The sequence below is a fragment of the Hemiscyllium ocellatum genome, chromosome 38 (genome assembly GCF_020745735.1).
Source record: "Hemiscyllium ocellatum isolate sHemOce1 chromosome 38, sHemOce1.pat.X.cur, whole genome shotgun sequence".
Lineage (NCBI taxonomy): Eukaryota > Metazoa > Chordata > Chondrichthyes > Orectolobiformes > Hemiscylliidae > Hemiscyllium > Hemiscyllium ocellatum.
In genome coordinates, this window is record NC_083438.1 from 26,923,467 (window position 1) to 26,995,555 (window position 72,089).

Genomic DNA, 72,089 nt, shown 5'->3' on the forward strand with positions numbered 1-72,089 from the left:
TAGAACAATACAGCACAGAACAGGCCCTTCAGCCCACGATGTTGTGCCGAACATTTGTCCTAGCTTAAGCACCTATCCATGTACCTATCCAATTGCCGCTTAAAGGTCACCAATGATTCTGACTCTGCCACTCCCACAGGCAGCATATTCCATGCCCCCACCACTCTCTGGGTCAAGAACTTACCCTTGACATCCCCCCTATACCTTCCACCCTTCACCTTAAATTTATGTCCCCTTGTAACACTCTGTTGTACCCGGGGAAAAAGTCTCTGACTGTCTACTCTATCTATTCCCCTGATCATCTTATAAACCTCCATCAAGTCACCCCTCATCCTTCGCCGTTCCAATGCGAAAAGGCCTGGCACTCTCAACCTATCCTCGTACGACCGGTTCTCCATTCCAGGCAACATCCTGGTAAATCTCCTCTGCATCCTCTCCAAAGCTTCCACATCTTTCCGAAAATGAGACGACCAGAACTGCACACAGTACTCCAAATGTGGCCTTACCAAGGTCCTGTACAGCTGCAACATCACCTCACGACTCTTGAATTCAATCCCTCTGCTAATGAACGCTAATACACCGTAGAGTAAAAAGTGAGGTCTGCAGATACTGGAGATCAGAGCTGAAAATATGTTGCTGGTTAAAGCACAGCAGGTCAGGCAGCATCCAAGGAACAGGAAATTAGAATTTCCTGTGTCTTGGATGCTGCCTGACCTGCTGTGCTTTAACCAGCAACACATTTTCAGCCCTAATACACCGTAGGCCTTCTTACAAGCTCTATCCACCTGAGTGGCAACTTTCAAAGAGCTATGAACATAGACCCCAAGATCCCTCTGCTCCTCCACCTTACTAAGAACCCTACCATTAACCCTGTATTCCGCATTCTTATTTAGTCCTTCCAAAATGGATAACCTCACACTTGATAGTGTTGATCTCCATCTGGCACTCCTCAGCCCAGCTCTGCATCATATTGAAGTCCCTTTGCAGCCGACAACAGCCCTCCTCACCATCCACAACTCCACCAATCTTCGTATCGTCTGCAAATTTCCTGACCCACCCTTCGACTCCCTCTTCCAAGTCATTAATAAACATTACAAACAGAGAGGACCCAGAACTGATCCCTGCGGAACTCCACTTGTAACTGGGCTCCAGGCTGAATATTTACCACCTACCACCACTCTCTGACTTCAACTGGCTAGCCAGTTCTCTATCCAACTGCCCAAATTTCCCACTATCCCATGCCTCCTGACTTTCCGCATAAGCCTACCATGGGGAACCTTATCAAATGCCTTACTAAAATCCATGTACACTACATCCACTGCTCTACCCTCATCCACATGCTTGGACACCTCCTCAAAGGATTCAGTAAGACTTGTAAGGCAAGACCTACCCCTCACAAATCCGTGCTGGCTGTCCCTAATCAAGCAGTGCCTTTCCAGATACTCATAAATCCTATCCCTCAGTACCCTTTCCATTACTTTGCCAACCACCGAAGTAAGACTAACTGGCCTGTAATTCCCGGGGTTATCCCTATTCCCTGTTTTTGAACAGGGGCACGACATTTGCCACTCTCCAGTCCCCTGGCACCACCCCCATTGACAGTGAAGATGAAAAGATAATTGCCAACGGCTCTGCAATTTCCTCTCTTGCTTCCCACATAATCCTCGGATATATCCCGTCAGGATATTGTCTATCCTCAAGTTTTTCAAAATGCCCAACACATCTTCCTTCCTAACAAGTATCTCCTCTCGCTTTCCAGTCTGTTTCATACTCTCCTCTTCAACAATACGGTCTCTCTCATTTGTAAATACTGAAGAAAAGTACTCATTCAAGACCTCTCCTATCTCTTCCGACTCAATACACAGTCTCCCACTACTGTCCTTGATCGCACCTACCCTCGTTCTCGTCATTCTCATGTCTCTCACATACGCATAAAAGGCCTTGGGGTTATCCTTGATCCTACCCGCCAAAGATTTTTCATGCCCTATCTTATCCCTAATCCCTTTCTTCAGCTCCCTCCTGGCTATCCTGTATCCCTCCAACGCTCTGTCTGAACCTTGTTTCCTCGACCTTATATAAGCCTCCTTCTTCATCTTTACAAGACATTCAACCTCCCTCGTCAACCAAGGTTCCCTCACACGACCATCTCTTTCCTGCCTGACAGGTACATACATATCAAGGACACGTCGTATCTGTTCCTTGAAAAAGTTCCACGTTTCAACGACATCCTTCCATGACAGCCTATGCTCCAAATTTATGCTCCTCAGATCTTGTCTTGCAGCATCGTATTTACCCTTCCCCCAGTTGTAAATCCTACCCTGTTGCACGCACCTATCTCTCTCCATAACCAAGGTGAAAGTCACAGAACTGTGGTCACCATCACCAAAATGCTCACCCACTAACAAGCCCATCACTTGTCCCGGTTCGTTACCAAGTACCAAATCCAATATGGCCTCCCCTCTGGTCGGACAATCTACATACTGAGTTAGAAAAGCTTCCTGGACACATTGCACAAACACCGCCCGACCAATCTACTTGATCTAAAGAGCTTCCAATCAATATTTGGGAAGTTGAAATTGCCCATGACTACTACCCTGTGGCTTCTGCACCTTTCCAAAATCTGTTTCCCAATCTGTTTCTCCACATCTCTGCTGCTATTGGGGGGCCTTTAGTAAACACCCAACAAGGTGACTGCTCCTTTCCTATTTCTGATTTCAGCCCATACTACCTCCAAAGGCAGATCCCCCACGAACTGCCTTTCTGCAGCTGTTATACCATTTCTAATTAGCAACAGCACCCCCCCTCCTTTTCTACCACCCTCCTGAATCTTACTGAAACCTCTGTAACCAGGAACCTCCAACAACCATTCCTGTCCCTCTTCTATCCACGTTTCCGTGATGGCCACAACATCGTAGTCCCAAGTACCGATCCACGACTTAAGTTCACCCACCTTATTTCTGATACTCCTTGTGTTGAAGTATACACACTTGAACCCATCTCTGTGTGCGCAAGTATTCCCTGTCAGTGCTACCTTCTCCACAGCCTCCCTACATTCTTGGACATCTTGAAAAACAGCTAACCTACTTGCTGGACTACAAGTCCGGATCCCATCCCCCTGCCAAATTAGTTTAAACCCTCCCGAAGAGTGCTAGCAAACCTACCTCCCAGGATATTGGTGCCCTTCTGGTTCAGGTGCAACCCGTCCTGCTTGTACAGGTCCCACCTTCCCCAGAATGCAGTCCAATTGTCCAAATACCTGAAGCCCTCCCTCCTACAACATTCTTGCAGCCACGTATTCAACTGCACTCTCTCCCTATTCCTTGCCTCACTGTCACGGTGCACCTGACTCTGTCCGTCCTAGCTTTTAGCTTCCAGCTTAACTCCCTGAGCTCCTGAATGACCTCCCCACCCCTCTACCTACCTATGTTGTTGGTGCCAATGAGCACCACGACTTTTGGCTGCACACCCTCCCCCTTAAGGATTCTGAAGACACAGTCCAAGATGTCTCGGACCTTGGCACCTGGGAGGCAACAAACCATCCGAGAGTCTCGCCCATTAGCTTTCTGTGATCTGTCTAAACACGGAGCCAGAAAGTCATTTTGCATCTCATAATAAGTACCAGATGAAATGTTTTAATTACCCAATACTACAGGGCCCGAGTGACACACAGTCACACGCGCACGCGCGCACACACACACACACACACACTCTCTCACACATGCGAGTGAATGTGAGTGCAATCATCGAGCCCAATTCTCTAATCCCATTCTCTCCCTCATGTCCCTTTGTTCATTTAGACACAAGAACAAAAGCAAAATCATCTATTGGAGACGAGGAAAGAGAGAGAAAGAAAGAGAGAGAGAGAGATTGTGTGCAAGAGAGTGATAGTGAGATTATACATGAGAGAGACTGACCTCCCCCTGTCCCCAAGGGGCTCCTCTATCACACACCGCAATGAAATCAGACGCTGTGTTCAGGAGCAGGACATGGCCCGTGGAATTAGAACGTCTGTTCATGAGGACATTCAGATCTAGGAATCCATCAGAGAATGACAGCAGAACAGAGAGAATCAAACAAAGAACTCGGTGCTGAATTTGTTGAGAATACAGAGCCAGTGATACACTGACCCTGTTGTAGCACAGTCGAGAGGATGTTTGTGTCTGTGTGTGGGATACATTTGATGGAGACAGTTTACACTGAGTTGAACTCTGTGTCTCTGCTTGGGGAATGTCCGTCCTTCACATTTCTGACTGCGACATCATCCAGAATTGCACACAATATTCCAAAAATGGCTGAACCAATGTCCTGTACAGCCGCAATGTGACCTCCCAACCCCTATACTCAATACTCTGACCAATAATGGACAGCATACCAAATGCCTTCTTCACTATCCTATCTGCTTGCGACTCCACTTTCCAGGAGCTATAAAGCTGCATGCCAAGGTCTCTTGGTTCAGCAACACTCCCCTCGACCTGACCATTAAGTGTATAACACCTTGATTTCACATTCCAAATGCAGCACCTCACATTGATCTAAATTAAACTCCACCTGCCACTCCTTGACCCATCGGCCCCTCTGATCAAGATCCCGTTGTACTCTGGGCTAACCTTCTTCGCTGTCTACTGCACCTCCAATTCTGGTGTCATCTGCAAACTTACTAACTATACCTCCTGCATTCACATCCAAACCATTTATATAAGTGATAAAAAGCAGTGGACCCAGCACTGATCCTTGTGACACACCACTGGTCACAGGCCTCCACTCTGAAAACACAGTAAACACTGATGCAAAATACTCATTTAATATCTACCCCCATCTCCTGCAGTACCACTCATCGACTGCCCTGCTGATCTTTGAGCAGCCCTATTGTCTCCCTAGTTACCCTTTTGTCATTAATGTATTGCTACAATCCCTTGGGAATTCTCCTTAACCCTATTTGCCAAATCTATCTCATGTCCCCTTTTTGCCCTCCTGATTTCCCTCTTAAGGATACTCCTGCTGCCATTATACTCTTCCAAGGATTAACTTGATTTCTGCGATCTATCCCTGACATGTGTTTCTTTTCTAAACCAAAACCTCAATAACTCCCGTCATCCAGCTTTCCCTATACCTTACCTTTCCTTACCATTCCCGCTAACAGCAACATATTCTCCCTGGACTCTCGTTGCCTCATTTTCGAAGGCTTCCATTTTCCAGCCATCCCTTTATCTGCAAAACATCCCTCCCCCAACTCCCCACTGAACTTTTGAATGTTCTTGCCTAATACCGTCAAAATTGGCCTTCCTCCCATTAAGAACTTTAACTTTTAGATCCAGCCTATCCTTTTCCATCGTTGTTTTAAAACTAATAGACACTTCGATTTCCTGCTGAATAAGGGTATAGTACATGAGTGTGGTGCTGGAAAAGCTCAGCAGGTCAGTCAGCATCCAAAGGGCAGGAGAATTGCCTTTTCGGGCATAGTCCATTCATCAGGAAAGTGAAACGTCCGAAACGTCGATTCTCCTGCTCCTTGGATGCTGCCTGACCTGCTGTGCTTTTCCAGCACCACACTCTCGACTCTGATCTCCAGCATCTTCAGTCTTCACTTTCTCCTGCAGTCTGTAATACAATCCCAATAAGCTGATCATCCCTTTCTCATTTCTTAGTTCCACCCAAATAATTTCTTTCCATGTATTCTCAGGAATATCCTCCCCAAGTACAGCCGGGATATTATCCCTGATCAACAATGCCATTCCCTCCCCTGTCTTGCCCCACCTTCCTATCCTGCCCTATTGGATTGGTATCAGGGAACATTAAGCTGCCAGTCCTGTCCATCCCTGAACCACGTCTCTGTAATCTCTGTGATATCCCAGCCCCATGTTCCTAACCATGCCCTGAGTTCATCCACCTTCCCTGTTAGTCCCCTTACATTGAAATAATGTTTGTCCTCCTATTTCCTGACACTATCATTGGGTTAACTCTCTGACATATGTGTACAAGATCAGCTGAACCCCCTAGACATTAATTTCAGGTTTTCTCACCACTTTAAACAGAAGCGTTCTGCTTTTTCTATTCTTCCTGCAGATCTGAACCTGCCCTCCCTCAGGGACAAAACCTCCCTGGGTCTGAATGTGTGAAAGTGTGGAGGATAACTCCCTGGATATATTCAGGAAGGAGCCTGATGATCCTTTTCCAGATTAAAGACATCACGGAGTATGGAGAGAAAGTGGCGTCGAGATCGAGGATCAGCCGTCATCGTACTGAATGGGAGAGCAGGATCAGAGGGGCTGAATGGCCTCCTCCTGCTCCTGGTTTCTCTGTTTCAGTTCAATGTCCTCCAGAACATCACACCCTGAGAACTCTCTGGGACTGTATCAGGGAAGCACCACAGTCTCTGTTTTCAGTCAGACATTGCTCCATCTTGAGAATGGGATGTGTGTTTGCAGAGGCTGTTTACACTCGGTCTGGGGAGGGACATGGTCCCCAGGATTCCTGATGGTGTCTCAGTAAAACCCTCACAGCAAGGCCTTCCTTGCTCTTTACCCTCTGCCATGGGGATCCCATGAAGATTGATGGGAGACAGTGTCAGTGGAATGCTCAGGGTCTAATTCCTTCACGTGGATGAGAGAAGGTCTCCAATTGGGACCGAGAGAAACATTGATGCCTGTGGGACTAAAGGGTCAGTGACAGAACGGATACACCATCGGCTCAGAGACAGAATACAGGGCAGAGGTTAATGCGGCTTTCAGATTGGAGGGAGCTCCAGGCTCAGACACGTTTGGAACTGTTTGCAGCAAAACAGAATTGGTCCCTGGTCAAGTTTCACTGCAGGCTGTAGTAACCTGATGCCTTTTCCTCACTCTCTTCCTCCAATCCCTGGTAAGATCTGCTCCTGCATTATTTGTCCTCCTAACTGCACTAGCCTGTTCAATTAAGACCAGAAGACATAGGGGTGGAAGTAAGGCCATTCGACCCATCGAGGGCACCCCGCCATTTAATCATGGCTGATGGACATTTCAACTCCACTGACCCGTACTCTCCCCATAGCCCTTCATTTCTTGAGAGATCAAGAATTTATCAATCTCTGCCTTGGAGAGATGTCCCAGCCTCCACTGCACTCCATGGCAATGAATTCCACAGATCCACCACTCTCTGGCTGAAGAAAAGTCTCCTCATTTCCTTTCTAAATTGACCCCCTGTAATTCTAAAGGCTGTGCCCATGGGTCCTAGTCTCCCCTCCGAACGGAAACAGCTTCCCAGTGTCCACCCGTTCTAAGCCATGCATTATCTTGTAAGTTTCTCTTCGATCTCCCCTCAACATTCGAAACTCTAATGAATACAATCCCATGATCCTCAGCCATTCATCGTGTGTTCGGCCTACCATTCCTGGGATCATCCGTGTGAATCTCCACTGGACACGTTCCAGTGCCAGTATGTCCTTCCTGAGGGGTGGGTCCCAAAATTGGACACAGTATTCTAAATGGGACCTAACTAGAACTTTATGAAATCTCAGAAGCTGCTTTTACATTCCAACCCTCCTGAGATAAATGACAACATTACATTCACTTCCTTAATCACGGACTCCACCTTCCAGTTGACCGTTAGAGAATCCTGGGCGAGCACTCCCAGATCCCTTTGTACTTCGGCTTCATTGCTGGGCTTTGTCTCTGAAGTTGAAAAACCCCGTACCTCCTCTTCACAATTTACTTTCCAATCAATCTGTGTCAAATCTGTTTCACAATCTAAGCCTGTCCTGATCTGGTGCCATTTGGAAATCAAAATACCCTTCAGTCCCTTCCTGATGAAGGGCTTATGCTCGAAACGTCGAATTCTCTATTCCTGAGATGCTGCCTGGCCTGCTGTGCTTTGACCAGCAACACATTTGCAGCTAACTCACTTTTTAGATTAGAATTAGTCTAAACATTGTGGCACAGACAGGGAACACAGAGGGCGAACACCTTCAACATCTTAACATCTTATCTGGGCTGATAGCAATTGTTCCAGTTAACCTGAGAATATAACTTTTAAAACAATTTTGTGATTTACATGTGAAACAAGTGAAACGACCACGGTCATTCTCACAGATGGGAGACTTAAACAATCGAGGTATTTTTCAATGAGTAATTTCAGTTACATCACACTGTAAACTTTTGCTATAAGTTCTGTGTTTTACAATTGTGTACTCCACAACCACCTGATGAAGGAGCAGCGCTCCGAAAGCTAGTGCTTCCAAATAAACCTGTTGGACTATAACCTGGTGTTGTGTGATTTTTAACTTTGTACGCCCCAGTCCAACACCGGCATCTCCAAATCAGGGTAAAGTGGGAGACTGTGAAAGGCAGAGAGCAGTGGGATCTTGCTGTGCTCTTGGTGTCGCTGCTGTATTTTATTTCAAATCGATTCTTATTTCCCTCTCAGTCTGTTCCCCCCACCCCGAGGAGGGGATTAGATCCAGGAGCTGAAATTCAGGACGGTGCAGAGACAGAGGGAATCAAATCATTTCTGCCCCGAGGAATCATCAGACCAGAGCCAGAACCAGAGAGAGAGAGAGGGAGTGAGACAGCGAGAGAGAGAGAGAGAGAGACAGCGAGAGAGAGAGAGGGAGAGAATAATCAGAAACTGTCCCATCTCCTTGTTCAGTCACACACACACACACACACACACACACACACACACATCGGGGAAAGGAATTGCGGAGTTCAGGCCGTCTCTGGGATTTTTCTCACAAGGACCGAGTTCGGGGCTGGGGTGGGCACAAAGGGACAAAAAGATGGAGAGGGAGCTGCTGCACAGTCTGATCCCACAGATGTCACTGCCTCCCTCTCTCACTCCAGCTCCCATCTCTACCTCTGTGTTCCCAACTCTCTCTCTGTCTATCCCACAACATTCCTTTAATCCCCATCCTTCCCAACTCCACCCTGTTCACATTCCCCTGTACATTCCCCTCCTACAGATCTCTGGGCCCTCCCTTGTTCCCGGGAACTGTTGAAATGTTCAATCTGCACCTCTCCCTCCCCACCCCCACCTCTCCCTGTCAGCCCTGTGGGATCTTGCTGTTCCTGCCTGAGGATTATTCTATCTGTTTAATACCATCACCCCCTCGTCCTCTCTCACGAGCTGTCTGTTGTATCTCTCTCTCTCTCTCTCTCGCTCTGGCTTTCTCTCCCTCCCTGTGTCTGCCCTTTTCTCTCTCTCACCCTCTGTCCTTATGTCTTTCCCCTGGGTGTTTTGTTCTCTCTCTCTGTCCTGTTCTCTCCCTGGGTTTTACACTCTCTCTGGTCTGCCCTCTGTTTCTCTCCCGGGGAGTTCATTCCGTGGGATCTTTCTCTGTCCTTTGCTGGCTCTGCCTCGGTGTTTCTTTCTCTCTCTTTCCCTGGTTGCACACAGTGTCTCTCCCTCTCTGTCTCTCTCTCTCTCTCTCCCAGCAGCTCTGTCCTCTGTCTGTCTGTCTGTCTGTCTCTCTCTCTCTCCCCGGGATCTTTCTCTGTCCTTGGCTCGCTCTCTCTGTCTGTGTCCCTCCCTCTGTCTCTGTCCCTCACCTTGCTTGCTTTCTCTCCCTCCACCTCCCTATCTGTCCCTCCCTCCGTCCCTCCCCCTGTCTTGCTGTTCCTGCCCCTTGGGTTAGATTTGGCCTCAGTACCACTTGGTGCCGTACATGCTGTTAACACCGTGGGATCTTGCTGTTCTCTGTGTCTCCCATTGTTGTCCAAACGGTGGGTGGGGGTGGGAGAGATAAAGCCCCTTTCTCACTGAGCAGGGTGGCTGGGGGAAGCCTGGGATCTTGCTGTGCATGAAGAGACACACAGTCAAAAGGCCAGTCAGTCAGTGCACATCCTCCCTCTGACCCCACCCCCTTCAGCCCAGGGGCTAGGACTTAGTGAGGGGGTAAAAGGGGTGGGCAATTGTGGACGATGGAGACCCATGGGGGCATTTATATCCAGTGGGAACGGCGAGCAGGGTATATTGGTACAGGGGCAGTTTGAGGGAGGGGCAATTAGAGCAGGACAAGGTGTTAAGGGGGCAAAATGTTTGGGAGAAAGTGCAAGAGTTGGGTTAGGGGAGGGGCGAAAAGTCCAGGGACAGGCAGAAATGCAGGGGCAGGAAAATGGGGATGGGGTTGGGGTGGTGGAAGTTGCTGAGTTGGGGCAGGTACAAAACCTGGGGAGAGCAGAAAAAAAGGGGGAAACAAAATGAGTATAATGATATTCCCCTTCTTCCCCACTACCCCCCGCCCCTCATTTTTGACTCTGCCCTCAGTTCTGAGCACAATTGGCAGGGGGCAACATTACTGGGGGGCAAAACAGAGACATACAATAGTGGGCACAGGGGTGGCATAAAATATGGGGGAGGGGGAACGGAGGGAGTGTCTATTGGGGAGGTTAGTGGTGGGAGGGGAATAAAGCTACACTGGGAGGGGGCATTTAGACAGGAGGCCGTGCTGGGGTTGGGAGGTATTTAGTGGGGGGGTGGAACAGATACAATACCGTAATTGGGGGGAATATTTGGGGAAGGGTCAGGCTGTGCGGGGGAATCAGATAAAGCCCCTTTCTCAGAGAGGGGAGAGGTGACGGGAGACTGGGATCTTGCTGTGCCCCCCCCACGGCCAGCCTCCTCACACGCTCTCTGTGTGGGTTGGTCAGGATGGGGGGTAACAGGGAGAAGAAGTGCCCACAGGAAGCGATGATTTGATGGGGGGGCTATTTGGGGGCAAGCCCTGAGGAGAACAGGACAGGACCCCTCTCACATCAGGAGGGGCTAGGCACGCTGGGCCGAATGTCCTCTTCCTGGGGTGTGAGGGAATCTGGGACTGGGATCTTGCTGTACGTCGATGGTGTTGGGGGCGGGGTGCACTCACAGGCCACTTAGACTCATTTACCCAAAGCCCAGGGGTGGGGCTCAGCAGGGGGGAGGGAGGGGGTATAGAGGACATGGAGGGTGGGGGGATAATGGAAGGGAGGGTCATGGACAAAAAGAGGCTTACACTTTGGGGGGGGGTGGAGGCAAAATGCAGGGGGTGACAAATGCGGAAGGGGGTCATATAATTGGTGCAGGGGCCAAAACTTGGGAAGGGGCATAAAATCAGAGGAGGGGTTACAAAATGAGGGCAAATGTGTTCCCACAGGCCCAGTATTGATCCTTAACCCCCCCCCCCCTTCCAAATCTGGGTGCCAACCAGGAGGGGAGCAAAACATGAGGTGGGGATACGATTTGGGGAGGGGTGAAGGATTGCGAGATGCTAAATTGTGGGCGCTTCAGGATCAGGGGAGAAACTAGGGGAGGGGGGAATTTGATTTGGGGGTGGTGGTGAGGAGTGTTTTGGCAGGCGGGATGTGGAGGGGTGTAAAGGTACACGGGAGGGGGGGAAGGAGGGGGAAATAAGACATTGGCATGGGGGGTATTGGGTGAGGGGCTGCCAAATTGGGGGGACAGACAACATCTTAGTGGGGGGGGGGGGTCAGAAATATTTGGTGCAAACTGAGGAGCAGGAGGTGATGGGGAAAGCCCCTCCCTCAGTGTTTGGTGGGGGGGGGGAGAAAGAGGGTGCTACAGGGAACAGCTGGAGATGGGATCTTGCTGTGCCGACCGCTCTCAGTCAAAAGGTCAGAGAGAGTGTCTGCTCTCTGGGTGGGGCCACAGCGGGGTATCAGGGATGAGAGTTCTCTGTCAGGAGTGGGGGGGAGTTCAATGAGAGGCCTTTCAGGGGCAAGACCTGAAGGGAGTCCGGGGGTGGGGGCAGGACATGGGGCATTTAATGGGGGGGCGGAGATAGACACGATGGGCTGAATGTCCACCTGGGATTGTGGGACTGGGATCTTGCTATGCAGCAAATAGGGATGGGGGCACGGTCCATAAGGACTTATGTACCCCTCCCACACCCCGGCCCAGGGGAGAGCTCAGCAAGGGGGGGTGGGAGGGTATCTCTGACATAAATAGCCCCTTTCCCAATATCTCCCAGCCACTGACACACTTGGAGGACAAGCACAGGGGGCAGACAGAGAGAGAAACACACACACACACACACACACAGAGAAAGAGAGAGAGAGACACACACAGAACACACAGAAAGAGACACACACACACACATACAGAGAGAGAGAGAGACACACACACAGAGAAAGAGAGAGACACACACAGAGAAAGAGAGAGACACACACACACACACACAGAAAGAGAGAGAGACACACACACACACACAGAGAGAGAGAGAGAGACACACACACACACACACACAGAGAAAGAGAGAGAGAGAGAGACACACACACACACACACAGAGAGAGAGAGAGAGACTCACACACACACACAGAAAGAGACACACACACACACAGAAAGAGAGAGACACACACACACACAGAGAAAGAGAGAGACACACACACACACACACACACAGAACACAGAGAAAAAGAGACACACACACGCAGAACACAGAGAGAGAGAGAGACAGACACACAGACAGAGAGAGATAGTGAAACAGAGATAGACATGGGAAGGGAAAGAGAGATGGAAGGGAAAAGAGAGGTAGAAACACAAATGAGGCAAGGAGAGACATGGAGAGGGGAAGGAGACCATCTTCACCATTCCAGCTGGTCCCAGCTCCCTCTCCATGGTCTCTGTCTCTGTCTCTGTCTCTCTCTGTGCATGTGTACCCCATCAGGGACAGAGCCTGGTCCCAGCTCCCTCTCCATGGTCTCTGTCTCTGTCTCTGTCTCTCTCTCTCTCTGTGCATGTGTACCCCATCAGGGACAGAGCCTGGTCCCAGCTCCCTCTCCATGGTCTCTGTCTCTGTCTCTCTCTCTCTGTGCATGTGTCCCCCATCAGGGACAGAGCCTGGTCCCAGCTCCCTCTCCATGGTCTCTGTCTCTGTCTCTGTCTCTCTCTCTCTGTGCATGTGTCCCCCATCAGGGACAGAGCCTGGTCCCAGCTCCCTCTCCATGGTCTCTATCTCTCTCTCTGGGGAAGCTTTAAGATCCAAAACAGGATGACATTCAAACACAACCCACATTCTCATTCACAGACAGAGCAAGAGAGACAATAACACCCTAATACCCCCCCTTGGTCACTCCACACGGCAAAAGGCTCACGGCTGCCTGAGCCAGGTTTAAATACGTCTCCCTCCCTCCATGTCTGTCACTCAAATCCCATCTCCTCCCAAATCCCAGCTCATCCAGTCAGCTCCCAGCTCCATTACCTGGAACACACCTCCCACAGGTCACAGGTATGGAACACACCAACCGTCATCTTTGTGGATTTGAGGGGGATGGGGCCTGGGAGAAAGCAGCAGGGTTAGACCAGGGCTGTCCCACTCTGTCCCTGTCCTTACCCCCATCTCCTGTCACTGGACCCAGCCTGGGAATACACACAGACACAAAGCTGCAGATTCAAACCCTGGGCACACACTCACAACACAAACTGACACAAGACATTTGCACAACTTCACCCACATTCTTTGTACAAACTGATGCCACATTTTTGCCCAGATCTGCACAGGCTTTTTCTCAAATTAAAGAGTTTGCACAGATTGATTCACATTTTTTACCCAAATGAACACACTTTTATTCCACAGATTAACACAAGATTGTTTACACAGGTTACTGAGACTCCAACGAACCTGCTAGCTTTGAGTTTTACCCAATTGTGGGTACACCTTCTTCCAGTTTGTTCCTTTTATTTGGCCATTTTTTGGGGGTCACCTAGTGAAACTGGGCATTAAACTTGGGGTGGCACGGTGGCTCAGTGGTTAGCACTGCTGCCTCACAGCATCAGGAACCCGGGTTCGATTCCCACCTCGGGGTGACTGTCTGTGTGGAGTTTGCACATTCTCCCCGTGTCTGTGTGGGGTTTCCTCTGGGTGCTCCAGTTTCCTCCCACAGTCCTGGTGAATTAACACATAGTGTCAGGTGCATTAGTTGGGGTAAATATAGGGTCGGGAAATGAGCCTGAATGGGTTAGTGTTCAGAGAGTCGGTGTGGATTTGTTGGTCTGAAGGGCCTGTTTCCATACTGTAGGAGATTCCCTAATTAGAATCTAATCTAAATATTCATGAAGAGAATTTCCATAAACAACGACACAGCAGAGCTGGTGTACTGCAGATCAATGAGAGGTTGATGAGCTACAGGTGCCCTCTGCTGCTCATCAGAAACCCTGCAGTTCCCAACACGACCCGCTTGGAGGACAAGAGCCATTTCACATCTGTTTCCCTCCATCTGCTACTGTCGCTGGAATTGGTCAATACAGAGCTAAAAACACACATCGATTTGTATCCAACAATATCTGATCTGTCTCCCCGACCAGGAAATGGTCTCACTCAGCGTGGCAGGGCCATTCCCCAGAACAGGCCAAGTTTCTGGTTCAAGGCACATGGGTCATCCCTGATCAACCAGAAATTGCTTTGGGATGTCACAGAGTCATAGAGATGTACAGCATGGAAACATGCTTCGGTCTAACCCGTCCATGCTGACCAGATATCCCAACCCAATCTAGTCCCACCTGCCAGCACCTGGCCCATATCCCTCCAAACCCGTCCTATTTATATACCCATCCAAATACCTCTTAAATGTTGCAATTGTACCAGCCTCCACCACTTCCTCTGGCAGCTCATTCCATACACGTACCACCCACTGCGTGAAAATGTTGCCCCTTAGGTCTCTTTTATATCTTTCCCCTCTCATCCTAAACCTATGCCCTCTAGTTCTGGACTCCACGAACCCAGGGAAAAGACTTTGCCTATTTATCCTATCCATGCCCTTATAATTTTGTAAACCTCTATAAGGTCACCCCTCAGCCTCTGACGGTCCAGGGAAAACAGCCCCAGCCTATTCAACCTCTCCCTATAGCTCAGATCCTCCAACCCTGGAAACACACTTGTAAATCTTTTCAGAATCCTTTCAAGTTTCACAACAGCTTTCCGATAGGAAGAAAACCAGAATTGCACGCAATATTCCAACAATGGCCTAACCAATGTCCTGTACAGCCGCAACCTGACCTCCCAACTCCTGTACTCAATACTCTGACCAATAAAGGAAAGCATACCAAAAGCCTTCTTCACTATCCTATCTACCTGCGACTCCACTTTCAAGGAGCTATGAACCTGCACTCCAAGGTCTCTTTATTCAGCAACACTCCCTAGGATCTTACCATGAAGTGTATAAGTCCTGCTAAGATTTGCTTTCCCAAAATGCAGCACCTCGCATTTATCTGAATTAAACTCCATCTGCCACTTCTCAGCCCATTGGCCCATCCGGTCAAGATCCTGCTGTAATCTGAGGTAACCCTCATGTGGGTCATGTGGGTTTTATTTTAAAACTCAGACAGAAACCCATTTTGTCAGGGACCTTCCATGAATTGGGATCGATTGACAAGCCTTAAGGAGTGTGTGCCAAAGCATTGCATGAGAGGTGGGGAAAGGAGTCCGGAGACAGTGAGGAGCCACTGGACTCAAAATTCTGTTTTCTCCTGACCGTTGCTGCCTGACTCACTGAGTTTCTCCAGCAACATCTGTGGTTTCTTTTTAAAGAAGCCAACAAATGTGGACTGTGTGCAGGAGTCTTCCTCTGTTTGTGTGGGTTTCCTCTGAGTGGTCTGGTTTCCTCTCACGGTCCAAACACATGCTGGTCTGGTGGATTGGCCATGCTAAACTACCAATGGTATCCAGGGATGTGTAGATTAGATGGATTAGCCACCGGAAATGTAGCGGAGTGGGTCTGAATGGGATACTCTTCAGAGGGTCAGTGTGGACTGGATGGGCCGAATGGCTGGCTTCCACACTCCATAAGTAGGAGAGAGTGAGGGCGCGGGTATTCATGGCTCGGGAAAGAATGTGGCAGAGGCAGGTGAAGGAATTCTGACGACATCCACGGATCAGAAATGGTCCTGGAGTATCATGCAAATTTCAAAGAGAGAGGTGCAACAGAGATAATACACAAACAGGGACTGGTGAACACATCCCGGTGGTTAGAATTTCAGAGAAATATATTGGGGTGAATGCTTGATGGGAATTACATCATTGGTTTTGGAGCCAGTGTCTGGATGTTGCAGGTCGATATAATGATAGGGAGGTTCACTCAGCTGAAAAGCAAATGGATTAATATTACTTGGACTATCGTCAAAGATCCGGCAACTCAATTCAATATCCCACAGACGCTGTTACACCACCCCCCTATCACACTGTGGTAAACAGGCAACATGAAATCAACCCATTGATACAAGACTGAAATTCATGCATTACACTTACCCCCATTCCTGCTGAACACTGAGCTACCTCACTGAGTTCACTCGGATGATCCCAGGTATGGAGAGACTGGCTTGTGATTACCTAGAGGACAGTTAAGAGTCAACCATATTACTGTGGGTCTGGAGTCACAAGTGGGCCAGACCAGGTAAGGATGACAGTTTCCTTCCCTATAGATTAACTAGATTCTTGATCAGTCGGATCTTGTCAGCAAAGATTAAAGAGATGAGAGCTCTACTCACTGGAATTGGGAAGAATGAGAGGTGATCTCACTGAAACATACATAGGATTCTTAAGGGGCTTTTCCAGGGTCAGCACTATTTCCCACCACGAGAGAGTCTGGGACCAGAAGGCACAGTCCCAGAATAAATGGACGCAAGTTTAAGTCTGCGATGAGGAGGAACGTCTTCTCTCAGAGGGTTGTGAATCTTTGGAACTCCTTGTTGCAGAGAGCTGTGGGGGGGCAGAGTATTTCTGTATGTTTAAGGCTGAGGTATTTTTATTCATTATGGGGACGTGGGTGTCGCTGGCTAGACCAGTATTTATTACCCATCCCTAATTACCCAGAGGGCAGTTAAGAGTCAACCATATTACTATAGGCCGGGCGTCACATGTGGGCCAGACCAGGTAACGATGGCAGTTTCCTCCCCTATAGGTTATATAGATTCTTAATCACTTGGATCTTTAAGGGTCATGGGGAAAGGGCTGGAGAGTGTACGTGACCAGCCAATGATCCATTTGAATGGTGGTGCAGGATTGAGGGGCCGAATGATCTCTGGCTGCTCCTATTTCTTACAGTCTTATTGTCTACCTGTTCCTCACCGTTTGGTTTACTGCTGCTTAAGGGATGTTACAAAACTTGGCAGCAAGATGAGAGTAATGTCAGGAACACAGAATGTCCACCCAGGATTGGTCTAACCTTAGGCCTCACCGCAGTCAATTGTGTCGGTACCCCTCAACATATCAAAGAGGATCATGGAACGTGGGTAAAGATAACTAGGCTTGCTGTAAAAATAGACCGACACCAGTGTCCTTTGTCAACTTAACACATCTTCTGCAGGTTATATCACAACTTTAAGCTCCTACCTTGGAGGCAGGTGGACCTTTTCCAAGGTTAACAGTCTCCGCAAAACAAAGATTAAACACTAAGGCCAGGCTTTTTAGTCTCTGAATATAACTGACAGCATCTGATACTGAGGAAAATTGATTGTACACAAATGTGCCTTTTCTCTCCCTCCTGTAGGAGATTGCAGCACTGCTCCATGAGATTCAGAGTTTTCAGGCTTCACCCAAGTGCCCCTCCACTGTAATCCATCTCACTCGAGTTATATGACCTTTCATCCTTCCTCCCTCATGTCTTTTTAAGGGGAGATGATGGCCTACTGGTATTATTGCTTGGCTGTTAATCCAGAGACCCAGATAATGCTCTGGGGACTCAGGTTTGAATACTGCTATGGCGAAGGGTGGAGGGGGGGGCGTTTGAATTCAATGTTAATGCAATTAGGAATCTACAGATGACCATAAAACCATTGTCAATTGTCAGAGAAACCTATCTGGCTGACTAATGTTCCTCACCTGGTCTGGCCTACATGTGACTCCAGACCCACAGCAATGTAGCTAACTCCCAGTTGCCTTCAGAAAAGGCCCAGCAAGTCTCTCAGTTGTATCAGTCGCTACAAAGTCTCAAGAAAGAAATGATGATGGGTCAGCCTACAGCTCATGGACTGCAGCAGTTCAAGAAAGCAGCTCACCTCCACCTTCTTAACAGGCAACTAGGGACGGGCAATAAAATCCTGGCCCAGCTAGCGACGTCCCGTTAGTGAATTAAAAAAAAATCAAAGTTATTCTGGTGGTAGCGAGATCAAAAATTGATCCACACCCTGGTTTATTATTTTATAGAAACATAGAAAATGGAACTATGAGTAGGCCATTCGGCCCTTTGAGTCAGATTTGCCATTCAGTGTGGTCATGGCTGATCATACAACTCCGTCCCCTGTTCCCCCTCTCTCCCCATACACTTTGATTCTTTCAGCTGCAGGAATGTTACCTAACCCCCTTCTTAAATACATTCAAAGTTTTGACCTCGACTGCTTTCTGTGGCCCAGATTTCCACAGGCTTTGGGTGAAGGCATTCTCTGTATCTAAGTTCAAAATGGCCGACACCACGTCGTTAGACTGTGACCCCTGGTTCTGGACTCCCCAGTCATTGGGAGCACTCTTCCTTGTATATCCTTTGTCTAGTCCTGTTAGAATTTGATAGGTCTCAATTGCACTTCACTCTCATTCTATAAATTCCTGAACCATTCGCTCACCCTATGTCAGCCTTGCTGTCCAAGAATCAGTCACTACACTCCCTCTATCGGTAGAACATCCTTCCTCCGATAGGGAGACTCAAACTGCAAGTGTGGTCTCACCAAGGTTCCTGTACAATTGCTGCAAGACCTCCCTGCTCCCGTACACCAATCCTATCAGTATGGAGGTTAACATACCACGGTATCTCAATGATTTGTATTGGATTAGTGGTGCTGGAAGAGCACAGCAGTTCAGGCAGCATCCAAGGTACAGTGAAATCGACGTTTCGGGCAAAAGCCCTTCATCAGGAATAAAGGCAGTGAGCCTGAAGCGTGGAGAGATAAGCTAGTGGAGGGTGGGGGTGGGAAGAAAGTAGCATAGAGTACAATGGGTGAGTGGGGAAGGGGATGAAGGTGATAGGTCAGGGAGGAGAGGGTGAAGTGGATAGGTGGAAAAGGAGCTAGGCAGGTAGGACAAGTCCGGACAAGTCATGGGGACAGTGCTGAGCTGGAAGTTTGGAACTAGGGTGAGGTGGGGGAAGGGGAAATGAGGAAACTGGTGAAGTCCACATTGATGCCCTGGGGTTGAAGTGTTCCGAGGCGGAAGATGAGGCGTTCTTCCTCCAGGCGCCTGGTGGTGAGGGAGCGGCAGTGAAGGAGGCCCAGGACCTCCATGTCCTCGGCAGAGTGGGAGGGGGAGTTGAAATGTTGGGCCATGGGGCGGTGTGGTTGATTGGTGTGGGTGTCCCGGAGATGTTCCCTAGAGTGCTCTGCCAGGAGGTGCCCAGTCTCCCCAATGTAGAGGAGACTGCATCGGGAGCAACGGATACAATAAATGATATTAGTGGATGCCACCCTCTCCTTCCTGGCCTATCACTTTCATCCCCTCCCCCACTCACCCATTGTACTCTATGCTACTCTCTCCCTACCCCCACCCTCCTCTAGCTTATCTCTCCACGCTTCAGGCTCACTGCCTTTATTCCTGATGAAGGGCTTTTGCCCGAAATGTCGATTTCGCTGCTCCTTGGATGCTGCTTGAACTGCTGTGCTTTTCCAGCACCACTAATCCAGAATCTGGTTTCCAGTATCTGCAGTCATTGTTTTTACCTCAATGTTTAGTACTGCTACCTCACAGTGCCAGGGAGCCAGGTTTAATTCCAGCCTTGGGCAACTGTCTGTGTGGGTTTCCTCTGGGTGCTCAAGTTCCCTCCCACATTTAAAGACATGCAGGTCAGAGTGAATTGGCCATAGTGTTCAGGGGTGTGCGGTTAGGTGCATTAGTCAGGGATAAATTAAGAGTAATGGTTTGGGTGGATTAACTTCTACATCTTTGGGAGGAAACCCACGCAGACACGGGAAAGAACGTGCAAACTCCACACAGACAGTCACCTGAGAGTGGAATCGAACCCCAGGTCCCTGGCACTGTAAGGCAGCAGTGCTAACCACTGAGCCACCATGCCACCCAGTCACATGGGCACCCATGCACTTGGGTAGGAATAACCAAGGCCATACATACCGTTTCCCCTGTGTTTCTTCTTATTCACTGCTGCATATACGGGAAATGCCTTTGATGGTGCTGCAGGAAATAAAGGAGATTAAGCTGAAGATACAAAGGGAAATATCTAAAGCACACGGAAGTCCCATTAGAAAACAGCGTTCCAAGGAACGTTGCAGGAATTCCAATTATTACAGCCATATAGACATAAGGCTTCAAAGTATAAAAAGAGACCTTTCTGCCTGTGCACCCATACAAGTCAAGCACTGACCTACTCCAGTCCCATTATCCAGCTCATCGCTTTGTACATGACGGTGATTCAAGGACGAAGGACTTCTTAAATGTTATGATGGCTTCAGCATGTGCTACCCTTACAGGCTACAGCTTCCATACATCCATGGCCCCTCTACTGCACTATCCACCAACAGCATTAGCAAACCCCATTGCAAGGATGGGTTGGTCCTAACCTCAGTCTCAGGTGTAACCTGATGGACTTGTACAGATCCCCCAGACCCCAGCTTTGCAGTTGCCTGCCATTTCAACGAAATCACCTTGCCTTCAAGTTGACATTCCAGTCCTGAGCTGGCTTACGTTTTCCAACGAAGCCCAACCCAAGCTCCAAAAACATGTACAGCTGCTAGGGTGGGGGAACTTCATGATGAGGGGGGCACATTTCTAAGGTGAGAGGAGAAAGATTTAAAAAGGACATGTGGGATAACTTTTATACACAGAGGGTTATTTCTGTGGGCACTGAAACTCCAGAGCAAGTGGTGGATGTGGGTACAGTTACAATGTTTATAAGACATTTAGATAAGTTAATGAATAAGGAACGTTTGGAAGGATATGTGCCAAGGTGGGACTAGTTTAGTTTGGGATTAAGGTTGTTACGGGCTGGTTGACCGAAGGGTGTGTTTCCGTGTTGTATGACTGCATCAGTTCACTTCAAAATATAAGTTTGCCAATCTATGTATAAATATACGGAAAACTGTACTTGCATTTTGTTCCTGGATTTATCTCACAAGTTTTGTTTTGTCCAGGCTGTTCCACAGCAGCATCTGTGCACAAAAAGGAAAGCAATTTAACTTGCAGCTAAAAACAATTGGTCAACTTCCCTTCAATTTCCATTTATTTCATTATCCAAATGTTGCTGCCCTCGCGTCCTTATCCCTGTTCATTGATTGGGGCTGAAAAAGAAACTTCAGCAGCCATTGGGGAATCATCGGATCATATTGAGGTAGGAGTAGTAGGCCATTCGGCCCTCAAGACGGTTCCTGCCATTTGAAATGCTCATGTCTCTGACCTCAACTCCATTTCCCTGTCCACCCCAGATTACCAATGCCTTGTCATCTTGCCATCATTCACAAGCTGAGATTAAAATAAACCAACATCTACGTATGCAAACACAAAAATGCCACCTACTCCCTGTGAAACATATATTTTTTCTGTATGACAACATCTACATTCTCATTTCATTAACCTCATGTGTAATTTGGTGGGGCTGCTGAACAACAGGGGAGGTTATGGCCTAGTGGTATTAATCCAGAGACCCAAGCAATGTTGGGGTGACCCAGGTTCAAATCCTTCCCCAGCAGATGGTGGAATTTGAATTTTTTCAATTGAATTCAATAAAATTCTGGAATTAAGTGTCTAACAATGACCTCAAATCCATCGTTAGGGAAAACCCACATTGTTCACTAAGGCCTTTGAGGAAATGGAACTGCCATCCTTACCTGGTCTGGACTCCATGTGACTCCAGACCCACAGCAATGTGATTGACTCTTGACTGCCCTCTGGAGTAATTACTGATGCTCAATAAATGCTGGGCTAGCCAATGGTGCCCTCATCCAGCGAATGAACAAAAAAAAAGTCTTGTCAATATGGGGGAGATATGTTCAATAATTCGAGCGCACATCAGGCTCAATATCCATCATATGCCCACTGCAGTTCAGTTCGTCCGCAATGTTAATAGTATATTAACTTTGGTATAACGGTCACTGAAGTTGATCTCGTGTTATTGGTGTTGATAGAATTCTGATGAGGGGATATTGTTTTGTCACTCTCCCTTCTCCTCTTGAGCCTCTCAATGAATAAGCCAAATGCATCATGCCCAGTCAGACTGAATAGTGGTTCTTCGTTAACACTGTGGACGAAGGAGCATCAGCCTCTGGCTCCATCAGCATTAGCCTGGACTAGAGAATAGAACAGTGCAGGTGCAGGTGCAGGTGCAGGTGCAGGTGCAGGTGCAGGTGCAGGTGCAGGTGCTGGTGCAGGTGCAGGTGCAGGTGCAGGTGCAGGTGCAGGTGCTGGTGCAGGTGCAGGTGCAGGTGCAGGTGCAGGTGCAGGTGCAGGTGCAGGTGCAGGTGCTGGTGCAGGTGCAGGTGCAGGTGCAGGTGCAGGTGCAGGTGCAGGTGCTGGTGCAGGTGCTGGTGCTGGTGCAGGTGCAGGTGCTGGTGCAGGTGCAGGTGCTGGTGCTGGTGCTGGTGCTGGTGCAGGTGCAGGTGCAGGTGCAGGTGCAGGTGCAGGTGCAGGTGCAGGTGCAGGTGAAGGTGCAGGTGCAGGTGCAGGTGCAGGTGCTGGTGCAGGTGCAGGTGCAGGTACAGGTGCAGGTGCTGGTACAGGTGCAGGTGCAGGTACAGGTGCAGGTACAGGTGCTGGTGCAGGTACAGGTGCAGGTACTGGTGCTGGTGCAGGGGCTGGTGCTGATCAATGCCTCCAGGCTGGAAGCTAAGATTCACTTCCCTGGACACGAATCTTTCATGACCCACATTAATACAACATTAAATTGTCTCGACAATGGGGACAGCAGACCCACTGGCGGAACCTTCACGACACTTTCACCCATCGTTAGGGGAAATAAATAAACCTTGACTCTCATAAACCATCAAGTGCATCAAAATACTGCAGATGCTAGATGTCTGAAACGAAGACAGAGAATGCAGGAGAAACTCAACAGGTCTGGTAGCATCCGCAGAGAGAGAAAAAGCAGAGTTACTGTTTTGAACCCAACATGACTCTCCTTCAGAACTCGGTTCTGGAGTGGTTAGAGTTGTACAGCACGGAAATAGAACAAGTTCATGCCCTCCAGATTTCCCAAACTGAACTTGTCCCATTTGCCCACATTTGACCCATGTGCCTCTAACCCTTTTCTATCCATATCCCTATCCAAATGTCTTTTAAATGTTGTACTCACTTCTACCACTTCCTCTGGCACTTTGTTCCATATGCACATCGCTCAGTGTGTGTGAAAAGGTTGCCCCTCAGGTCCATTTTAAATCTTTCTCCTCTCCTACCCTGGGGACAAGACCCTTGCTATTCACCTTATCTATCATAGAATCCCTACACTGTGGAAACAGGCCATTTGGCCCAACAAGTCCACGCCAACCCTCTGAAGAATAACCCACCCAGACTCATTCCCCTACCCTATTACTCTACATTAACCTCTGACTAATGCACCTCACCTACACAGCCTTGAACACTGTGGGGCAACTTAGCAGACAATTCACATAACCTGCACATCTTTGGACTGTGGGAGGAAACCGGAGCAGACCCAGAGGGAACTCACACAGACACTGGGAGAATGTGCAAACTCCACACAGACACCTGAGGCTGGCATAGAACCCACGTCCCTGGCACTGTGAGGCAGCTGTGCTACACACTGAGCCACTATGACGTTATAAACTTCTATAAGTTCACCCCTCAGCTTCCTACAGCCTACAGAAACATGTCCCAGCCTAACCAGCCTTTCCTTATAACTCAAACACTCTAGTCTCGGTTACATGGTTGTAAATCCTTTTTGTGCCCTTTCCAGTTTCATGGCAACCTTCCTATAGCAGAGCGACCAGAAATGGCCTTAGAGTTCTGAAGAAGAGTCAGACCAGACTCGAAACGCTAACTCTGTTTCTCTCTCGATGAATGCTGAGTTTCTCCAACATAACCCCGTGTTTGTGTCCATTACACCAGCTGCTCAATGCAACTGAAGCACATAGGTGCTGACGCTGGAGATGTGAAATAAAACCCAGAAAGCACTGGAGATACTTGCAGCAGGTCTGGAAACATCTGTGCAGAGGGGGAAAGACAAAATGAATATTGTGAGTCCAAAAAGGTCTTATCAAACTCGAACCTTGTTTCTCTCTCCGCAGAAGCTGCCAGACCTGCTGAGTTTCTCCAGTACTTTCTGCTTCTATTTCAGGTGCTCACTACAGTTACATGATGATCGCGTCTTGTGACTTACCGCTGCCTGTTGACGTCCACCTGAAATGCCTTGCCTGCTGCTGCCCTGTGGTGCTAGACAAAATGAAAATAATTCAGGGGGTTTTCTAGATTCCCTACAGTGCGGAAACAGGCCCTTCGGCCTGACCAGTCCATACCGACCCTCTGAAGGGTAACCCACTCAGACCCATTTCCCTCTTACTAATGCACCAAACGCCATGGCCAATTCACCTGGTCTGCACATCTTTGGACTGTGGGAGGAAACCGGATCATCTGGAGGTAACCCACACAGACACGGGGAGAACGTGCAAACTCCACACAGACATGAGGCTGGAATCGAACCTGGAACCCTGGTGCTGTGAGGCAGCAATGCTAACCACTGAGCCACCGTGCTGCCCCAAGTGCAAACCGTATATTTTCAATCTGTGGCTGTATGGGATTAATGCTATTTTAATGTGACTAGGGGCTCAGAGAACACAAAAGGTTTCATTCCTGGGGACAGAGAGAGTCAGACGATAATTTGTGACCAAAGCACAAACATGGGAGAAAGCGAGGACTGCAGCTGCTGGAGATCAGAGTCCAAAAGGTGCTGGAAAAGCGCAGCCGGTCAGGCAGCATCCAAGGAGCAGGAGAGTCGACATTTCAGGCATAAGTCCTTGTTCAGGGATGATCGGGATTCCTGATGAAAGATTTGTGCTCGAAACGTCGGCTCTCCTGCTCCTCGGTTATGGCCTGACCAACTGTGCTTTTCCAGTACCACACTTGGACTGAGTTACAAGAATGACCTCCTAAAACAGACAGACAGAGGTAACTGTTCTGACATATAAATGGTTTCGAAAAAGCATTAACATGGAGCAACAGTTCTGCCTGCAGGTCCCCAGCTATATCTGAAGTTGTTTAATACAAAGTTTATCATGCGGTCTGAAATAATTCCACAAAGGCTGCTACCCTGTCATCAAGTCCCCTTTGGGCATAGGTTTAGGGTGAGAGGGGAAAGATATAAAAGAGTCCTAAGGGGCTATTTTTTCACCAGGAGAGTGGTATATGTATGGAATGAGCTGCTAGAGGAAGTGGTGGAGGCTGGTACAATTGCAATGTTTAAGAGGCATTTGGATGGGTATATGAATAGGAAGGGTTTGGAGGGATATGGGCCGGGTGCTGGCAGGTGGGACTAGATTGGGTTGGGATATCTGGTCAGCATGGACGGGTTGGACCGAAGGGTCTGTTTCCATGCTGTACATCTCTATGACTCTGTGACCCAGCAAGCACAGAGCCGGCTCTGAGGGTGAGCAAAGCCCCTGACACTCCTGTTTATATCTGTCAGCCAGGGTTCCCTGACTGGACCGGGTTAACTGCCACAATCAGTGAACTCCTATTCTCGGAGGTCCACCTGGCTGACCATGTCCCAATCGCGAGACTGACATGCCCCAAATCACATTTCATTGCTCAGACCTTTGAGTCTAGGAGTTTGGACGTTAATGTTGAGGTTGTGCAGGATGTTGTGAGGCCTGTTCTGGAATACTATGTCCAGTTCTGGTCTCCCCTGTCATAGGAAGGATGGAGAGGGCTCAGAAAAGATTTACCAGGATGTTACTGAGTATAGAGGGTTCGAGTTATAAGCAGAGGCTGGATAGGCTGGGACTTTTCTCACTGGTGCGGAGGAGCTTGAGGGATGACCTTATAGAGAATTACAAAATCATGAGGGGCATCGATAAAGTGAACAGTAGGTGTATTTTCCCTCAGGTGGGGGCATATTTCTCAGGAGAAAGGAGAAAGGTTTGAGAAGGATGTGAAGGCTAATTATTTTACACAGAGAGTGTTTCAAGTGTGGAATGAATTTCTAGAGGAAGTGGTGGATGCAGGTACAGTTACAACAATGAAAAGACATTTAGATAAGTAGATGAATAAGAAATGTTTTGAGGGATAAGCCCAGGCAGGTGGGACTCATTTAGTTTGGGATTATAGTCAGCATGGACGAGATGGACCGAAGGGTCTGTTTCCATGTTGTATGACTCAATGACTATAAGTTTGTCATGCGACTTTTGTACGATGATAAACTGATCGAATGCACTCAATGTAAAATCTGATCATTAAAATTCTGCCACTTTTGCTGATTTAATCAGGTGGTTAGTAATTGTCCAAAGGCTTAAGCCTCTCACCAAGTTATGGGGTTAACATATCCATCTCTGGATTCCTCTTGCCCCTTGTTGCAGCATGCTACCCAGCAATCACACAGTTCTCTGGAACAAAACATAAGGAGGGTTAAAAGATACAATAATGCTCCACCTCTACCTGTCAGACAGCCTTATTACATGTATGATGTTGGAAAATACATTTTCAGTGGCATATACAGTACAACCTCGATTATCCGAACATCAATTATCCGAACACCAGTCTCAAGATCCTGTAAAAACAGCATTCGGCCACTCAGCATTCAGTTATCAGTTTAACGGCATTATGGTGCTTATAGCCAGATAACCGAGAAATGTTGGGATGACCGGCGCTGATACATTACTGCTTGTATATGATTGATCAGTTATCAGTTAAACGGTATTATGGCATGACTGTCGGTTAACTGAGAAATGTTCAGATAACCGGCACTCAAATTGCCACTTGTTTACGATCATATCAATTATCCGAACAATCAATTGTCCGAACAAAATACTCGCTGCCCGTCTCGTTAGGACCATCGAGGTCCTATATGCAGAGAGTGAAGTACGACACCGTTCAGGATGGGCAGAGAAAGCTGACAGGGATGTGCACTGTGTAATTCTTATTCTCAAATTACTGCAAACAGGAGAGATCCGAGACAAAGGGATAAAATGATAAAGTCACAGAGAGAGAGAGAGAGAGAGAGACAGCGAGAAATAAAACAGAAAAATATAAGCAAGTCTCTGTAAAGGCTTACCACCCACCCAGCCCCTCTGTTTCAGTGCTAGCCCAATCCTCACACAAGCCGAAAACCCACATCATGGTGGAATATACTAGCACCCCATAACGAAAAGGTTATTGAGCGCGGGTGAAGTGTTGGCATTGTGGAGCTGCCATAGGGTTATACAGCACAGAAACAGGCCCTTCGGCCCAACCCATCCTTGCCAACCAGTTTTCCGAAACTGAACTTGTCCCATTTGCCTATCCCTCTACACCTTTCCTTATTAATGTACCTGTTTAAATGCTTTTTAAATGCTGTAATTGTACCAGCCTCCACCACTTCCTCTGGCAACTCATTCCAGACACACACCACCCTCTGTGTGAAAACGTTGCCCCTTAGGACCTTTTTAAATCTTTCCCCTCTCACCTTAAACTTAGGCCACGTAGTTTTCGATTCCCCTACTCTGGGGCAAAGACCTTGGCTATTCACCCTATCCAGACCCTTCACGATTTTATATACCTCTATCGGGCTAATCTCGAACCTCCTGTACTCCAGGGGAAAAAAAGTACCAGCCTTTCTAGCTTCTCTTTATAACTCAAACACTCCAGTCCCAATAACATCCTTTAAATCTTTTCTGCACCCTTTCCAGTTTAATAACCCCTGCGCATTTGTAGCTATTTAGAATCAGAGAATTCTGACAGTGCAGGAAGAGGCTATTCAGCCCATCAGGTCTGCACCAACCCATCAAAGAGCATCACAGCCAGACCCAGGCCCCGACCTTATCCCAACAACTGCACTTATACTATGGTTAATCCACCCTAACCTGCACATCCCTGAACACTATGGGACAATTTAGCAGGGTCAATCCAAACCTAACCTGCACATTCCTGGGCACTATGGGACAATTTACTATGGCCAATCCACCTAGCCCGCACATCCCTGGACACTATGGGTAATTTAGCATGGCCAATCCACACAAACCTGCACATCCCTGGGCACTATGGAACAATTTAGCATGGACAATCCACCCTAACCTGCACATCTCTGGACACTATGGGACAATTTAGCAGGGTCAATCCAAACCTAACCTGCACATTCCTGGACACTATGGGTAATTTAGCATGGCCAATCCACCCTAGCCCACACATCCCTGGGCACTATGGAACAATTTAGCATGGCCAATCCACCGTAACCTGCACATCTCTGGGCACTATGGAACAATTTAGCATGGCCAATCCACCCTAACATGCACACCCTTGGACATTATGGGAAATTTAGCATGGCCAATCCACCCTAACATGCACACCCTTGGACATTATGGGAAATTTAGCATGGCCAATCCACCCTAACCTGCACATCTTTAGACTGTGGGAGGAGACCAGAGAACCCAGAGGAAACCCACACAGACACAGGAAGAACATGCAAACTCCACGCAGATAGTCGCCAGGGGCTGGAATCAAATCCAAAACCCGAGTGCTGCGAGGCAGCAGTGCTAACCACTGAGCCACCGTGCCACCCTATTTGCCTCAGACATGACGCGCAATGGGAAAATGCATTGTGGGCAGGGACCTAGAGGTTATAGAGGAAGGACCCCCTCTTTGCTCGGAGGAGGCTAAGGTAGCAGACTGTGCCAGTCCCTCACTCCCCCAGTGAACATGCGGAGGAATTATCTCCAGAAATCTCTCTGCCAGGTGAAGTGTCACTTCTCTCCCACCTCAAACTCTCCCTATCTCTGCGATGACACCCACCTCCCACCTCATCCTCTATCACTCTCAGTGTATCACGCAGTGTCCCTCATCTCATGCTCCATCCATGGTACTCAGCACACCCTCACTCTCAGGGGGCTCTCTCAAGGACTGTACAGTTCATCGCTAACCACATTGACACCCATTCGCCAGAATGTTGAGAGTGAGTAAAAACGATGATGACGTGCAAGGTGCCACGTAACCCTGTTCAGACCTCGCTGAACTGTCACGCAACATCCAGAGGAAGGGGAGGGGAGGGAATCCGATACCTGGTTTCATTGTATTCTTGCGATTGTTCGTCCTTTTCAAATCCGCGGTCACAACATGACAGCCACAATCCACGAAAAGTACTGTGAGCGAAAAAGATACAAACCATCATGAAACCAGCCTTCCTTCCATTGACCCCCATGTACACTCCCCACTGCCTCAGGAAAACAGCCAACATCATCAAAGACCCCTCCCACACCGGTTATACTCTCTTTCACCCTCTTCCATCAGGCAGGAGATACAAACATTTGAAAACACACACCAACGGATTTAAGAACCACTTCTTCCCCACTGTTACCAGCCTTTATAATAGTTGATCTCTTGTATATTAAGGTTGATCTTGCTCTACACCTAAGCTGTAACACTATATTGTGCATTCTGTTCTATCCTTTGATGTACTTATATATGGTATATTTTGTCTGTTTAGCATGCAAAACAATACTTTTCACTGTCACACAGTGCATGTGACAATGATAAATCAAAGTATACAACTCTATGATTATATGACTCTCGAAAGAAAATTGTATATAACACGTTGTGTTGATCAGCCCCTTTGGCTATGTGAGGCTTTTTTGTTTCTGAATTTGAGTGTTTCTGTGTTTAACATTTATTTTCCAGTTATAGACCAGGCCAGACCCCCCTCAAAACATGTCAAGAAAGTAGCACACTTTGCTAGTTGTTTTAAACAGGTGTATGGCGGATATTCCAGAAGTGATGCAGTTGGTCAAACCACTTAGTTTGAAACAAAACGGAATTTATTTACAGGATTACCGAATGAAACACAAACAAAGGGGAACAGAATACAGACTAACAATCTATCTGACATCCCAGCTGGTGATCCCAACTTAATGACACTGTTCCAAATACTTGCAACCAGTCCCATAAACACCCCTTGGCACGAAAGGTAAAATCAAACACGGGGTCTTACAGGAGAGATGTCAGAGAGAGATTACCAGCACGGACCTGCCTCTTTGGGTCCAGCAGCTACACAACACTACTGCTAAAATAAACCAAAGTAAAACTGAGCTGGGAGAACTGGCCACTGCACTTTGATTGGACAAGTGCTTTTTTCCCAAAAACTTAAAAACCTGTTGCCCGAGGCAGTATCTGTCAGCTATAATCAAACTGACCCGAAAACCCTTCAACTTAGACTTTTCGGAGTCCATGTCTTTTACGACCTCTCTGAAAGAAAAAAGCCAAGGACAGCATAACCTTGTTAAAGGAGTAACATCATCACACAACTTCAACTGCAGCCAAAGCTTCTCATACACTTCTGATGAGGTTATTCCTGATGGTTCTGGCATGACCTCTCATGAATGAAATGGTATTGAAGGTTCCGGTGACAATCACCTCTGTTCAGTGATACCCCATCTACCTGCACGAGGTCTCTGACTGAAAGCTATCTTGAATGTTTCAAACCTTATCTTTTCTTCCATTAAGGACTGTGGGACATGGATAGGGTGATTCACTAAGGTCTTTTTTCCCAAGGGTGCAGTAGATCAAAACTAGAGGACATAGGTATAAGGTGAGAAGGAAAAGATTTAAAAAGGCCTCGAAGGGCAACGGTTTAACACAGAAAATGGTGCGTATTTGGAAGGAGCTGCCAGAGGAAGTGGTGGAGGTGGGTACAGTTACAATATTTAAACTTTGATGGGTACAGGAAGGGTTTAGAGAGGTATGGGCCAAGTGCTGGCAGATGGAACTAGGTCAGATTGGGATGTCTGGTCAGCATGGATGAGTTGTACCAAAAGGTCTGTTTCTGTGCTGTCTGCCTTTATTCTTTAACAACTATTATCGAAAAAAAATGATTTTTATTTCTGCAAAATTAATCTCTGCAGAGAAAGTTAATTTTTTCTGCTTATATGTTTTGAGTTATTGAAAAGGGTACTTTAATATTTCCAACTGTATGTTAATCAGCTTTGCATCTTTACCAGATAAGTTCAGTTTTCAAAATAAATGACTAATTTTGGTGTCTGTTGAAGAAGTCTAGTTGATGGCTCTTTCTGATTCTATTGAAACCATGTACATAATTGGTCACATCTAAAAAGCATTTTCATAAATGCTCTGATCACTGGATTATTGAGACGAGAGGGACCTCCCCCCCTCAGTCAGCAGTAAGAGTTGCAAAAGAAATGTTGATAAACTGGAACTAAAATATGAATCAAATCAGAAAAACTGGAAGTAAAAATTGTGACAAAAAGCCCACATTTCACTTAAGTATAATCAGTAAAGTTCAAGATTTTAGCTCAGATTAGTTACAGTGTGGAAACAGGCCCTTCGGCCCAACAAGTCCACACCAACCCTCCGAAGCGCAACACACCCAGACTCATTCTCCTACATTTATCCCTTCACCTAACACTACGGGCAATCTCGCATGGCCAATTCACCTAACCTGCACATTTTTGGACTGTGGGAGGAAACCCACACAGACACGGGGAGAATGTGCAAACTCCACACAGTCAGTCGCCTGAAGCAGGAATTGAACCCGGGTCTCTGGTGCTGTGAGGCAGCAGTGCTAACCACTGTGCCACCGTGCCGCCCATTTAAAACCATATATACTCAAGTAAAAGTCGATCTCATATTGTTGGGCAAAAATTCTGGAATTTTCCAGGTATCTCATGTAAAACATCGATCCTAGCTCTTCACAGATAATAGATCAACATTTATGATTTAGTCTTCTGGTCCGTTCCGCTCTGCTCCAGATTTTCAAAATTACCATGTTTAATTTTTTTTGTTTCTTTAATCACTGAGAGATCAAGTGGACTTCTACTAATTCCGCAGTATGAATTTTGACAGGCACGAATTTCGGGCCCTCAAAATTATCATCCATGTAATAGTCAATCCCATAAATTTAGTCTTATAAAGTAGTCAAAAATTAGGACTATTACTCACATATATATGGTAATAGTTGTTTGTCTTTTCGAACGTTTAATTTCAAACAAAATTAATAGATTTTGCCCAGATGAATTTCACAGGGAAAGTAATCAGTAATTTCACATAGGGGATCTTAACTTTCACTTCAAGCCCAATAACATTACCCTTGAACAACAGTACCCACTCATAAAGAGTCAGTGACCTGAAACTATAATTAGTGATGATGCTGACTCAACTTTTCCAATGCATCTTTTAAAAAAAAGTTATTGACACTCACCTGGTTTCAATACCATCTTTTAATCTGGTTTTGCAGCAAGACATCCATGTACCACAGCAATGCCTGCCGAACAAACACACATTTCAGCAAAGATACAAGTGTAGCTGGCTTTGCCAAGCAGTCACAACTATTAAACATGCCACTTGAAAAACGACAGTCATTTGAACTCAGCACACTAACACCCACAAAAATAATGTTTCAACCTGAGAAAATTCCGAAGGTGATGGGGAACATTCTGACCATGAGCTGGACAGATTTGTAAAGGATGTGCAATATGTTCAGTGTCACTCATGTCTAATTCATTCAGCCTCCTGAGTTACAGAGGTCCAGAGCACAGAAAAAAGACCCTTTGGCCCATCGAGTTTGCACCTGTCAAAAACAGCCACCGAACCTTTCTGCTCCTATTTTCCAACACTTGGCCAAATGCATGGCTTGCCTTGGCATCACAAGTGCACATCCAAATTCTTCTTCAATGTTATGGGGGTTTCTGCCTCTCCCACTCTTACAGGCAGTGAGTCCCACATTCCCACCACCCTCTGGGTGAGGAAGGTTTTCCTCACATTCATTTGAAACCTTGTGCTTCTTACCTTAAATCTATAGCTCCTGGTCACTCCAGGAGCACTTCAGAGAACATTTCCGGGACACCCTCACCAATCAACCCCATCGCCCCGTGGCCAAACACTTTAACTCCCCCTCCCCCTCTGCCGAGGACATGCAGGTCCTGGGCCTCCTCCACCACCACTCCCTTATCACCTGACGCCTGGAGGAAGAACATCTCATCTTCCACAGCAGGATCCTCCAACCCCAGGGCATCAATGTGGACTTCACCAGTTTCCTCATTTCCCCTCCCTCCCACCTTACCCCAGTTCCAACCTTCCAGCTCATCGCCATCCTCATGACCCATCCACCTGTTCACCTTCCTTCCTATCTATCTGCTCCATCCTTCCCTCTGACCTATCACCTATACCCCCACCTCCATCCACCTATTGGACTCTCAGCTACCTTCTCCCCAGCCCCACCTCCCTCCCATTTATCTCTCCACCCCTGAGGCTCCCAGCCTCATTCCTGATGAAGGGCTGTTGCCCGAAACGTCAACCTTCTTGCTCCTCGGATGCTGCTTGACCTGGTGTGCTTTTTCCAGCACCACCCTCTTGACACTAATCCCTCCATCAAGGAGAAAGGCTCCTTCCTATCTACCCTGCCTCTGGCCATCATAACCTCAACCATCTCAAGTGCATGTGTGACAGGAAAATGGATTAGTCCAGTGGAAAACTGAGGCACAATAGACCGCGTGTGTCATTCTCTTTCTTTCCTCCATTAGGACAGTAAGGAGAGCACAAATGGCCCGAGTACCTCTGGCTTTAGGGATACTCAGCACGGACTTCCATTCTTCATCACTGGTTGGTGATCCCTTGCTGTAAGTAACTCCTCAAGTACTGAAGCAATCCCAATGCAACAAGATCTAGATAATATCCGGACTTGGACTGACAAGTGGCAAGTAACATGCGTGCCACTCAAATGCCAGGTTATGACCATCTCCAATGAAAGACAATTTAACCTTTGCCCCTGTCATCCAATGGTTTTATCATCACTGAATCCCCCAGTATTAACATCCTGAGGTTACCATTGACCAGAAACTGAACTGGACTCACCAGGTAAATATAATGACTGCAAGAGCAGGTCAGAGGTTTGGAATACAGTGGTGAGTAACCCATCTCCTGACACCCCAAAGCTTGTCTATTATCTGCAAGGCGCAAGTCAGGAATGTGATGGAATACTCTCCGTTTGCTTGGATGACTACAGTTCCAACCACACTCAGGAATCTTGACACCATCCAGGAAAGTAGCCCCCACTTGATTGGCACCACATCCACAAACATCCAATCCCTCCACCATGGATGCACTGTAGCAGCAGTGTGTAGCATTTACAAAACGCACCGCAGAAACTTGCCCAGGATTCTTAAACAGCACCTCCCAGGACGTGGTAACACCACCCTCTGTAAGTTCCCCCCCAGACATTGACCATCCTGACTTGGAAATATATCAATGTTCCTTCACTGTCACTGGGTCAAAATTCTGGAATTCCCTCTCTATGGACTGGGTCAGCTTACAGCTTATTGCTTCTGTTAATCATCCCAACATCCACAAATTAAGCTGCATTAGAACATTATTTCAATGAGCCACCACACACTGCAGCACAGAGGAACTACGCAGAGCAGAGGAAAATCACCTATACAGTGTATTCAAAAAGAATGGGTACCCAACTTCTCAGCCACAAACCCAAACAAGCAGCTGAAACATGTCCAGAAACCCTATCCACGCTCCCCTACAGCTCAGAAATGACTGCCAGACTATTCAGACCCCTTGACTCATGGTAGCCCACAAACCCAACACACGAAAATAGCAGCTAATGAACTTGCAATATCCTATACAGACAACAAGCAAAACTTATGTCACTTACAAAATACCATGCAAGAACTGTAACAAATACTACATTAGACAACACGCAGAAAACTAGCCACCAGGACCACCAGGATACATGAACATCAACTAGCCACAAAGAGACATGACCCACCCTCACTAGTATCCTTACATACAGATGAGGACGGACACCACTTCGATTGGGACAACACATCCATCCTAGGACAAGCCAAACAGAGACACACGTGAGATTTCCCAGAAGCATGGCATTCCAACCAGAACTCTATCAACAAACACATTGACCTGGATCCCATTTACCACACCCTGAAAAAAAGAACAGAAAATGGCATAACCACAGGGAATGACATCACCAACCTAAGGAAACCTAGACACACAAATAGAAGGTGGGTCATATCACCAGTACCTTATCCAGAGGCTCACTGATGATGTTTCCTAGTATGGTGAAGAAACATCTGAAAATGAACCTTCCAGCTCAGCAAGCAAACCTACATCCAGAACTAATATTAATATGAATCCTTATTAAAATCCGTAAGCTTTGTATTTATAAAAACAAACACAAGAGATGCAACTATGTCTAAAATCATGTGCAGCTTTTTAAAAAATTACCGATGGGATGGGACATCGCTGGAGAGGCCAGTATTTATTACTCAGAGGACAGTTAAGAGTCAACCATATTGCTGTAGTTCTGGCGTCACAGACCAGGTAAGGATGGCAGTTTCCTTCCCTGAAGGACATAGTGAACCAGATGTCTCTTTTCAATCATCAACAGTGGATTCATGGTCATCATGAGATCCATAACTCCAGATATTTATTGAGACTGAATATCCACCATCTGCCCTGGCAGGATTTGAGCCCAGGTCCCCAGTGTATGAGCTGAGTTTCTGGATTAATAGTCAAGCGATATTACCACTGGGGCGTCACCTCCCTGTTTGTATTGATTTGGGCTCCACAGCATATTGCCCATACCATATCGTGCCAATGCCACATTGCTAGTTTGAGATTAGGCCAATAAAACTAGACTTCCTGAATCAATATTTGGATATTCTTGAGACCTCTAATGTATTTCATTTTGCAGTGAGTATTAAATAAGTTATAATGTCTAGCTTCACTTCTATCAATCCATGGGTAGGTCACGTATTGAGTTATTCCATCCAGCTTTCATTCCCATAGGTAACAGCTAGCCAGCCATCCCAGAGAGAATGGGGGGACTGGGCCTATCTTCCTTCAAGTTTAGAAGAATGAGAGGTTATCCCATTGAGGCAACAACATTTATAATATTATTCCAGAGGGTGGATACAGAGAGGATGCTCCCTGTGACCGGGAGATTAAAACAAGGGGACACGGTCTCTGAATAAGAAAGAAGCTGTTTAGGGCTGAGGCCCAGAAGATGATGAACCTGTGGGACTGTCTTGACCGGAAGCACTGTGGAATCTCAGTCATCAAGTCTAACCGTGACAGGGATTAATTGGGAATGCCAATGACATCAAGGGATTTTGTTTAGAGATTGCAGGAATTGAGGTAGAAAAACAACCATGATCTAGAATAATAGGCTGGGGCTAATGGGCTGAATGGCCTCCTCTGGCTCCTATGTATGATGTTTTAAAAAAAGAACTTGGGAAATCTCAAATATCGATTGCCATTGATAACAGGTGACCATTGCTAAACACCAATTTTATACCTGGGTAAACATGCGCCATGGAATAAGATGATTTGCTTGTGTTCCAAATTTCATATTCCCGTCAATAACCTTTAGATTCCATTGCCTGACAAAAATCTGTCTACTTTTGCTTTAAAAATATGTTCTGAGCCTATGAAATATTTCTCCACATCTCCATCCTAAAAGGACAAGTTCTGGTTTTAAGGAGTGCTCCGTACTTCTGGACTTGCCCACAAAAGGAGACATCACTTCTATTCCCTCCTGTCAAGACCTTACATCCCCCAATCAACTCACTCCTCACTCTCCGCAGCACTGGATTGAAGGAACCTAATTTGTTCAACTTTTCCTTCTAAGACAACCCACTTTGTTCAGATATTGAACCAGTGAAACCTCTTCAGAAAGCGAAGTAAATTATGCATGACCCCCCCTATCCAGCTTGGTTTGTCAACTGCTCTGCCCAAGTTCACAAGAAATATCAGAGAGCTGTTCACACAGCCCGGTCTATCTCACTAACAGCCTTCTGTCCATTGACTCTCTCTACACTTCCTGCTACCTCAGGAAAGCAACCAATTTCATCAAAGACCCCTCCCATCCCAGTTACAATCTCTTCCACCCTCTTTCATTGGTCAGAAGACAGAAAAGGTTGAAAATGAATATGAATAGATTCAAGGACGGCTTCTTTCCTGCTGTTCTCAGACTTTTGAAGGGACCTCGCATTCAATAGAGTTGATCTTTCTCTGCACCTTCTCTGCGGCTGTAACACTATATTCTGCACTCTGTTCTATTATCCTGATGTACCTATGTAAGGTATTAACTGTCTGACTACAACGCCAAACAATACTTTTCACTGTATCTCGGTATGTGACAGTAATAAATCAAATCAAAATCAAAATGTCTCCAATGCATTTATAAATTTCCTTAAATAAAGGGACCAAAGCCGCACTCAGTATTCACGGTATGGTCCCAACAATGTCCTATAACTGAAGCATGACGTGGTAAAGGATAGCATTCTAGTAGCTTTATTATTTACTTGTATCTGCAGAATAACACTTTGTGATTCCTGTGCTAGATCAGTCAGCACCTTAGAATTCTACACACGTGGTTCATTTAAATTAGACTTTGTTATTGCGTTCTCCCTGCTAAAATAAATAACTTTACATTTCCCCATATTATACTCCATCTGGACAGTCGCTGAACTTATCTATATCCACCTGCAACCTCCATTTTAGATATTTGCAGAAACTCTCGCTAACCAGGTTAACATTTCTAGCAAGCCCCCTGTCACTCTACCTTCTTCCTCCTGATTAGCCTTTCAGTTATTCTGTGCTTTTTATTTGTCATATCCTGATTGGTCATTCATCTTTGCACAATGGTCTGTGTTTTTCCTTAAGTGGGGTGTACTCCCCCCAGAGCTTTTCCCTACTGTAGAATTTTCTGCAGAATCACAAAGTGAATGTTTCTGGGTCCCGTGGGATGAATTGCTTTGGCATCTGAGGGATAGGCGAAAGTGACGACTACAGATGCTGGAGATCAGAGTCAAAGAGTGTGGTGCTGGAAAAGCACAGCAGGTCGGGCAGCATCCGAGGAGCAGGAGAATCGACATCTTGGGCAGAAACCCTTCATCAGGAATGAGGCTTGAGGGCCGGGGGTGCTGAGAGATAAATGGGAGGGGGTTGGGGCTGGGGCGGAGGGGTAGGTAGCTGAGAATGCATTAGGTGGATGACGTTGGGGGAGAAGGTGATAGGTTGGAGAGGAGGGTGGAGTGGATAGGTGGGAAAGACGATGGACAGGTCAAGAGTGCAGTGCCGAGTTGGAACGTGGGACAGGGATAAGGTCGAGGGTAGGGAAAGGGGGAAACTGATGAAAGTCACAGTGATCTCGCTTGGTTGCAGGATCCCCGGACTGAAGATGAGGCATTCTTCCTCCAGGCGTTGGGTGGTTAGGGCTTGGCAATGGAGGAGGCCCAGGACCTGCAGGTCCAGGCAGCTTCAGCAATCACAGTTTACCACACACCAGGCTATTAAACCAAAGTATTGAGAAGTTTTGGTAAAAAAGAAATAAAGAAGCAAATAATGTGACCTTTTACCTTGTCCTCTTTGTTCCATCGGGAGACCTGCTGCTACAGCAAGACAGCAAGGTGCCATGATAAATTCTGGAAAATAAAACCAGATCGATTCATGTCAGAAAAGGGAGCTCATGATCAATGTCACTTTCCACAGTAATAGACAGCCAAGCAAAGGAAGAAATGAAAAATGCAATAAGTATTTGCACAAATAAAATTTCACAGGTCTACAGTGTGGAAGCAAGCCATTCGGCCCATCCTGTCCATACTGCCTGTCTGGACAGCATCACACCCAAACTCACCACCCTACCCCATCCCCATTACCCCACATTAATCATGGCTAATCCACCCTAACCTGCATATCACTGGACACCACGGGACAATTTAGCATGGCCAATCCACCCTATCCTGCACATCCCCGGACACTATGGGACAATTTGGCATGGCTAATCCACCCTAACCTGCACATCCCTGGGCACTATGGGCAATTTAGCATGGCCAATCCACCTTAACCTGCACATCCCTGGACACTACAGGACAATTTAGCATGGCCAATCCCCCGTAACCTGCACATCCCTTGCCACTATGGGTAATTTGGCATGGCCAATCCACCCTAACCTGCACATCCCTTGCCACTATGGGTAATTTGGCATGGCCAATCCATCCTAACCTGCACATCTCTGGACACTATGGCCAATCCACCCTAACCTACACATCCCTTGACACTATGGGCAATTTAGCATGGTTAATCCATCCTAACCTGCACATCTTTGAACTGTGGGAGGAAACCGGAGCACCCGTAGGAAACCTATGTATACCCGGGGAGAATGTGCAAACTCCATGCAGACAGTCGCCCAAGGGTGGGATCGAACCCGGGTTGCTGGTGCTATGAAGTAGCAGTGCTAACCACTGAGCCACCGTAGCATAAAGTGAAGGTACAAAAATGCTCAGGAAAGGATCTACAAATTAGCAAGCAATGTGGATCTTCTTGGAGACAAAGAGGGAATGGCTGAGGTTCTAAGTGAGTGCTTTTGTTGCCTTCATAAGAGAGGAGAATGTGGTTACCGTTACTGTAAAGGATGAGGTGGTAGTGACATTGGAGAGGATAAAAATAAAGGTTAGGAATGCTGGAGGGTCAGATGACATTCCTAACTGGCTGATGTGCACCAGAAGTTCACAAACAAACAAAGAATTCTTCAATATTTCTGTATAACGTGATGGTAACAGAGGATTGGAAGACGATAAATTTTACATTCCTTTCAAAACAGGACAGCCACGCACTCAGAGAGATGTACAGCACGGATGCAGACCCTTCAGTTCAATTTGTCCACACCGACCAGACGTCCCGATCTGACCTAGTCACATTTGCCAGCACTTGGCCCATATCCCTCTAAACGCTTCCTGTTCATCTCCCCATCCAGATCTTTTAAATGCTGTAATTGTAACAGTATCCACCACTTCCTCTGGCAGCTCATTCCATACACGCACCACCCTCTGCATGAAAAAGTGCCCCCTCAAGTCCCTTTTAATTCTTTCCTCTCTCACCTTAAAGCAATTCCTGCTAGTTTGGACTCCTATACCCTGGGGAAAAAGACCTTGTCCATTCACCCCTCATGATGTTATAAATCTCTAAAAGGTTACTTCCCAGTCTCCGACACTCCAGGGAAAGTGATCCTAGCCTATTCAGTCTCTCCCAAGCCCTCAAATCCATTCATCCCCATCAACATCCTTGTAAATTCATGGACTATCTATGGTGGACAGTGAATCCACTGTAATATCGTCTCCCTTGGTCGAATGAGGTTTCAAGTTCAAACTCCATTTTAACACTCCAGCTCATGATCTAAGCTTGTAATTCAATGAGGAACTGGGGAGGTCAGTGCCAAGGTGTTTTAGGTGAGATAGAGACATAGAATCAGTCAGGTCAGTCACAGAGTCATACAGCGTAAAAAAAAGGCCATTTGGCCCAACTGGTCCATGCAGACCAGGTTTTCTAACCTGAACTAGTCCCATTTGCTGACATTTAGCCCATATCCCTCTAAACCTTAACTATCCATGTGCCTGTCCAAATATCCTTTAAATGCTGTAATTGTACTCATCTCTACTATTTTCTCTGGCAGCTCAATATCAAGCTGGGATCCCACATTGGTTTAGCTTATATTTAAACGATTTGGACAGTGAATGGAAGGAATGTGGTTGAAATTTTCAAATTAAATCACACTGGGTGTTTGATTATCAACAAAATACAATGCAATGGGGTTCATTTCTAATGGAGTAGAGCTGCTGAGAATTTACATTACACTCGAATGGCAGAGGGTTTGAGTTATAAGGAGAGGCTGGATAAGCTGAGACCTTTTTCTCCCTGGAATGTAGGAGGCTGAGGGGTGGCCTTATAGACATTTATAACATCGCGAGGGGTACTGATAAGTTGAATAGCCAAAGTGTTTTTCCAAGGGTCAGGGAGTCTAAAACTAGAGGGTAGCAGTTTAAGGTGAGAGGGGAAATATTTAAAAGGGACCTGAGGGGCAACATTTTTACTCACAGGGTGATGCCTACATGGAACGAGCTGCTGAAAGGAATGGTAGATGCTGGTACAATTACAACATTTAAAAGACATTTGGATAGGTATGCCTGGTTAGGAAAAGTATAGAGATTTGTAGGCCAAAACCTTTATTGCACCCTTTCCAGTTTAATAATATCCTTCCTACAACAGGGCGAGTAGAATGATGCACAGTGCAAGTGCTGCTATAACCCATGTTTCTTCAGCACAATTGGATTTATGGCGATTGAAGAATTTAGACCATTATTTGTAAAACATGAACTGTGTTGGCTATAACGCGATTCCAGTCCCATTAATTTTCTTATAACACGAGATCGCACAAGAGTGTTGTGAAGAAAGCATGTGGTGTTTGGGCTTTCATTAACAGAGGGATCGAGTTTAACAGCCGCAAGGTTTTGCTGCAGCTCTACAAGTCCCTGGTGAGACCACGCTTGGAATATTGTGTCCAGTTCTGATCGCCCTACTATAGGAAAGATACAGAGGCTTTGGAGAGGGTGCAAAGAAGGTTTACCAGGATGCTGCTTGGACTGGAGGGCCTGCCTTATGAAGAAAGGATGAATAAGCTCGGACTTTTCTCTCTGGAGAGAAGGAGGAAGAGAGGAGACCTGATCGAGATGTACAAAATTATGAGAGGAATAGATAGAGTCAATAGCCAGAGACTTTTCCCCAGGACAGGATTGACTGGTACGAGGAGTCATAGTTTGAAGATATTAGGAGGAAGATATAAAGGAGAAATCAGAGGAAGGTTCTTTACGCAGAGAGTTGTGAATGTGTTGCCAGCGGTGGTGGTAGAAGCAGAGTCCTTGGGGACATTTAAGCGACTACTGGACATCCACATGGATAGCAGTGAGTTGAGGGGTGTACAGGTCAAGTTGCTATGTTTTATATTAGGATTAAATCTCAGCACAACGTCATGGGAGAATGTGCAAACTCCACACAGTCAGTCGCCTGACGGGTCTCTGGCGCTGTGAGGCAGCAGTGCTAACCACTGTGCCACCGTGCTGCCACTTGATCAGGTCCTGCAGATTTATCCACCTTTAACCATTTCAAGACATCCAGCACTTCCTCCTCTGTAATCTGGACATTTTGCAAGATGTCACCATCTATTTCCCTTAAGTCTATATCTTCCATATCCTTTTCCACTGTAATACTGCTGCAAAATACTCAGTTAGTAGCTCCCCCATTTTCTGTGGCACCACACAAAGGCCGCTTTGCTGATCTTTGAGGGGCCCTATTCTCTCCCTCGTTACCCTTTTGTCCTTAATGTATTTATAAAAATTCTTTGGATTCTCCTTAATTCTATTTGCCAGAGCTATTTCTTGTCCCCTTTTTGCCCTCCTGATTTCCCTCTTAAGTATACTCCTACTGCCTTTATACTCTTCTAAGGATTCACTCGATCTTCCTGACATATGGTTCCTTCTTTTTCTTAACCAAACCCTCAAATTCTTTAGTCATCCAGCATTTTCTATACCTACCAGCCTTTCCTTTCACCCTGACAGGAATTTACTTTCTCTGGATTCTCTTTATCTCATTTCTGAAGGCTTCCCATTTTCTAGCCATCCCTTTACCTGCAAACATCTGCCCCCAGTCAGCTTTCAAACGTTCTTGCCTCAGACCGTCAAAATTGGCCTTTCTCCAATTTAGAACTTCAACTTTTAGATCTGGTCTATCCATTTCCATCATTATTTTAAATCTAATAGAATGATGGTCACTGGCCCCAAAGTGCTCCCCCACTGACACCTCAGTCACCTGCCCTGCCTTATTTCCCAAGAGTAAGTCAAGTTTTGCACCTTCTCTAGTAGGTACATCCACATACTGAATCAGAAAATTGTCTTTCACACACTTAACAAATTCCTCTCCATCTAAACCCTTAACACTATGGCAGTCCCAGTCTATGTTTGGAAGGTTAAAATCCCCTACCATAACCACCCTATTATTCTCACAGATAGCTGAGGTCTCCTTACAAGTTTGTTTCTCAATTTCCCTCTGACTATTAGGGAGTCTATAGACCAATCCCAATAAGGTGATCATCCCTTTCTTGTTTCTCAGTTCCGCCCAAATAACTTCCCTGGATGTATTTCTGGGAATATCCTCCCTCAGCACAGCTGTAATGCTATCCCTTATCAAAAATGCCACTCCCCCTCCTCTTTTGCCTCCCTTTCTATCCTTCCTGTAGCATTTGTATCCTGGAACATTAAGCTGCCAGTCCTGCCCATCCCTGAGCCACGTTTCTGTAATTGCTATGATATCCCAGTCGCATGTTCCTAACCATGCCCTGAGTTCATCTGCCTTCCCTGTTCGGCCCCTGCATTGAAATAAATGCAGTTTAATTTATTAGTCCTACCTTGTCCCTGCCTGCCCTGACTGTTTGATTCGCTTCTGTTCTCAACTGTACCCATCTCAGATCGATCTCTTTCCTCACTGTCTCCCCGTGTCCCACCCCTTCACCTTACTAGTTTAAATCCTCCAGAGCAGCTCTAGCAAATTTCCCTGCCAGTATATTAGTCCCCTTCCAATTCAGGTGCAATCCATCCATCTTGTACAGGTCACTTCTACCCCAGAAGAGATTCCAATGATTCAAAAATGTGAATCCTTCCCCCATATACCAGCTCCTCAGCCATGGATTCATCTGCTCTATCCTCCTATTCCTGTCCTCACTTGTCCGTAGCACTGGGAGAAATCCAGATATTACTACCCTCGAGGACCTCCTTTTTAAATTTCTGCCTGACTCTCTGTAATCTCGCTTCAGAATCACAACCTTTTCCCTTCCTATGTCATTGGTTCCAATGTAGACAATGACCTCTTGCTGGCCCCTCTCCCCCGTGAGAACATTGTGCACTCTCTCTGAGACATCCTTGATCCTGGCACCAGGGAAACAACACATCATTCTGCTTTTTCACTGCTGGCCACAGAAACATCTGTCTGTACCTCGAACTACAGAATCCCCTAACACAACTGATCTCTTGGAACCCGACGTACCCCTCATTGCATTAGAGCCAGTGTCAATACCAGAAACTTGGCTGTTTGTGCTACGTTCCCTGAGGATCCATCACCCCCTACATTTTCCAAAACAGCATACCTGTTTGAAATGGGTATATCCACAAAAGACTCCTGCACTAGCTGCCTACCTCTCTTACCCTTCCTGGAGTTAACCCATCTATATGACTGTACCTGTACCTGAGACATCCCCCCTTCCTATAACTGCCATCCATCACATACTGTTGCTGTTGCAAATTCCTCATCACTTCTAACTGTCTCTCCAACTGATCCATTCAATCTGATAAGATTTGCAGCCAGCAGCATTTATGGCAGATATAATCCGCAGTAACCCTTATACTCTCTTTAAACTCCCACATCTGACAAGAAGTACATATCACTCTATTAAAGACCATTTTTGCTCCTTCACAATCTACAGACACAGATTATAACACCATCTTATTCCTCTACAAACACTGCCCCAGGTTAAATTAATAGTTATGGCTTATATTTAAGTTTAATCAAGAGGCATATCTCCAAAAACACATAATCAAGAAAGAACCTACTCTACTCACTACTGCAGATTCTCTGTAGGCCACACTTAAAACAATGATTAACTATCTGATTCTGTGCTGTGAACTTCGCCCAGCAGTTCCTCCAGGATCAGTTGTGAATTTCAGTGTTTGGCAATTTTCCCAGACACACTCTGATGTCCAGCGATACACGAATTCAAACAGCAAAGGCAGTAACTGTGCAGGTTCTCTCTCTCTCCTGCAATGACCTCACCATGTGCTTCCTTTGTCCATGCTGTGAAACTTGAAAGTGTTCAGAAAATATCTACAAGGATGTTGCCAGGGTTGGTGGATTTGAGCTGTAGGGAGAGGCTGAATAGGCTGGGTCTATTTTCCCTGGAGCCTCGGAAGCTGAGGGGTGACGTTATAGACATTTATAAAATCATGAGGGGCATGGATACGGTAAATAGAAGGTATTTTCTCTGGGGTGGGCGAGTCCAGAATTAGAGGGCATTGGGTTATGGTGAGAGGGGAAAGATATAAAAGGGACCTAAGGGAAACTTTTTCACGCAGAAGGTGGTACATGTATGGAATGAGCTGCCAGAGGATGTGGTGGAGGCTGGTACAATTGCAACTTTTAAAAGGCATCTGGATGGGTGTATGAAAAGAAAGTGTTTAGAGGAATATGGATCAAATGACGGCAAATTAATTTAAAGTCAAGGTTAGATTGGTGCTGGAAAAGCAGGAGAGTCAATGTTTTGGGAATAAGGGCTTTCTCCTAGTTGATTTCAACCTTACTGCAAAGTTTGTTCCAAGGATGCCGACCTGGAAGGAAGGGCTTATGCCCAAAACATCGATTCTCCTCGGATGCTGCCTGACCTGCTGTGCTTTTCCAGCACCACACTCTCGACCCCCAGTGTACAGCTGCCAATCATCTACACTCCTCCCACTCTCTGGGTGGCGCTGTAGATGGTCCTCCCAAGGTACAGCTGCCAATCATCTACACTCCTCCCACTCTCTGGGCGGCGCTGCAGATGGTCCTCCTAAGGTACAGCTGCCAATCATCCTCCACTCCTCCCACTCTCTGGGTGTTGCTGGAGATGGTCATGATTTGGAGATGCTGGTGTTGGACTGGGATGGACAAAGTTAAAAATCACACAACACCAGGTTATAGTCCAACAGGTTTATGTGGAAGCACTAGCTTTCGGAGCGCTGCTCCTTCATCAGGTGGTTGTGGAGAATAAGATTGTAAGACACAGAATTTGTAGCAAAAGTTTACGGTATGATGTAACTGAAATTCTATATTGAAAAAGACCTGGATTGTTTGTTAAGTCTCTCATCTTTTAGATGTGTATATGTGGCAGTGGGGTTGGGGGGGGGATATGGTGGAATGTTTGAGTGTCTGTGAGAGGGTGTGTGTGGGTGTGTAAGTGTGACTGTATGAGAGAGTGCCTGAGTGTGTGTCTGTTTGTCTATCTGTCTGTACAATGAGGTCTCCTGTAGTGTGATATGAACCCAAGGTCGGTTGAGGCCATCCCCATGGGTAATGAACTTGGCTAGCAGCCTCATTCATGTCACACTGCAGGTGACCCCATTGCACTGTATACACACAGACAGACAGATGGACAAACAGACAGAGAGACGGACAGACACACACACACACACACACACACACTCAAACCTTCTCTCATACAGTCACACATACACTCCCAAACACACCCTCTCACAGACATAAAACCCTTTACACTCACACTCACACACATATACATACCCTCTCACAGACAATCCTAAACCCCGCCACACACACATGCACACATACACATATATGTTTGTGGGGTGAATTTGTACTTGCAGAATTACATTTTACTTTGCTCAAAAACTGCAAGAATCCATGTAAGATTGTATAAATCTGTTTTTTTAGATTAGAATCAGTCTGACCATTGTGGCACAGACAGCCTCATCGGGAGTGAACACCCTCAATAGCTTATCTGGTCCGACATGACACCAATTGTTAAAGCACACTTGAGAATGTAACTTTTAAAAAAGCTTTTGCGATTTACATATGAAAGAACTGAAACCAAGATGGTCATTCTAAAAGATAAGAGACTTCACAAACAATCCTGGTCTTTCTCAGTATAAAATTTCAGTTACATCACCCTTTTGCTAGACATTGCGTCTTACAATCGTATTCTCCACAACCACCTGATGAAGGAGCAGCGCTCTGAAAGCTAGTGCTTCCAAATAAACCTGTTGGATTATAACCTGGTGTTGTGTGATTTTAACTTCGCACTCCCAGGGTACAGTTGTCAAACATCCTCCACTCCTCCCGGCCTCTGGGTAGCGCTGCAGCCTACAGTCTGAGGGAAGAAATGCCTGTCAATCATTCTGCACTCCTCCTGGACTCTGGGTGGCGCTGGAGAGCTCCTTTTTGGTGTTGGCGGAGGTTGGAGGTCCTGACCTTCCAGTCCTCTCAGCCGAAAGATGGCGCTAAAGTGGTCCTCCCAATAGGGCAGCTGTCAATCATCCTTCACTCCTCGACTCTCAGTGCTATGATTTGGAGATGCTGGTGTTGGACTGGGGTGGACAAACTTAAAACTCTCACAACACCAGGTTATAGTCCAACAGGTTTATTTGGAAGCACTAGCTTTCGGAGCGCTGCTCCTTCATCAGGTGGTTGTGGAGAATAAGATTGTAGGACACAGAATTTATAACAAAAGTCTATGTGTGATGTAACTGAAATTCTATATTGAAAAAGCTGTGGATTGTTTGTTAAGTCTCTCATCTTTTAGAATGAACATGTTGGTTTCAGTTCTTACATATTTAAATCGCAGAACATCTTAAAAATTGCATTCTCAAGTGAACTTTAACAATTAGTGACATGTCAGCCCAGATAATGTATTTAAATTGTGAGTGCCCAGTGTGAGACTGTCTGTGCCACAATTTTCGGACTGTTTCTAATCTAAAAAACGGATTTACAGAATCTTATATGGATTCATGCAGTTTTTGAGCAAAAAAAATTAATTCTGCAAGTACAAATTCACCCCAAAAACTCGTGTGTGTGTGTGTGTGTGTGTGCATGTGGGTGTATGTGTGCAGCGAGGTATGAGTGTCTGTGAGAGATTGTGTATTTATGTGTGAGTGTGAGTGTAAAGAGGTATATGTCGGTGAGAGGGTGCGGATGTGCATGTGAGTGTGGGAGTGTATGTGTGAACGTATGAGAGAGAACTTGTGTCTGAGAGAAAGTCTGCTTGAGTGTATGGGACTGCAGGAGTGTGTGTTTATCTGTAGGACTGTGTGTGTGTCTCTAAGTGTCTGTGTGCGTGTGTCTACCTGTGAGTGTGCGTCTGTGTGTGTGTCTGTGTGTGTGCAGTGCAGTGGGGTCACCTGTAGTGTGACATGAATCCAAGGTCCCAGTTGAAGCCGTCCCCATGGGTAATGAACTTGGCTGTCAGCCTCTGCTCAGCCACTTTGCGTTGCCTTTCCCAAAGTACACCTTGGAAGACAGTTACCCGAAGGTCCAAGGTTAAATGTCCTGGACCACTGATGTGATCTTCAACTGGGAGGGAATACTCCTGTCTGTTGATTTTTGTTCGATGTCCATTCCTCTGTTGCCTTAGCCTCTGCTCGTTCTCACCAATGGACCATGCCTCAGGGCATCCCTGCCTGCAGCGTATGAGATAGACAATGTTGGCTGCATCGCATGAGCACCTGCCACGTACATAGTGGGAGGTGTCCCACGTGTAATGATGGTATCCATGTCCACACTCTGACACGTCTTGCAGCGTCAACCATGACACGGTTGTATGGAGTTGTCCTGAAAGCCGGGTGGTTTGGTACGGACAGTGATCTGTTTGAAGTTTGGTGGTAGTTTAAAGGTGAGCAGTGGAGGTGTGGGGAAGGTCTTGGTGAGGTGCTGATCCTCATTGATAATGTGTTGCAGGTCACGAAGGACCCACGGACCAGTCGAACCGGGAACATTCCTTGTCACAATGGAAGTTTCCTCACTCTACACCAGTATCCCCCACAATGATGGCATCGCGGCAACAGCCTCAGTACTCAACACCTACAACTGCCAATGTCCGAGTACCGTCCTACAACTCGTCCACTTTATCCTCAACCACATTTTCACCTTTGACAACCAGTTCTTCATCCAGACACATGAAACAGCCATGGGGACCAAATTTGCACACCAATATGCCAGGATTTTCACGCATAGATTCGAACAAGACCTCTTTTCTACACAGAACCTCCAACCAACACAATATACCAGGTGCATTGGCAACATTTTCTTCATCTGGACCCATGGCGAGGAGTCACTGATAAAACTACACAGTGATATCAACTAGTTTCATCCCACCATCAACCTCACCATGGACTACTCTCTACTATCTGTCTCATTCTTGGACACATGCATCTCCATCAAGGATAGGCATCTCCATCTCAGCACCTCACTCTACCACAAACCCACAGATAACCTCATGATGCTGCACTTCTCCAGCTTCCACCCAAAGCATATTGAAACAGCCATCTGCTATGGACAAGCCCTATGCGTACATTGGATCTGCTCAGATGAGGAGGAATGTGACAGGCACCTGGAAGTACTCAGGGATGCCCTCATAAGAATGGGGTATGATGCTCAACTCATTGAGTGCCAGTTCTGACTTGCCACAGCAGGGAACCGTAATGACCTCCTCAGGAGACAGACACGTGCTGCAACCGACGGGGTACCCTTTGTTGTCCAGTATTTCCCAGGAGCTGGAAAACTACGCCATGTTCTTCACAACCTGCAACACATTATCAATGAGGATGAGCACCTCACCAAGACCTTCCCCACACCTCCACTTCTCACCTTTAAACAACCGCCAAACCTCAAACAGATCATTGTTTGTAGCAAACTGCCCAGCTTTCAGGACAACTCCATACAACCCTGTCACGGTAGGGGCTGCAAGACGTGTCAGAGTGTGGACATGGATACCATCATTACGCGTGGGACACCTCCCACCATCTGCTCAAAAACTGCATGAATCCATGTGAGATTCTGTAAATCCAGTTTTTAGATTAGAATCAGTCTGAATATTGGGCACAGACAGTCTCACACAGGACACCTCACGCCTTCAATGCATTATCTGGGCTGACATGACACCAATTGTTAGAGTTCACTTAAGAATGTAACTTTAAAAAAGTTCTGGGATTTACAAATGAAAGAACTCCCACCAGGTACTCATGTGACTCAGCCAATGTTGTCTATCTCATACGCTGCAGGCAGGGATGTCCTGAGGCATGGTACATTGGTGAAACTGAGCAGAGGCTATGGCAACAGATGAATGGGCACCACACAACAATTAACAGACAAGAGTGCTCCCTCTCAGTCAGAGAACACTTCAGCGATCCAGGACATTCGACCTCAGACCTTCGGGTGACCATCCTCCAAGGCAGCCTTTGGGACAGGCAGCAGCGCAAAGTGGCCGAGCAAAGGCTGATAGCCAAGTTCGGTTCCCATGGGGAGGGCCGCAACCGGGACCTTGGGTTCATGTTAAACTACAGGTGACCCCACTACACTAAACACACACACACACACTCACACACACACACTCACACACACTCACAGATAGACAGGCACACACACACACAGACACTCCTACAGACACAAACACACTCCTACAATCCCATATACTCATGCAGACCCTCTCTCATACACAAGCTCTCTCTCATACGCTCACAGATACACACACACGCATCCTCTCACAGACATATGCCTCTTTACACTCACACATACACACACTTTCTCACGGACACTCATACCCCATCTCACACATATACACACACGCACAAGTTTGTGGGGTGAATTTATACTTGCAGAATTACATTTTACTTTGCTCAAAAACTGCATGAATTCATGTGAGATTCTGTAAATCCAGTTTTTAGATTAGAATCAGTCTGAATATTGGGCACAGACAGTCTCACACAGGACACCTCACACCTTCATTATCTGAGCCGACATGTCACCAATTGTTAAAGTTCACTTGAGAATATAAGTTTAAAAAAGTTCTGGGATTTACAAATGAAAGAACTGAAGGCAACATGTTCATTCTAAAAGACGAGAGACTTAACAAACAATCCGGGTCTTTTTCAATCTATAATTTCAATTACATCACACTGTAAACCTTTGCTATAAATTCTGTGTTTTACGATCTTACACTCCACAACCACCTAGAACATAAGAGCATAGAACATTACAGCACAGTACAGGCCCTTCGGCCCTCGATGTTGTGCTGACCTGTCATACCAAACTGAAGCCCATCTAACCTACACTATTCCATGTCCCTCCATATGCTTGTCCAATGACGACTTAAATGTACTTAAAGTTGGCAAATCTACTACCGTTGCAGGCAAAGCATTCAATACCCTTACTACTCTCTGAGTAAAGAAACTACCTCGGACATCTGTCCTATATCTGTCACTCCTCAATTTAAAGCTATGCCCCCTCGTGCTCACCGTCACCATACTTGGAAAAAGGCTCTCCCTCTCCACCCTACCTAACCCTCTAATGATCTTATATGTCTCTATTAAGTCACCTCTCAACCTTCCTCTCTCTAACGAAAACAGCCTCAAGTCTCTCAGCCTTTCCTCGTAAGACCTTCCCTCCATACCAGGCAACATCCTAGTAAATCTCCTCTGTACCCTTTCCAAAGCTTCCACATCCTTCTTATAATGCTGTGACCAGAACTGTACACAATACTCCAAGTGTGGCCGCACAGAGTTTTGTACAGCTGTAGCATAACCTCATGGTTCCGGAACTCGATCCCTCTATTAATAAAAGCTAAAACACTGTATGCCTTCTTAACAACCCTGTCAACCTGGGTGGCAACTTTCAAGGATCTGTGTACCTGGACACCGAGATCTCTCTGCTCATCTACACTACCAAGAATCTTACCATTAGCCCAGTACTTTGCATTCCGGTTACTCCGACCAAAGTGAATCACCTCACACTTGTCCGCATTAACCTCCATTTGCCACCTCTCAGCCCAACTCTGCAGCTAATCTATGTCTCTCTGTAACCTACAACATCCTTCATCACTATCCACAACTCCACCCGACCTTAGTGTCGTCTGCAAATTTACTAACCCACCCTTCTAAGCCCTCACCCAGGTTGTTTATAAAAATGATGAACAGCAGTGGACCCAACACCGACCCTTGCGGTACACCATTAGTAACTGGACTCCAGGATGGACATTTCCCATCAACCACCACCCTCTGTCTTCTTTCAGCAAGCCAATTACTGATCCAAACTGCTATATCTCCCACAATCCCATTCCTCCACATTTTGTACAATAGCCTACTGTGGGGAACCTTATTGAACGCCTCGCTGAAATCCATATACACCACATCAACCGGTTTACTCTCATCTACCTGTTTGGTCACCTTCTCAAAGAACTCAATAAGGTTTTTGAGGCACGACCTACCCTTGACAAAACCGTGCTGACTATCCCTAATCAAATTATTCTTTTCCAGATGATTATAAATCCTACCTTTTATAACTTTTTCCAACACTTTACCAACAACTGAAGTAAGGCTCACTGGTCTATAATTACCAGGGTTGTCTCTACTCCCCTTCTTGAACAGGGGAACCACATTTGCTATCCTACAGTCTTCTGGCACTATTCCTGTAGACAGTGACAATTTAAAGATCAATGCCAAAGGCTCAGCAATCTCCTCCCTGGCTTCTCAGAGGGTCCTAGGATAAATCCCATCAGGCCCAGGGGACTTATCTATTTTCACACTCTGCGGATTTCAAATAGCTCTTCCTTGTGAACATCAACCCCACCTAGTCTAGTAGCCTGTATCTCAGTATTCTCCTCGACAACATTGTCATTTTCTAGAGTGAATACTGTCGAAAAATATTCATTTAGTGCTTCCCCTATCTCCTCTGATTCCACACACAACTTCCCACTACTATCCTTGATTGGCCCTAATCTTCCTCTCGTCATTCTTTTTTTCCTGAATACCTATAGAAAACCCTAGGGTATACCCTGATCCTATTCGCCAACAACTTCTCATGTCTCCTCCTGGCTCTTCTGAGCTCTCTCTTTAGGTCTTTCCTGGCTACCTTGTAACCCTCAAGTGCCCTAACTGAGCCTTCACATCTCATCCTAACATAAGCCTTCTTCTTCCTCTTGACCAGAGATTCCACTTCGTTCGTAAACCATGGCTCCTGTACTCTACAGCTTCCTCCCTGCCTGATAGGTACATACTTATCTAGGACACACAGGAGCTTTTCCTTGAATAAGCTCCACATCTCTAATGTGCCCATCCCCTGCAGTTTCCTTCCCCATCCTATGCTTCCTAAATCTTGCCTAATCGCATTGTAATTGCCTTTCCCCCCAGCTGTAACTCTTGCCCAGTGGTATGCACCTATCCCTTTCTATCATTAAAGTAAACATAACAGAATTGTGATCACTATCACCAAAGTGCTCACCTACTTCCAAGTCTAACACCTGGCCAGGCTCATTACCCAGTACCAAATCTCATGTGGTTTCACCCGTGGTTGGCCTGTCTACATACTGTGTCAGGAAGCCCTCCTGCACACACTGGACAAAAACTGACCCATTTATAGTACTCGTACTATAGTGTTCCCAGTCAATATTTGGAAAGTTGAGTCCCCCATGACAACTCCCTGTCTCTCTCACTCCTATCGAGAATCATCTTTGCTATCCTTTCCTCTACATCTCTGGAACTATTCGGAGGCCTATAGAAAACTCCCAACAGGGTGACCTCTCCTTTCATGTATCTAACTTCAGCCCATACTATCTCAGTTGACGAGTCCCCAAGCATCCTTTCTGCAACTGTAACACTGTCCTTGACCAACAATGCCACACCTCCCCCTCTTTTACCATCTTCTCTGTTCTTACTGAAACATCTGAATCCTGGAACCTGCAACAACCATTCCTGTCCCTGCTCTATCCATGTCTCCGAAATGGCCCAACATCGAAGTCCCAGGTACCATCCCATGCTGCAAGGTCACCCACCTTATTCCGGATGCTCCTGGCGTCAAAGTCAACACACTTCAAACCAACGTCTTGCTTGCTGGTGCCATGTCCCGTCCCTGAAGCTTGATTTCGGACCTCCCTACTCTCAACCTTTTCTATACTCGGACTGCAATTTTGGGTCCCCCCCCCGCTGCTGGATTAGTTTAACCCACCCAATAGCCTTAGCGAATGTCCCCCCCAGGATATTGGTACCCCTCCGGCTCAGGTGGAGACCATCCTGATTGTAGAGGTCCCACCTACCCCAGAAAGTGTCCCACCTTCCCTGATTAAGGAACGGCGCTCCGAAAGCTAGTGTTCCAAATAAACCTGTTGGACTAGAACCTGGTGTTGTGTGATTTTTAACTTTAGGGAGAAAGTGAGGTCTGCAGATGCTGGAGATCAGAGCTGAAAATGTGTTGCTGGAAAAGCGCAGCAGGTCAGGCAGCATCCAAGGGGCAGGGCTAATGCCCAAAACGTCGACTCTCCTGCTCTTTGGATGCTGCCTGACCTGCTGCGCTTTTCCAGCAATACATTTTCAGCTCTGATTTTTAACTTTGTCCACCCCAGCCCAACACCAGCATCTCCAAACAGTTTAGATCCAAATGCACTATGTTCTTAGCGCAGTCACACTTTGAAATGCAGAGAGTGTGTTTCCTGCCCTGCAAATTCTCTTAAGCAGTGATGTGAGGGGACAAACTGAAAATTCAGGAAGGAAGTTGAAGGGAAAGTGAGAATAAGAGAAGTTAAGAAAATCACAGAATCAACGGAGCAGAAAACTCAAGAAGGGATCATACAGTATGGTCAAGTGAAATAGGGATTGATAGGAAGGGTGAGAGGAGTAACAAATTAAAATTTTTATGTATGAATGCACGAAGCATAAGAAAGCTGCTGTCCCAGCACCGAACCTTGTGGTATCCCACTGGTCACCGCCTGCCATTATGAAAGGGACCCCGTTTATCACTACTCTTTGTTCCTGTCAGCCAGCCAATTTGCAATCCAAGTCAGTATTTTGCCCCCAATGCCATGTCCCTAATTTTGCTCACTAATCTTGTATGTGGGACTTTATCAAAGGCTTTCTGAAAGTCCAGGTATACTACACCCACTGGCTCTCCCTTGTCTATCTTCATAATTACATCCTCAAAAATTTCCAGAAGTTCAGTCCAGCACAATTTCCCTTTCGTAAATCCATGCTGACTCTGACCAATCCTGTTACTGCTATCCAAATGAGTCGTAATTTCATCTTTTATAATTGACTCCAGCATCTTTTCCACCATTCATGTCAGGCTAACTAGTCTATAATTCCCTGTTTTCTCTCTCCCTCATTTCCTGAAAAATGGGAAACATTAGTCACCCTCCAATCTGCAGGAACTGATCCTGAATCTATAGAACATTGGAAAATGATTCCAATGCGTCCACGATTTCTAGAGCCACGTCCTTCAGTACCCTGGGATGCATACCATCAGGTCCTGGGGACTTATCAGCCTTCAGACCTAACAGTCTCTCCAACACCATTCCCTGCCTAATATAAATTCCCTTCAGTCTATCCACTACTCGAGGTCCTTCAGCCACTATTACATCTGGGAGATTGCTTGTGCCTTTCCCAGTGAAGACAGATCCAAAGTATCTATTCAGCTCTTCCACCATTTATTGTTCCCCCTAATAAATTCACCCGTTTCTGTCTTCAAGGGCCCAATTTTAATCTTAACCATTTTTTTCTTTTCACATACCTAAAAAAAGCTTTTACGACCCTCCTTTATATTTTTGAACAGTTAGCTTTTGAATTGGCTGGCTGACAGGAAGCAGAGAGTAGTGATCAACAGGTCCCTTTCGGAATGGCAGGCGGTGACCAGTGGGATACCACAAGGTTCGGTGCTGGGACAGCAGCTGTTTACAACACACATCAATGAAATAGATGAAGGCATTAAAAGTAATATTAGCAAATTTGCTGATGACACAAAGCTGGGCAGCAGGGTGAAATGTGAGGAGGATGTTCTGAGAATTCAGCGTGACTTGGACAGACTAGGTGAGTAGATGCATGGCAGATGCAGTTTGATGTGGATAAATGTGTGGTTATCCACTCTGGTAGCAAAAACAAGGAAGAAGATTATTACCTAAATGGAGTCAAGTTAGGTAAAGGGGCAGTACAACGAGATCTAGGTGTTCTTGTACATCAGTCAATGAAAGCAAGCATGCAGGTACAGCAGGCAGTGAAGAAAGCTAATGGCTTGCTGGCCTTCATAACAAGAGGAATTGAGTATAGGAGCAAAAAGGTCCTTCTGCAGCTGTACAGGGCCCTGGTGAGACCACACCTGGAGTATTGCGTGCAGTTTTGGTCTCCAAATTTAAGGACGGACATTCTGGCTATTGAGGGAGTGCAGCGTAGGTTCACGAGGTCAATTCCCGGAATGGCGGGACTATCATATGTTGAAAGACTGGAGCGACTGGGCTTGTATACACTTGGCTTTAGAAGGCTGAGAGGGGATCTGATTGAGACATCTAAGATTAATAAAGGATTGCACATTCTGGAGGCAGGAAGCATGTTTCCGCTGATGGGTGGGTCCAGAACTAGAGGACACAGTTTAAAAATAAGGGGTAGGCCACTTAGAACAGAATTGAGGAGAAACCTCTTCACCCAGAGAGTGGTGGGTGTATGGAACACTCTGCCCCAGAAGGCTGTGCAGGCCAAGTCCCTGGATACTTTCAAGAAAGAGATGGATAGAGTTCTTAAAGATCGTGGGATCAAGGGTGATGGGGATAAGGCAGGAACAGGATACTGATTGTGGGTGATCAGCCATGATCATAATGAATGGTGGTGCTGGCTCGAAGGGCCGAATGGCCTACTCCTGCACCTATTGTCTATTGACCTGAAAATGGTATATTTCTACGTTTGTTGCAATAAATATTGGCTCAGATGCTGGAGTGAACTGTTTTTCTCTTTAGGTGCAACACTTCCTTAAACATGGCCCTGAAACACTGTCTCTGAGTTTGGACTCAATGTTTGAACCCATAACTGTTGGACTCAGATGTCATGATATGGGGGTGCCAATGTAGAACTAGGGTGGGAATGAAAATAACTCTGACCTCCAACATTTGCAGTCCTCACTATCTCCCAGTGGACTGGGGTGGACCAAGTTAAAAATCACACAACACCAGGCTATTAGTCCAACAGGTTTATTTGGAAGCATTAGCTTTCAGGGCGCTGCTCCTTCATCAGGTAACTAGTGGGGCAGGATCAGAAGACATAGAATTTATAGCAAAAGATCACAGTGTCATGCAATTAAAACATTATATTGAGCAAACCTAGATGACTGTTAAGTCTTTTATCTTTTAGAATAGGTTGCAGGTTTAAGTTCACTAATATGTAAATCCCAGAACATATTTTAAGACACAATCACGAGATAACAAGGTTTTATAAAATAAAGGTTAAAAATAGACTATAGCCTGTAGTTGTGTGATTTTTAACTTTGTCCAACCCAGTCCAAAACTGGCACCTCAACATCATACAATTGGTGGCATCTCAACTCAGGCAATGTATTAAATGTGTGAGGTTCGAGTCTGTCTGGATCCTGACCTTGAGTTAGACCGGTTCTATTTCCAAAGTAGAAATTTGTACAATATTATGTAGATTGTTTTTAAATGTGACCTTACAGAATGTCTGCAGTAGTGAGTTCTTTCTTTTTTATATGTAATATATCTTTTTAAGATAAAATAGATATTTAAATATTACAACAAATACAAAACAATGCAATTCAAAACAGTACAAAAATAGTCCAAAACTAAACCCAAATAATAAGAAAATCCCCAACCCACCCTCCCATACGAATGTATAAACATATACAGAGAAGTCTAAAATTAAACAAAAACTGAACTAGCTATTTAACTAAATAAATAAATACCTAACAACAAACAAATAAATAGTAATAACTCAGCCCAGCCAAACAAAACACTCATACATTCACAGTTCCTCCTCCTTGGATATTGGACTCATGAAACACAATCGTTACGGCTATATAAAAGCCCGTGTTAGTGTGGCAGATAAATCTGTGTCCCAGTATTTCAAAAAGGGTTGCCATGTCTTGTAAAAATTCTCAGTTGTGTGGTGTACCATAATTGTGAGAAAATCCAGGGGAACATGCTCCATAACAATCTTCCGCCAACCCGACAGGCCTGGGGAGGTTTCAGATATCCAACCTAGCAAGATATTCTTCCTTGCACAGAATGTAAGAATATTGAAAAGTTTTATGCCCGAAACATCGTTTTGCTGCTCCTCGGATGCTGCCTGAACTGCTGTGCTCTTCCAGCACCACTAGTCCAGATATTGAAAAGTTTTGCCTTATGCGAGTCTGCAGGAAATACAATGGGTAGGCCCAAAAGGAGAGAAATAGGGTCCTTCTCCACCCCTCCACCTAAAATCCTCTCCATTGCACCCACCACAGCGCTCCAATATGTTTGAAGCCTGTCACAAGACCAAAGACGATGGGTAAGAGTGCCCCTGCAGACCTTGCACTTGGGACATGCTGGAGATACTCCTGGTTTAAATTTTGACAAACATTCTGAGGCTAAGTGGACCCTGTGGAGAATCTTCAACTGTAAAGCATGGGTCCTATTGCAAATTGATACCTTCCTTGTATTCTCCCAAATATCCTCCCATGCCTCTGAAGAAACTTCAAAACACCCAGCTCTCTCTCCCACATCTTGCAGAGTCGATCAGACTCATCTGAGGTGGCACCCCCCAATTGGTGATATAAAGTACTGACAGAGAGTGTCCTTTTAGCCCTTAGTACCCTCCTCCCATGTCAGACTTGTCGGGATCAGTCAAAAGTATGGTCTTTTTTTTGAATAAAATCCCTGACTTGAAAGAAACAAAAGTGGTCTCTATTCGGTAACTCGTACTTCCATACTAACTGATCGAAGGACATCATTACATCTCCCTCAAATTAATCACCCATGCAAGATACACCCCTAGCTGCCTAATGTTTAAATCCTGAATCTATCATACCCAGTTGAAAACCCGACATACCCACTAAAGGTGTAAACAAAGATATTTTGCCAATATTACCTTCCCTCTGCCGAATTGCCCTCCATGCTTCAACAGTATTGATGACTATTGGGTTATGGCAATATTCCCTAACTGTCCTCACCTTGTCTAAAAACAGCAAACTTGGTAAGGGGGAACCTTTACTGGGAGACTTCAATATCTAGCCATATTGAAACAGGGTCCCCACAAACCCAATCACTCACGTAGGTCAAAAGCGAGCTTAATTGATAATTTTTAATGTCCAGAAGGTCTACTCCCCCCAATCTGTGAGGCAATTGCAGTTTGGCTAATTTAATGAGGGGCCGTTTACGGTGCCAGATGAAGAGCTGAACCAACCGTTCAGTCTCCTGAGTGTTTATTGAAAACCAGGGGAGCATCCGTATAGGGGATAGCAAACGAGGGAGAATATTCATCTTAATAAGCGCTATCTGACCCAACCATGAGACTGGAAGTGCCTCCCATCTTTGGAGATCTTGTTCAATTTTTTCAAATAATTGAGTAAAATTGGCTTTGAACAGCCAATCCAGAATTGGAGTAAAGAATATGCCCCAATACACAAAACCCCCCCTGTGACCACCTAAATGGGAATCTATAGTTACTCTCAAGAGCCAACTCTTTTGTAAGACCACCCATAGGCATAACCTCTGATTTAGCAAAATTAATCTTATACCCTGAAAAGTGCCAAATGCGTGTATGCATTGTATCAGGCAAGGCACTGAGACTGCTGGATTTGTCAAGAAAATTAGAACATTGTCTGCATTCAGCAAGACCTTATGTAATTTTGACCCCACTTCTGGAGCCGATATATTGAGATCCCTACGAATGGCCTCTGCCAATGGTTCAATCACCAACATAAAAAGTAATGGTGAAAGGGGATAGCCCTGCCGGCTGCCCCTAGAAATATTAACATTGTTTGATCATGCCCCGTTGGTAATGACCGCCATGAGAGGTACACTGTAGAGAACCTTTACCCATCTTATGAAAACTTCGCCCAGACCAAACCGGTCTAGAGTATAGAAAAGGTACAGCCACTGAGCTCGGTCAAATGCCTTCTCTGCATCTAAAGAAATCACCAATCCCTGTATTGACTGCTGTTGGCGTGCTTGAATTACATTAAGCAGCCTCCTAACATTATTGCAGCATTTGCGACCCTTTATGAAGCCCGTCTGATCCTCTTTAGTAATAGAAGGTAACACAGTCTCCAGCCTTAACGCGAGAGCCTTAGAGAGGATCTTAAAGTCACATTTATGAGCGAGATGGGCCTGTATGAAGCACAGTCTTCCGGATCCTTCCCTTTTTTAAGGATCAGTGAAATATTGGCCTCTATCAGAGATGGTGGGACACAATCATGACTGTATGAATCATTAAACATATTCAGCATCGGGCCTGACAGGAAACTTATAAATTCCTTATAGAATTCACTGGGAAGTCCATCAGGACCGGGTGCCTTTCCACTCTGAAGCTGCCTCACAGCTTCCTGCACTTCTTGCTCTGATAATGGGGCATTGAGAAAGGACTGCTGTTCGGGAGTCACACCCAGGAGCTTCAGATCCCTAAAAACGGATTCCATTTTGGCCGGCCCCTCCTCACAATTCTCAGACTGATATAACTTAGAGTAGAATCTCTGGAACGCCACATTAATCTTTTTAGAATCACATGTTAGGTTCCCAGACTCTTCCCTAATCGCTGCAATGGTTTGTGGGGCACTTACTCTTTCTGGCAAGGTATGCTAAGTATTTGCCTGGCTTATCAACATGTTCATATAACCTTTGCTTTGCAAAAGCCAGCTCCTTCTTTGCCGTCTGCATGAGCACGGAATTTAGTGTAGACCGCAGTGTCACAATCCTCTGTAGTTTGACCAATGAGGGATTGTCAAAATAGGCCTTCTCGGCTGCCTTCAACTGTGCTCCAAGGAGACGTTGCTGCTCACCCTTCTGCCACTTCCTACTGGTGGAATATGAAATAACTAACCCCCTGGCATAAGCTTTGGCAGTTTCCCAGAGAACAGATGAGCTATCAACCGAGCCTATGTTGATATCTAGGAATGCCCGAAATTCCCTAGAGAAATACTCCACAAACTTACTGTCCATGAGAATAAAGGGGTCCATTCGCCAGTACCTTGAATCCACTGTAACATCCTTAATTTTAACCATAAGGTACACTGGAGCATGATCAGAGATGACAATGTTACCAATCATACAGGATGCCACCAGATCCAGGGTTATGCAGGGGTCAGAAAAAAATCAATCCTTGTGTGACATCTCTGCGGATTGGAGAAAAACGTGAAATCCCTACCTGTGGGGTGGATACACCTCCAGATGTCCACCAACCCTAACTCCCCACACAGACCCACTAACTATTTAGTTTGTGCAGAGGGTATTGAGGGACCTTTAGGCAAACTGTTAACTGTGGGATCCATGAGGCAGTTAACATCTCCCCCTGTGATGATGTGCGAGACTTGAGTCTTATCACTTTAGATAAAGCATCTACCAAGAATTTAAGAGGATGAGCTGGGGGACAATAAACATTTGAAACACCATATTCTTCCCCATTTATCAAGGCTTTAAGAATTACAAACCTCCCGTATGTGTCTTTAACACATTCCAACAATTTAAATGAGAGATTTTTCCTAACCAATATAGCCACTCCCCTACTTCTTGTATTAAGTGATGAAAAATAAACTCGGTCAAAGCCATTCTGCTATAATTTCAGGTGTTCCTTGTCATCCAAATGTGTCTCCTGTGACAAAGCAATATCCACCTTCTCCTTTCTAAGACTCAAGAGTACCTTCTTCCTCTTAATTGGTGAGTGACTTCCCTTGATATTCCAGGTACACCATTTAATCAAATCATTAGCCATAATCTTCTGCAATTACATTTAAATTCCAGAGAGGAGGAACCCGAACCACAAATTGCTGAACCTTAATGTTGCATGGTCCACCAAATATAAAAACTACATAAACTAAAACCACAACATTTAACAGAAATACAATATTATTAAAAATACAAAACAACAAAAACCAGAAAACAAACCAATATATAAAGCGCCAATAACGCTGAGTAGGGGAACTCACCCCCCCCCACCCAGAGGGGTTATCTACTCTTCCCGAACTGCCCATAAATAGGCATCTAACCATCTCAACCACCTTCACTTCTCCCAGCTAGAGCTGCATCGCAAGCACAAGCTAAAAAGACTAAACACCCCATAGGATATCAATATGAATAAAAAAACATTCTTTTATAAGAAAAAAGGGGGAATAAATACCCCACCCATCGTTTGGTATGTCCTAACTTAGAAATTTAAAATGTACATCTTAACCACCGCCAGACATAGTCTGAACCAAATTATTATCAATAAAGGAAAAAAAAGGGAAAAACAAAGCTCCAACCGGATTTCCTCCATTTCTGTTACAGAATGATAAACACATACCCAAGCAACAATATTTATACATACTACAATTGTTTAAATTAGGTTAGTTTGTCCACAAAGTCTCTTGCCTTCTCCGATGTGTCAAAGAGATGCATGGACCCATCTAAGGTGATCGGAAGCACTGCCGGATATCTCAGCAAGAATCCCAAGCTCCTTCAATCTTCTCTTGACACCATCATACGATTTTCGTTTCTGGATCACTGCCGCTGAAAAGTCCTGAGAAAACATGATCTTAGATCACTCAGGGCCCTTGGATCCTTCCCCTGGAGTCTGGGAGCCTTCATGACTCTCTCCTTATCCCGGTAATGATGGAACTGCACCAGGAAAGGACGAGGGGGTTGACCCAGACCCGACCTCCGCGCTGCAGCCCGGTGAGCCCTCTCTATCTTCAATCCTCTCAGGCCAGTCTCCAAGTCAAGGAATTTCGGCAACCAATCCTCAACAAATTCCGCAGGCCGCTCACCTGCCTTACCCTCAGGCAGACCAATGATCTGAGTGTTTTTTCTCCTGCCTCTGTTTTCATCCACTCGGTCACTCAAATTACGAACCTGCATCTTCAGGGCTTGGATCTTATCCTTGAATGAACTGGCATCAGCTTCCACCGCTGTGACCCTGTGCTCCACCTCATCCGTCCTCTTCTCCAGGTCTCCCAGCTGCTGCTCATGCTTCTGCAGCATGAGAGAGACTGGAGCCAGCTTCTCTTCAATCTGTTTCCCCAACACCTCGCGGGATTTCGAGAGCTGGTTCACCAGGTCCTGGAGAGTAATCGGCTCTGAGGCTGCTGCAGGCTGAGCTGCAGGCCCGACCTCGGTTGCTCCTCCTCCCTTTTTAGGCATTTCTGGACAGCTGAAAATACAGGTAAGTCAATTTTTAAATATTTCTTGGGGCTCCACAATCTTTCCAATGCCCCAAGAAATCCTGATGACCTGGGTTGGGCAGGTTAAAGGACCGTCCTGCTCCCACTGTGATGAGACGCTTTGCAGTATGATCTTCCCAGATCACCGCCATCTTGGATCCCTCAGAGTGGGTTCTTTCTTGATTGTATGTTTTATTGAGATATGTCTCTTGATTAAACTTAAAAATATAAGCCATAAGAATTAAGTTAGCCTGGAGCAGTGCTTTGTCGAGGAAGAAGACAGTGCTATTTTCTGGGTCTGTAGATTGGAAGAAGCAAAAATGGCCTTTAATAGAGTGATATGTACTTCTTGTCAGATGTGGGAGTTTAAAGAGAGTTTAAGGGTTACTGCGGATTATATCTGCTATAAATGCTGCTGGCTGCAAATCTTATCAGATTGAATTGATCAGTTGGAGAGACAGTTAGAAGCGATGAGGAAATTGCAATAGCAACAGTATGTGATGGATGGTAGTTATAGGAAGGGGGGGGAAGTCTCAGATACAGTCACATAGATGGGTTAAGTCCAGGAAGGGTAAGAGAGGTAGGCAGCTAGTGCAGGAGTCTTTTGTGGATATGAAAATGTGTTGCTGGAAAAACACAGCAGGCCAGGCAGCATCCAAGGAACAGGAAATTCGACGTTTCGGGCATAAGCCCTTCATCAGGAAAGGGCTTCATCAGGGCTTATGCCCGAAACGTTGAATTTCCTGTTCCTTGGATGCTGCCTGACCTGCTGCGCTTTTCCAGCAACACATTTTCAGCTCTGATCTCCAGCATCTGCAGACCTCACTTTCTCCTCTTTTGTGGATATATCCATTTCAAACAGATATGCTGTTTTGGAAAATGTAGGGGGTGATGTGCCTGAGAAGGGCTCATGCCCGAAACGTTGATTCTCCTGCTCCTTGGATGCTGCCTGACCTGCTGCGCTTTTCCAGCAACACATTCTCAGCTCTGATCTCCAGCATCTGCAGTCCTCACTTTCTCCTGAATTGGAAGTCCTGTCTTGCTGAGTTGAGGGTTGGAGAAATTTGCCCAATCGATTAGAGATCACAAAACACAGCTCGAAGTGAAATTGACAAACAGTTTATTGCAAGCGGTATGGCTGGAGGAGAAACTGACTCGGCTGAAACAGAACTGACAGTGTGCACAGGTCGGTCAGATTTCTATTCCCAGAGCTGAGGATGAGACCAGTTTTATAGTAATGCTGCACAATGACACTGAGTAAGAAATGGGAAACTACAATGTTTCTGGAAATGGAGTAATTTAGTTACAAGGATGCTCATTGGAAAACACTTTAATCGGATGAACGTCCAGTTCCTTCACACAATGCAACATCCCGACAGTATCATGGTTCCACTCATCTCCACAGGTAGGTGTTAACGTCTCTTCTAAAGTGGTGAGGTGCTTCCATTGTCCTGTTCCTGGAACATGTCCTTTGCTGGTGTCTGTCCTCTTTGTGTGGCTTTGGTATTGCTGGGTTGTGAAACTGCCCGTGGGGCTTCGACATAGCTGCGGTGCTCTGTCATGTCCATGGGAGCTGACCGTGTATTCCCTTATCTGCCTGCTGTCTGATCCAGCTTGTGAGCTGCTCGGGAATTCTGGGTGTTCTGGTACAGTTGGGCCAATTTTGCTCTTGTGGGCCTATCGTGGGTTAGCGAGTCTTTTCCCACAGTGAGACTGAGAGGGCTGCCTGTTTTTAGTGTGGCTTTCAGAAGAAGCAGGAGAGGGAGAGGGAGGAGGGGAAGTGTAGGTGTGGGAAAACATCGCTGCAGTGAGTGAGCAGATCCTGTCCTGTTGCTGACAAACATCCTCTCCGAGTTTGCAGAGTGATTCCTGTGAGAATGTCACAATGTTAAGTCACGCTCCTGCTTTATTGTTGTGGATATACAGATGAACCGTGCATTTCCAAACAGGATGGGCAGGAGCTGTTTCGTTTGGATAACTGATTCTTCGGATAATCGATTTGACCTTACACAAGGGACGCCATACTGATCTAACGCTGCGCTCCCCCGGAGAGTTGGTTTAAATCGATAATTTTGATGAGTCTGCTATTTAAACAAACCAGTCTTTGCATTCTGCAAATTGCAGGTTAAACTGAGAAAGATTAAATCCGTACCGTCACATAAATACTGTGTATGAAATCCTTGCATTAAACAAGGTCCAGAACAGCTTCTACGATTGCAAGAGCATTTGTCATTTCCTGGGAACTCAGTCGCGCAACAGAAAGACAAAAGCACCACCTCGTGTATGCGTTTACATTCTCAGGCATTTTTTCCATGAACGGCCCAGTAAAGTGATGGGAATACTGTAAACCACTTACTTTTGCAAAGGGCTGTGTAACTAACCCTTACCTAAAAGATACCCAGTCACTGCTGGTGTTTTTTTCTGTTTTTGCCAGCGTTTTCACATCTTCTTCAGTACTGGTGAGTCCAATACACTTACCTCTTCGATGTAACGTTTTTGCGGGGAGTTGTAATCTTCTTCTTCAAGACAATCCGAAATTTGGATAATCGATATTCAGAGAATCGAGGTTCCTCTGTACTCTGCAATCCAGCCCCATGTCACCCTCCCTTCCCTCTCTGGGTCTGGCACCGGGTAACTGTGGTTAGTTGCTGCCCCAAGCCCCGATCTGAGCGCCTCACTGTCAGTTGTGAGCCAGAGTCAGAAAGGGTGACACTCGGAAAGCACAGCAGGTCAGGCAGCATCTGAGAAGCAGGAGAGTCGACGTTTCAGACATCAGCCCTTCATCAGGAAGGTGGGGGGTGGGGTAGTGGGGAGGAGCCCATGGGGCTGAGAGATAAATTGGAGGGGGACTGGGGCTGGAGTGGGGGAGGTTGCTGCAAAAGCAAGAGGTAGATGCAGGTGGGGAATGATGGTGATTGGTCAGAGCAGAGGGTGGAGCAGATAGGTGGGAAGGAAGATGGATATGTTGGATTATTCAAGATGGCGGTGCTGAGTTGGAGGGTTGGATCTGGGATGAGGTGGGGGGGTAGGGGAGATGAGGGAACTGATGAAAGCGACATTGCGGCTGTGTGGTTGGAGACTCCCAAGGCGGAAGATGAGGCGTTCTTCCTCCAGGCGTGAGGTGGTTTGGATTGGCCGGTGGAGGAGGCCAAGGACTTGCATGTCATTGGCAGAGTTGGAGGGGGAGTTGGAGCGGGCAGCCACAGGGCGGTGGGGCTGTTGGGTGCGTGTGTCCCGGCCATGTTCTCTGAAACGTCCCTCAAGTTGTGGTCCTTAACCGAGTCAGGTGGAGTGACATTGAAGGAGAGGGTGCGTTGGCAGTGGGACTAAGGCAATCAGAGGGACCTCCCGATGAATGCGGATGGGGTGGTTATCCAGAAGAGTGGCTGTAACCCAAGGAACATTGACCAACCATTGATATTGGCCATGGGCACCAGTCAGTTGAGGGATGGTTTGTGTCGGTTACTTGGAGACTGTTGCTGGGGATATCAGTCAGTTCGAGGGGTATCCTGTACTCCCCTCATGCACAGACATTTCAGCAATCACTGCTGTACTGATTATTTATTGAGCTTCCACCCTGGGTTACACAGGGGCTCAGTGGTTAGCCCCACTGCCTCACAGCACCAAGGAGCCGGGTTGAATCCCAACCTCAGGTGACTGTCTTTGTGGAGTTTGCCCATTTGCCCTATGCCTTTGTGTGGGTTTCCCCCCACAGCCCAATGATGTACAGGTTAAGCCTTGCTATGTTGCCATGCAGTGTCCAGGGATGTTTAGGCTGGGTGGATTAGCTGTGGGAAATGCAGGAGATAGGGTGGAATGCTAGGGTTGGTATGGACGGGAATGGGAAGATGTATGATTCCATACTGCAGGGATTCTGTGATTTTCTCCCACCTCCCTTGGCACTGAGCTGTTTGAATCTGTCACAGCCTGGTCTGTAATATCTAAAAAAGTGGCCAGGACAGGGGGAGGCTGATGTATAGATAGATGAAGCAGACAAGGTTTTAATTTATCCCTTTTCAGACAAGACGGAATTTTCCCTCTCTGTAATTTTTGGAAGTGGTCATGGTATATCTGACAGCTGCAAATTACTGATGAAGGGCTTTTGCCCGAAATGTCGACTTTCCTGCTCCTTGGATGCAGCCTGACCTGCTGTGCTTTTCCAGCACCACTCTGATCTAAACTCTGGTTTCCAGCATCTGCAGTCTTCACTTTCACTGAGCTGCAGTCTACACAGAGTCCTAGAGTCACAGCACAGTCAGTCCGACTCATCCATGCCAACCAGATCTCCGAAACCAATCTAGTCCCACCAGCCATCCCTCCAAACCCTTCCTATTCATATATCCATCCAAATGCCTTTTAAATGTTGCAATTGTACCAGCCTCCACCACTTCCTCTGGCAGCCTATTCCATACACGTCCCACTCTCTGGGTGAAAACGTTGCCCCTTAGGTCCCTTTTATATATCTTTCCCTTCTCACGCTCTAGTTCCCCCACCCCAGGGAAAAGACTTTGTCTATTTATCCTATCCATGCCCTACATGATTTTATAAACCACTATAAGGTTACCCCTCAGCCTCCGATGCTCCAGGGAAAACAGCCCATGCTTGTTCAGCCTCTCCCTATAGCTCAAATCCTTCAACCCTGACAACATCCCTGTAAATCTTTTGTGAATACCTGCAGGTTTTACAACATCTTCTAGTCTAGTTGCCCAAGCCAGAGGTGCTTAGCGACTCAGTGGTTAGCACTGCAACCTCACAGCACCAGGGACCCAGGTTCGATTCCTGCTTTGTGTGACTGCCTGTGTGAAGTTTGCACATTCTCTCTGTGTCTGTGTGGGTTTCCTCTGGGTGCTCCAGTTTCCTCCCACAGTCCAAGATGTGTAGGTTAGGGTGGATTAGCCATTGCTAAATTGCCTGTAGCGTTAGGTGCATTAGTCAGAGGGAAATGGGTCTGGGTGGGTTACTCTTCGAAGGGTCACCATGGAATTGTTGGGCCGAAGGGCCTGCTATCACACTGTAGGCAATCTAATCTTTAAAACAATCTCAATTGAGAGTGTGTTGCTGGAAAAGCCACAGAGGATCAGGCAGCATCCGAGGAGCAGGAAAATCGATGTTTTGGGCCGGAGCCCTTCATCAGGAATGACTTTTTAAAATTACAGACCATTTCTCACATTATCCTCAGAAACTGGAGCTGAGTTGCACTGAAAGAAATGAATCCACCAGCTTGCTCCATTTCAGCCTTACGTACCACTCAATCTCAATCAACAATGAGCTCTTGGATTGACACATCAAACACAGATTACCTGAAGCCAGGTTTCTTCAGATGGCTGTTTGCAATTCAGGGAGTGTGTGTTGTGTGGTTTTGTTTGTTATTGAGCTGAGCTTAGGGGACGCTGCCTTTTGAAGGAGAATTGCTTCAGCGATGTTGTCAGCACTTTGCAAAGCATGCTGAGCAGGCAGTGGGGAAGGAGCGATAAAAGCACCAGCTCCCATGACCCATGGAGAAGAATGACAGGAAGAGCCTTATCGAGCGGAGACATCAAGAGTGCCAAAAATGTGACCGAGGAAGATAAAGAGCTTTCAGAAAGACGGTCAGAATCTGGGAAAGGCAGAGATTAAAGCTCTTAACCCTCAAACACATGGGCTTTGGAGGATAGAACATGACTGTGTGCACGGTCGGTGGATTGGGTGCATAGGCCGTGGAATTTTTATAGAATTCCAACAGTGTGAAAACAGGCCCTTCAGCCCAACAAGTCCACACCGATCCACAGAAGAGCAACCCACTCAGACCCATTCCCCTACATTTAACTGCTGACTAATGCACCTAACCGACGCATCTGTAGGCAATTCAGGACATCCAATCCACCCTAGCCTACACATTTTTGGAGGAAACCCATGCAGACACAGGGAGAACATGCAAATCCCACACGGGGGTTACCTAAGGCTAGGGTTGACCCTGGGTCCCTGGCACTGTAAGGCAGCAGCGCTAACCACTGAGCCACTGTGACACTCGCACGATAGGGTTAGCAGCCAATCCCCTTGGTCTGTGCCTGATTTGTAAATTCCCGAATCCTGACTGGAAATGGCAGGGGTGAGCAATGGAGCCATTGCATTTAAATCGTGGTCTCAGGATTAGGGCTCGATCATTCAAAATAGCAAATTATTGTCACATGTATGTTTACAACAAAAAAACAGCGATAAAGTTGATGAGTGCTTAACTTAATGACAGAAGTCGTAAGTGAGAAAAAAAAAGAAGCAAAAGTTCATCATAGTTCAAGTAACGGCTCCTGGGTTTGAGGTAAGCTGAAGATCAGGCAGAGACTACCAAGCCACACCAAAATGACATTTCCATGCTGGGACTAGGCCTCCTTGTTGGGAATACACCTCCTTGCTGCGACTTGACGTCCTTCCTGGGACTGGACCTCTGAGCTGGGATTAGACCTCTGTGCTGGGACTAGGCCTCCAAACTGGAACTCGGCCTCAATGCTGGGGACTAGACCCCTATGCTGGGACTAGGCCTCCAAGCTGGGGACTAGACCTCCATGCTGGGGACGAGACCTCCGAGCTGGAACTAGACCTCCGAGCTGGGACTAGGCCTCCGAGCTGGAACTAGGCCTCCATGCTGGGACTAGACCTCCGAGCTGGGACTAGGCCTCCAAGCTGGGGACTAGACCTCCATGCTGGGGACGAGACCTCCGAGCTGGGACTAGACCTCTGAGCTGGGACTAGACCTCCGAGCTGGAGACTAGACCTACGAGCTGGAACTAGACCTCCGAGCTGGGACTAGGCCTCCGAGCTGGGACTAGGCCTCCGAGCTGGGACTAGACCTCCATGCTGGGGACGAGACCTCCGAGCTGGAACTAGACCTCCGAGCTGGGACTAGGCCTCCGAGCTGGAACTAGGCCTCCATGCTGGGACTAGACCTCCGAGCTGGGACTAGGCCTCCAAGCTGGGGACTAGACCTCCATGCTGGGGACGAGACCTCCGAGCTGGGACTAGACCTCTGAGCTGGGACTCGACCTCCGAGCTGGGACTAGGCCTCCGAGCTGGGACTAGGCCTCCGAGCTGGGACTAGACCTCTGAGCTGGGACTAGACCTCTGAGCTGGGACTAGACCTCCGAGCTGGAACTAGGCCTCCGAGCTGGGACTAGACCTCTGAGCTGGGACTAGGCCTCTGAGCTGGGACTAGGCCTCTGAGCTGGGACTAGACTGCCGTGCTGGGCCATTGGAATATTCTGAAGCCACCTCCAAAATAAAGACGAGACCTCCTCACCAGGCCGAGACCACCCCCTCCTGGACAAGACCACCACACTGGGAGACCTCCTCGCCAGGCCTACACCACCAGTCGGGGTTGCTGGAAACCACCTCGTCAGCAGGCCTGGGCCGGGAGAAGATGCCTCCTGCCGAGGTCACTAGAAGAAGGTAAAGTCCCATAATAAATGGAAACATTTGAAACAAAAATAGAAGAACAAAGTGGACAAGTCGATGGGCTGAGAGTCCACACATTCCACTACCACTGTTCCACCATCTTGAACAAAAATTGAAGACTGCTTCAGGATAAATGGCCACCCAAAGGAACGAGTCTGTAGAATTTCACCCCAAGTTTCTGGTTGAGGATGTTCCCCTATTGAATGTATCTCATGCAGGTTTATGGTCTCTTTGGCAATTAAAGAATACAGGGAGCGGGCAAGCAAAGAAGAGCAGAGATATTTTCTCATCAACCAATGTTAGATGCCTGATCTCTGAAACAGTGGGCTCAGAGATACGGACTTTACCGCTGTACTGTGATAGCCTCTTGCAGGGTAGAGATATTTTCTGATCAGTCTGTTTGGAGATCTTAAGGCATCCTGCTGGAACAAGTGGGATTTGAGCTCAGGCCTCCTGGCTCAGAGATAGGGACAGTACCACTGCACGACAAGAGCCTGCACAGCAAAATGGGGGAGATTTTTGTGTTGTTAGCACCAAAATGGAGTCGAAGCCTCCAGTACTTTATGAAGTGAACTGCTTAAAAAAAAAGATTTGGAGAGGCCGGTGTTGGACTGGGGTGGGACAAAGTTAAAAATCACACAACACCAGGTTATAGTCCAACAGGTTTATTTGGAACCTGCTCTCTGATGAACTTGGTTAAATAAAAACTGACAGAGAAAATTCCTCAGGACGATGGGGGATCGAGCGACGCACCAACCCCTCCATTCCTGGATGAGAATGAGATTGGAATGGACATAGTTCTAACGTATTTCAGAGGAACAGGCACACCCACTCCCACCTTCGATAAATAATTCATACCAACCTACTTCGGCACAAGATTTTGCTTTGTTAAAATTGACAAGTAACTGCATCGAATGGTCCAAATCCAGATGGAGGAAGAAAAGATTGTGTCCCCTCGAGCAATTTTGCTTTGTCAAACGACAAGATGTTGTTCACTCAAATATTTCCGAGTGCTTGTCACAAGATAATGGGTGCGAATGAGGAAATAAAGACCTTGGGGTTGGAGTGCCATTAACCTCGAAGTGATGCCTATCTCTCAGAGAATTCTGCACATGAACCCTGAGGTCATAGCGTCATACAGCAAGCAAACAGACCCTTCAGGTGGAACATGTCTACACTGACCAGACGTCCCAATCTGACCCAGTCCCATTAGCCAGCATTTGTCCCATATCCCTCTAAACCCTTCCTATCCATATACCCATCCAGATGCCTTTTCAATGCTGTAATTGTACCAGCCTCAACCACTTGCTCTGGCAGCTCATTCCATTCATGCACCACCCTCTGGGTGAAAAGATTGCCCGTGGGGTCTCTTTAAATCTCCCCCTCTCACTTTAATCCTATGCCCTCTAGTTTTGAATTTCCTCTGCCCCGGGAAAAAGAACTTGACTATTCACCCTCATGACTGTATAAACCTCTATCAGGTCACCCGTCAGCCTGCGACACTCCAGGGAAAATAGCCCCAGCCTGTTCAGCCTCTCTCTCTCAGACCAGCATCATCCTTGTCAGTTCTCTCTGTCCCCTTTTAAGTGTAACAGCATCCTTCCTATAGCAGGGGAGACCAGAGTTGATCACAGTACTTCAAGAGTGGCCTGCAGAGCCGCAACATGACCTCCCGACTCCCACATCCAATGTTCTGACCAATGAAGCCAAGGATGTGTAATGCATGTAGCTTACTGCACGTCTCCTTCTTTCCCACCTCCACCTTCATCCTCTTGGTAGCAGCTCACTGCAAATGGAGAAGGGGCAGCGGTGATGTGCTTGAACCAAGTGCATGGGACAGTGACTGTGCTTTTAGATTAGATTCCTTACTGTGTG